General features: G+C 34.3%; 2 protein-coding genes and 1 pseudogene across 2 annotated transcripts; 2 read left to right on the top strand and 1 right to left on the bottom strand.

The window, feature by feature from the left end:
* Nucleotides 1-35,026: 35,026 nt before the first annotated feature.
* LOC122596924 lies at nucleotides 35,027-37,100 on the top strand (annotated as a pseudogene).
* A 17,128-nt stretch (nucleotides 37,101-54,228) lies between these two features.
* Nucleotides 54,229-56,953, top strand: LOC122595220 (putative 12-oxophytodienoate reductase 11). The gene is made up of 5 exons (XM_043767556.1): nucleotides 54,229-54,363; nucleotides 54,796-54,936; nucleotides 55,461-55,591; nucleotides 55,765-55,941; nucleotides 56,065-56,953. The coding sequence occupies exons 1-5, from the start codon at nucleotides 54,293-54,295 to the stop codon at nucleotides 56,655-56,657; spliced, it is 1,113 nt and encodes a 370-aa protein (XP_043623491.1). The 5' UTR covers nucleotides 54,229-54,292; the 3' UTR covers nucleotides 56,658-56,953.
* An 869-nt stretch (nucleotides 56,954-57,822) lies between these two features.
* On the bottom strand, nucleotides 57,823-58,581 carry LOC122595219 (dirigent protein 22-like). Its single transcript, XM_043767555.1, has one exon. It carries the CDS (start codon nucleotides 58,488-58,490, stop codon nucleotides 57,921-57,923), a length of 570 nt encoding a protein of 189 aa, XP_043623490.1. The 5' UTR covers nucleotides 58,491-58,581; the 3' UTR covers nucleotides 57,823-57,920.
* Nucleotides 58,582-72,089: the final 13,508 nt, after the last annotated feature.

The raw sequence follows: 72,089 nt of genomic DNA, 5'->3' as shown, positions 1-72,089 counted from the left end.
ACTCCTGATTCTCTTAACACGAACTCCATAAAAATTTGCGGAGTTTCGTCTTTCAACTTAAGAAAGAATACCCATGAGAATCTCGAGTAATCATCAGTAACCACCAAACAGTAATACATCCCACCGATACTTCTTACATTTACTGGACCAAATTCAGACAAGGTACACATTTGTCTTCCATTTCAAACTGTTTCATGGGAACGCCTTCAACCAAACCATGTTTCACAATGTCATTCATCTTTCGGAAATTGATATGTCCCATTCTTCTATGCCATAGTAACGATTCAGATTCGATTGCTTTTGATAACAAGCAAACAGACTCCTCTGGATTATCAACACCTAACACAAGGCCATAGATGTCTCTCTTCCTAGGAGCTTTCAGCAGGATCCAGTCTTCAGGAATAACATACCCTGGTTTCAATATAAGTGCTTCTTTCTCATTAAAATGGACAGTGTTACCCTTGTCACAAATCTGAGAAACACTTAATAAATTATGTGATAACTGTTCCACATAATTGACTTTCTCCAGCATAATCTTCCCATTGACAACATCACCTTGGCCCGAGATGTTGCCGCCCTTGGGACTAGCGAAACTAACGTACGAACAATTTACATCTTCATAGTTGGACAAAACATTCTTGTCCCCTATCATGTGCCGAGAGCATCCACTGTCAACATACCAAAGACTAATAGGCTTCCTTGGTTCTCCCTGCACATTAGACGATAAGATGGTTAGTTTCTGAAGGGAACCCAAACCTTTTGAGGTTTAGGTTTGCCGAATTCATCTTTGATGATTAATTCGGTCCAATATCTATTGCTCTTTAATGGAGCCTTGGATGAAGATGGTGTCATAGACTGTTTCTTAGGTGAGGTGAAACGAGTCTTAGGAGGAGAATTCCTTGGTGAGTGAGTACCAAATCTAGGTTGACTCCCTAATCGATCATAGAATTTAGACGAACTATTAATTCTAACAGGAGGAGATCGATTTTGATGAGTCATCTTCCTAGGTGAATTACTCCTTTGAGGTGTATGAGAACGACTCAGACTTACACTACTAAAAGTAGTATTCTGTGAAGGTCCCTGTCGTTTTGGAGTCTTAGACCTATTATTATGAGCAACAATATCTGAGTCACTAGATCCACCAGAAGACATAGCCTTATCAGGACATCTCCGTTTCCTATTTGAACAGCAACTATAAACATGTCCTACTTCATAACATTAGAAACACGATTTTTTAGCTCTTGCTTTCTTAGCTTTAACATCAAACTCAGCTGAAGTCATACCCAAACATTCCTTAAGTTTAATTGTGACTGACTCCTCTTTTGACAAACCAGTTGACTCATTTTTATCCGAAAAATGTACTTTCTTTTGAGAATTTTTATGAGTCTTGTATGGAGTTAAGGGAACTTCACTAGACGTAGATTCATCCTTATTCCATACTTTGTCAATCTTGTCATGATCGATCTTTTCAAAATCAATTTCATCTGATGTAAAAACAGTATCACATCCTTTCATTGTGAAACATTTAATGTTCTTATCAACAGGACAAGTTAACTTCACTTGATTAGATCCTTTAGAAGTACTAACATCATAAATTCCATTCACTGGTTTAACAAATGAACTTTCAAGCTTATGTTACTTGTTAAGCTCCTTAATTTTATCAATCGACTTTTTAGAGCTTTTAGGGGTCTTTTGATCAACATTTTTTTTTTCTGAAACGATTGGATCTATTACACCATTGTCAATCTTTCCAGTGAGCTGCGTTAGAGATTCTGTTTAATTATCATTGAATGGACCTCTAACTTCATTATAACTCATACCCAAACCACTTTTATCTTTTGAATCCCGTGGTACAGGTTTTTGCATCTGCATTGATCGTATTAACTCAGATCCCCTAATTTGATCTAGTCTTGTATTAAGCTTAACTATCTCCAATTTTGCGTCAACTAATTCTTTATCCTTTTTAGAAAAATTTTCAGTTAGTTGAGCATATTGTTCATTTCCCACTTTTTCCATCAGAACTGACTCCTTTAGTTTTTCTTTTAATGCAAGAATATCCTTATCAGATGCACGAATCTTATCTTGATAAAGACTTTCTTGTTTTACCAAACCAGAATTTTTGGCAAACAAAGAGTCGTTTTCCTTTTTAAACATGTTGTTCTGACTAGTTAAGTTAATAACTGACTTATTCAAAATAAACACCTCAAGTTTTAAGTCCGACATAGAGAAGATAAAGAACATGATACCTTCTGATCTGCAGCCTTGCAATCTGCTATGTATGCAACGAAGTCTTCGGTTGTCATACCTTCAGGTATCTCAAAGTTCTTCATCTGTTCTTCGATGATCTGCATAGAAATGTCATCAACAGGATTTGATGACTCTTTCTTTTCTTTAGATGCTTTTATTGCAGTCATTTGTTCACTCTCAGATCTTACTGTCTTAGCAACATTACACATATTCTTCTGTACTGTCTCAGATGCACTTTCTTCACTTGAATATACAGCATAATCAATCGTTACGGCTACCTCATCATATAATTCTACCATATAGGCATGATTCGAGGTATCATCGGATTGTGTATCCCATTGATAAGTACCATCTAGATTTTGTACAACAACAGCCTTTGAATCCGAAAATGGTGACGAAACAGGCTGTTGTGGAGTAACAGGATATGTAATCATTGCTTGCGTCTTATGATTATTTGGTGTAACACCCCCTTGATTATAATTTTGACGACCAGCAACAGTATTATCAATCCTTTTAGGCCTTTGACACTTTCTTGCAAAATGACCAAATCCATCGCAATTATAATATTTCACCTTGGATTTGTCAAAACCTTTAGTGCCATTACCTATATGTCTACCAGTTCTCTGAGTGAACCTTCTGACTTTAATGGTAAGCATAGCAAGCTGCCATTGTAGATCCATTTCTTCCAAATCATCAGGATCTATTTGATTGTAATCCTCATCAATTACTGCAGGATCAGTAACCTTTCCTCCAATAAATGCTTCATGAGCATTACAAAAGGCTGAGTAAATACTCATTCTTCCCTCTGCAGAACTCATACTCATTGGCATAAAATGAAAAGATTGTGCATTGCTCTTAACATTTGAATTTGTATTGTCATAAGCAACATATCCGGCAATACCATCAGCATCTACTATTGGTGTAGCTTCTGCACCACTTAGAAATGCATTATTTGCTGAGCTGGAACTTGCTAAATGAACAGACTTAGCATGATATAAGGATGGATCTTGTGTAAAATTTGAGTGAGTGTCCTTAATCCTTCTCTTCATTTCTCTGTTCTTTAGCTTGGAGACTACCTTCTCAAAATCCCATGTACTGTATTCCTGATCATCTTGAAGTTCATGAACATAATCAGTCCACGTTTTAGGCAGTGAATCCAGAAACTTATCAACTAGCTCAGTTTGAGGATAAACAACTTCAAAGTATGACAATTCAGTGGTTAGATGACTGAATCGAATAATAATCTCATCAAGAGATTCCCCTTTCAGTCCATTAAAGGCTTCATATTGACGCTTGAGAAGCTTGATACGGTTTTTCTTCAAAGTTACATTACCCTCACAATACCTTTCGAGAGCATCCCATAAATCCAAAAGTAGTGATACATTGTAATTTAAGTTATGGACATATTTGTTGTTAAGTCATGAGTTGATGATTTCTAAGGTTGAGGGGCTAATAGTGTTAATTAGCATAGTTGGATAGTTTAGACTATAAATAGCCCTCAATTCCTTAGAAATCATGACTTTTTGCATAACATAAGCATAACTCTTGACATACATTCCATACCATTACACCTGAATAACACACTCTTGATCCCAATTCTCTCTCAACACACACACAAACACCAAGAACACACACACTAACCAAACACCATTGTTGATGTGAATTCGAGTGATAAAATCGTGTTGTTACATTTGGTATCAGAGAAAAACATCGTTTTGATCTCGATCCATAACTGAATTCAATCACATTGTTCATCAAAAATCACCTTTAATTCTGTTTTGTTTCTGTTTCTGTTCGTTTTTTTCTTCACTGAAAATCAAAAAATTAACCTCTCAAATCACATAAAATCACAAATGTTTGTTTACCGTTCGATTCCTCATAGTTAATAACATAATCCTCTCAAGTTTCATGTTCTAATTCGATCTGAATCAAAAGTTCAGATTTTGAGTTTTTGGCGCTAAAATTTGGGATTTGATTCTGTTGTGTTATAAGCTAAATTTTGTTAATCGGATCATTGCTGAGGTGAAAACAAACTGTTTGCCAGTGGTTTCATGTTCCAATTCTCAGAAAATCAAAAGAAATTGAAGTTTTAAATATCGTCAATGGAGTTGTTCATGTTCAGAGGTTGAAGACGATTGTGTAAAGCTAAAACGATCTTAATTAGATCGTTTCAGTTTTTCTTTCCTTCATACTTTCATATCAGTGTTGTGGATTGTCAAACGATTCAAATTTTGATCGTTCTGAGAAGTGTGGTTGTGTTGTGAACAACTGATTGTGGCTAACTGATCCTTTGGATTGGTTTTGGTCAATTCAATTCTTAAAAAATACACAAGTTGTTGAGAAATTCAATTCTTGAAGAGAAACCAAAACGATCTCTTTTAGATCGTTTTAGTTTTCTTAGAAACCAGAACGATCCCTTTTAGATCATTTCAAGTTTCACTTGAATTTTCTCTGGTTTGAGTAATTCCTGAAGAGTTGTGTTTGGAAATCATACTACTTCTGGGTAACTGATCTTCGTGATTGGTTTTGCTCAATTCATTTCATTCCATTTCATACCAAAACTCTACCCAAATCATTTCAGAATACTTAGAATTTTTCCGTCTTCTGAAAATCGTTTTAAGATTAGATCGTTTCATTTTAATTCCAATTTAGATCGTTTCTTTCATACTTCAAAACAGATCGTTTCATTTTTTTATTTCAATTCAGATCGTTTCATTTCATTTCAACTTAGATCGTTTCATAAATTCTTCAAAATCAATTCAATTCTCAATTCAAATCAATTTCAAATGACTACTCGTGAAGCATTATCTCTGGGTACTGATACAAGACCACCAGTTCTTTATCGTGGTAATTATGGACTTTGGAAGAAAAGGTTTATGGATTACATTGAACGTCAGACAAATGGTCACATGCTTAAGGACTCAATCATCAATGGACTTGCTATGCATCGTCATCCTACTACCCGTACTATTTTGACTCCTGATCTTTTGAATGCCGAACAAATAGATCGTACTGCTGCTGACAACAGAGCTAGGTCATGCTTGTACCAAGCACTTCCTGATGAGATCTATGGCTCAGTTGATTCTTACGACACAGCATAGGAGATTTGGGATGAAGTTGCTAGACAAATGGAAGGTTCTGATGTAACCTCAACAATTCGACTGACAAATGTATTAACTGAGTTTGACAATTTTCAAAAATCTCCAAATGAATCTCTTGAGTCCGTCTACTACAGATTTTGCAATGTGATCAATGAACTGAGAAAGAACAAGGTCAAGAAAGATGAGTTGAACATCAAGTTTATCAAAGCACTTGGTTCCGAATGGGAAGAATATGGAACTCAAATCAAACAACATCAAGATCTGACCAAATTCAGCATTCATACTCATTATGAATCTTTCAAGTTGAATGAGAGCAAAGTTCTAAGCAAAAATTCATTCAACAAAGTGCCAGAAGTTGTATCTACTGATCCTTTGGCATTGGTTGTTGAACGAAAGGTTTCTGAGGCTCTTAAAAGACAAATGACTATTGTTTCTTCGTCTGATGAGGAGGGAGAAGATTACTTGGCTCCAAGAGATGGTGTTCCTGATGAATTCTACCAAGCTCTTGCCGCTGTTACCAAGCATTTCAAGAAAAAATATTTCAAAGCGAGGCCAACTAACAACAATCTTCGAACTTCATCAACAAGTGCATTTCCAAAGAAGGAACAATATCATCATAAGAGTTTTGAACAAGGTGAAACAACTGGATCCAAGAAAAGAGACAAGAAAGTAGAAAATGAGAAACAAATCATGGAGAAAGAAAAGACATCTGACAAAAAGTGTTACAACTGTGGAATTCCTGGTAATTTTGCTATGGATTGCAAACTGCCTCGCAAAAAGGATTATGCATACTACAAGCAGAAGATGCTTCTGGCAAAACAAGTTGAAGCCGGTCAAGCCTTGATTGCTGAAGATGACAAGTGGCTCTTGCTTACTGATGATGAAGATGAAGATCTGTCTGCCAATGGATGTTTCATGGCAAGGTTGAGCAAAGATAAAATGCTGGAGGCTGACAACAATGACGAGGAATATCCCGATGATGAGGTAAATCTTGACTCTATTTTTTCATCAATTAAGGATAAAGAGTCTTGTAGAATTGCCTTATCAAACCTGACGAATCATTACACTTCTTTAGCCAACAAAAACAAGAAATTGAAAAATAGCATTGTATTTTCAAAAGGGGAATACACAAAACTTCTTGAAGAAAATTCTAAACTTCTTTTTGAGTATAATGCTATGAAACAAGAATTTCAAAACTATAAAGAACAAATGTTGGTTAAAGAATGTGAAATGAATGCGTCTCCTGACTCTAAGTTATTGGAAAAGTGTCATAATTTAGAAAAGACCATTCTTGATCTTGAAAAGGCCAATCAAGATCTTGAAGTTCAAAAAACCAATGAATGGCTTCGTGCAAACGCAAGACAATTGGATGTTGATATTCTTAATAAGAAGCTTCAAGAAGCTACACCAAAAACGATTGAACTTGAAAGAAAAGTTTCTGATTTAAATCATAATTTTTTTTTAAAAGGCATTGAGATTGAAAATCTTGGAAGACAAATTGAGGAACATAAAAAGAATATACTTTTCTATCAAGAAAAGTTGTACAAAGTTGAACAAAACCCTCTTTTGGATTTCACTGCCTATTTCAATAAGTCAATAATTGATAGATCAGAACATCTTCTTGGGTTGGGATTTGAGAATATCACTCCATTGCAAAAAGCCAAAGACAAGATCGAACCCTTGTATGATGAAAAATTCTTGAGACTTGGTATGATTCAACAATTCATTCGTCCATCGGATGACGAATTTGAGACTAATGAAGTTAAGAAAATTCAAAATAATAAATTTTTGGTTAATTATGATGCAATTAATACTTTTTACGACACAAAAAAGTCATCAATTTTTGAATTAGAAGAGATTGAGTCTAATTTTCAAAACCAAGAATCTGTTGTTTCCCCACCTAAACCAACTAAATTGTATGTTCCATCCACATTTTTGGAAAAACAAATAGAAGGTTTACAACAAAAGGTGGAATCTCAACAAAAACTTATTCATAATCTACAGTCTCAAAGTCAGAATTCAAAGAATGAATCAGTTGTTGTCGATATCAAGAAAGTTTGTGTGAATGTTTCTACCCAAACTGATTTTAGTCTATTAGTAAACCATTCCACTCAGACTGCTTGTGTTTCATCTACTGGTTCCTCCACCCAAACCTTGACTGATTCTTTTGATATTCATATCAAAATACTACTACTAAAATAGTTGATGATTATGTGCAATCTGATTTATCAAATGACGAACTTGCACATAGTTTAGTTTTGATATGGTACTACTTTAGGTTTTTCACTTGTGAGTTTCCTGAAGAGTTAGTTGTTCACCCTAAGCCTTGTGCTAGTATAGGTGTTGATAATTCTACTCAATTTTCTTGTGAAACCAAAGAAGCGTCAGTTTAAGTTGATTATATTCCTGAGACAACCAATAGTGTGAAGTTGGAAAACAAAACTCCTGATTTTTCAAAATTCTCTTCGGTTTCACCATTCAACAAATCTGATTTTGATAAATTCATGGAGGGAGAATATGTTTTTGATTCTGAAACTGAGAAAAAGATTGAATCTACCAAAATCAAAGTTGAATCAAAAGAGGAATCTCCAAAATCGTTTTACAAAGCTCCAACTTCATATTATTCAAAGAAACGGATTATTTCCAAATTCATCAAGACTGAACCAAAGACTGTCACCAAACCAAGAATCAATAAGGTAAAAACAAAGTGTCCTACCCCAGAAAAGCATGTTAAAACCAAGCAAGATGAAACCAATCCCAAAATAAAATACAACAAAGTGAAACTTCTGGAAATCAATTCAAATGTTTCTTTGTCTAGCTCTCATTCTAATTCAAATTCGAAAGTGTCTAAGTCTAGCTCAGTTTTGCTAACTAGGGATGCTTCAAATGGTGCAACTAGGTATAGGGATAGATATGGCTGGTTTTCTCATGATAAACCTAAGAAACAAGAAGTTTTTGCACCTCCAAAAGAGTCTAAAAAGATAAAAGTCCTTCAAAACTCTCATTCTAATCTTCTTAATGCCAATCCAATAGGTGGAAAGAGCTTGATTAGTGAGTCTAAATTGGGTAGCTAAGTCATTAGTACCTAAGATCACTAATGTTGATAAAAAGAAGAAAAGGCGAAGAAGAAAAGATGGTAGAAAGAAGAAGCATGTTTCTGTTGAGTCAAACAATTTATCTTTTAAGTCCTCTGTGATAAACAATGTTAATGGTGCCAAGGCTAGGCCTTGTGATGTTGTAAACAATGTTAATTCTTGTTCTCATATGCATGGTTTCAATGCTGGTAAACATGTTACTTTTGATTCATGCGTTAATATTCGGTTGTTTAATCCAAATGTGCTTATTGATAATGTGTTTGTTAACAAGTATGTTGATTCAAAAGCATGTTTGTATGCATTTCCTAAGTTATACCCCCTGCCTGTGTTAACTAACCACAAAGGACCCGTCTTTAAGTGGGTACCTAAAGTCGGTTAAATTTTTGATTGCAGGAAATAACCATCTGTGTATGGATACTCGATTCCGGGTGTTCAAAATACATGACTGGCAATAAATCTTTGCTCAAGAATTTTGTTGAAAGATTCATGGGAACTGTTCGTTTCAGAAACAACAATTTCGCTCCAATTCTAGGTTATGGAGATATTGAAAGAAACGGAATTGTCATCAAGAAAGTTCATTATGTTGAAGGCCTGAGTCATAACTTGTTCAGTGTTGGACAGTTCTGTGACAACAATCTTCAAGTTCTTTTTCGACAATCTCTGTGCAAAGTCCAAACTCTAGATGGAATTGATATCCTATGCGGAGATCGTGAAGACAATCTTTTCACAGTTAATCTTGATGATAACCAACCAACTGATAATATTCGTCTTGTTTCAAAAGCTACTTCAAAAAATTCTTGGTTGTGGCATAGAAGGCTTTCTCACTTGAATTATCAATCCATCAATGCTTTAGTCAACAAGCAACTTGTTGTAGGCTTGCCTGACTACAAGTATGAAAGTGAGCATGTTTGTCCTTCTTGTGCAGTTGGGAAGATCAAGAGAACTTCTCATAAACCAAAGAAAATTCCACACACTTTGGCACCTCTTCATTTGCTTCACATGGATCTTTGTGGGCCTATGAAAGTACAAAGTAGAAACGGGAAGAGATATATTCTGGTTATCATTGATGATTATTCAAGATACACTTGGGTCAAGTTTCTTGCTTCAAAAGATGAAACAACTCAAATTTTGATCGATTTCATCACTTCAACTCAAGTGAATCTTCAACTTCCAGTCCGTTATATCCGTTCAGATATCGGTACTGAGTTCAAAAATACCATCTTCAAGGAATTTTGCAAATCAAAAGGCATTACTCACCAATTCTCTTCTGTCCGAACCCCGCAACAAAATGGTGTTGTTGAAAGGAGAAACCGTACGCTGGTGGAAGCAGCAAGAACAATGCTTGCTTATTCCAAGTTATCATCAAACATGTGGGCTGAAGCTGTTGACACCGCCTGTCATACTCAAAATCGGTCCATCATCAATCAGCGTCATGAGAAGACTCCTTATGAGGTTATTAACAAACGCAAACCCAACATCAATTACTTCCATATTTTTGGGTGTGTCTGTTATACCTTGAATGATCGGGAAAATGTTGGAAAGTTTGAAAGGAAAGGTGACGAAGGTTACTTTGTTGGTTACTCAAAGACATCGATTGCATATCGCATCTTTAATCATCGAACAAACACGATTCAAGAAACCATGAATGTTTGAATTGATGAGATATCTGGCATGATATTTGAACAAGAAAGTTTGCTACCAACAATTAGTGATCCAAGTACTTCAAGTGCTTCCTCAAGGACGTCTACCTTAGCCTCAAAATTCAAGAAATATCCAACTCCAACAAGTGAAGAGCTAGATATTCTTTTCGAAGAATTCTACAACTCAAAACCGATTCAAGAAAAGGAACCTCAAGTCATCAATGAACCAATTCCGAACAATGACCCCATTCAAACAAATGAATCAGTTCTTGACAACAATCATGAATCATCTTCAAATTCTACAGAACAAGAAGAATCATCTTCAAGTGATATTTATTCTCAAAAGAATGTTCAAGAACAACCTTCTCAAATCACCCAAACAACAAATCCATCAAATACTCCAAATGTGTATGTGCCACTGGATTTTGATCATCCAAATTTTGAGGAAAGAGTTCTTCCAAGCTATGATTCCATTTCTCAACAGAACTCTGGATTTAATGATGATAATGTTGACATTCATCAACAAGATCCTCTTCCTCATGACAACAAGTGGTCACGTATGCGCAAAGATCATCCTACAGAACAGATCATCGGAGATCCACAAGCTGGTGTTTCTACCCGTACTACAGTCAATGAGTGTTTTGTTGCACTTTCACTGAGTAACATTGAACCCAAAACCATCTCTGAAGCTCTTTGTGATCCAGAGTGGGTTAAAGCAATGCAAGATGAATCAGCTCAGTTTGAGAGACTGAAGGTATGGAGATTGGTTCCAAATCCAAGGAAAGAAGAATCAATTCGCACCAAGTGGATTTTCAAGAACAAGAAGGATGAAAATGGAGTTGTAGTAAGGAACAAAGCTAGATTGGTTGCAAAGGGTTACTGCCAACAACCTGGTGTGGATTTCGACGAAACATTCGCTCCTGTTGCTAGAATGGAGGCCATTCGTATTTTCTTAGCTTATGCCTCATTCAGAAACTTCACTGTATTTCAAATGGATGTGAAGACAGCATTCTTGAATGGAGAACTGAAAGAAGAAGTTTACGTGGAGCAACCTGAAGGTTTTGTTGATCCTAAAAAGCCAAACCATGTCTAAAGGTTAGACAAGGCCCTCTATGGTTTGAAGCAGGCACCCCGAGCATGGTATGATTCCTTATCTACTTTCTTACTCAAAGGAGGCTTTACCAAAGGTACTATTGACCCTACCCTGTTTATTCGTAAGCAAGGTAAACATGTTTTACTTGTCCAAATATATGTTGATGACATTATTTTTGGGTCAACCAGTCAATCTTTTTGTCGAAATTTTTCATCTCTAATGGTCAATCATTTTGAAATGAGCATGATTGGGGAAATGAATTACTTTTTGGGTCTACAAATCAAACAATTACCAACTGGTATTTTTATATCACAAGGTAAGTACATAAAAGATATGTTGAAAAAGTTTGAAATGACTACTTGTACTTCAATTTCAACCCCAATGGCTGCTCGTACAAACATTAATGCTGATAAAAATGGGAAACCATTTGACCAAAAGAGGTATAGAAGCATGATTGGTTCGTTGTTGTATCTTACAGCATCTCGCCCAGATATAATGTTTGCAACATGTATGTGTGCTAGGTATCAAACCGCTCCGACTAATTTACATTACCAAGCTGTGAATTGAATTTTTTGTTATCTGAAGGGTACACCCAATCTTGGTCTCTGGTATCCAAGGGATACTGGATTCAATTTAACTGCCTATTCAGATGCAGATCATGCAGGTTGTAAGCTTGATCGCAAGAGCACATTTGGTACTTTACAATTCTTAGGGGATAAGATTGTAAGTTGGTCATCCAAGAAGCAAAATTGCGTATCACTGTCAACAACAGAGGCTGAATATGTAGCTGCTGCTAGTTGTTGTGCTCAACTGTTATGGATGAAAACACAACTTACCGACTATGGTCTGAAATATGATCGTGTCCCTATCTATTGTGATTCACAAAGTGCCATTGCAATTGCTGTCAACTCAGTCAATCTATGGATGAAAACTCTATATGTAACCCGTGTTTAAATGATGTATTTATTACTTCGTGGCTTATGCATACTCAGTGTATAACCCATGCTTATTTGTGTTATTTATTTTATAAATAGCTTACATATACTATGTATGCAACCCAGTTTTAAAAAGAAAAATTAATTATGTTTCAAAATTGAAATTAATTCATGTTGTTATACATATAAATTGATATAAGATAACATGGAATTGAACGCCTTTGTGTACTTCCAAGTGGTCTTATATGAATATACATGTGTAATACAAGATATTGATTGCAATTTTGTTACACCTGTTTCAAAAACTCTCAATTGTTGATATGAGAAGCAAAGGATTAAACGCCTTTGTGTACTCCTGAGTTGTCTCGTCTTGAACAATTGATTGAGTTCACTTTTCATAAAACTTATTTTGATTTCACACAAATCATTTTTGCTCCACCTTTTCTATGGAAATCTTTTTGATCTATCTTTGCATAAATTAAGGGGGAGTTTGTGATTTCAAATCTCTTTCAAACTTCAAATGTGTTGTTTAAACATTTTTTTTCACATTTGATGATTTTTTTTCAAAACATTTGCTTCAAAGGAAGTTCGGTGTTTAGTTTGCACATGAGCGACTAGGTTTTTCTCAAAAATATACTCCATGAATTTCATCATCGCCGATGAGTTCTAACCCCGGAGTATTCACTTCTTTCATTAGATAGTGAGGATATTTTTGAGTGATGATGATTTCGTGCAACTAAGTTGGAGGGAGTACAGTCGAAAAGTGAGAGGTTATGGTGATAATGTTGTGAGAAAAGGGTTAAAAGAATTGATACCCTTCCCTAAAATTCTCAAATCGCCGGGTAAAACACATTCCTATCGGATGTCATTTGTTGATATCTCGGTATTGAAGAAGCCTTCATGGACCCAATCAAGCGATGCATATCCTTACCTAACCACTCAAGTGTTTATTAACAAATGCTTGTTTTATTTCTCACGGAGATTTTCTCATTTCTATTGACTCTTCATTCGGAAGACGTTGATATTGAAAAAGGGTGACACTCTGCTCCAGTCCCCGACTTCATTTGATCACTTTGTGTCTAGAGCTCTCGTGATTGATCATTAATTTGATCGTTATTCATTCTTTAGGACACATTTGCGTCATATCTTTGTGATATACATGCATATCTTTGTGATATAGCCGGAACATTTATAGTAATATCTTAAATAATATTTCACGATGATCAAATGGAAATCCTACCATTGCTAACATCATTTCCAGCTTTGAATGTAGGTCTCATAATTGCATTTGTGTAATTATTGAGTTAACAAGAAGTCTATTGTGACCTTGGATTTTTTTTCCTAAAAGTCTTTAAGGATAGTAGAACATGGTTATCGAATGCTTAGGTGACACTGACCATGGTTTACATTCTTTGAAGCATTCTTGAGGTTGGAAAGCCAAAAGACCAAACTATGTTAGAGGTTTGCTTTGTGCATCTCTCAATGATACATAGGAAATCCGATAAATGATATACATTTCTTTCGGTCATTTCATTAATCCTTTTGAAATTTTGAATGCAAACGGATTTTTCTTATCCGGTTTCTTTTCTCATCACCCGAACACAGAAAACACCAACACCATGATACAATGTTTATCCCAACAACTTCAATCTTACATTTCAGTCATCCATAGGAACAATTGGGTTGGTTTATATGGTTAGATTGATGTTTTGAGTGTTGATAATTCTCCATAAGCATAATGTCTAGATTTTAGTCATGATTCTTTCTTTTAAACAATTGGATGAATCAATGTTTGCATAATGACATTGGTTCCCAACTTTGTCATTATGAGGGGGATAAAATAGTATGATTGATTATTGATTAGGAGAAGAAATTAGAATGATTGATAAGGACAAGGAGAAAAGTTTGTGTTTGGTTGTTTCAATTGCTTTCGAGATACTATCATTTAGCTTCTTGTAACTCATCATTCTTCTTCAAAGGTTGTTTGTCAATTTCATTCCGAACTGCAAGAGTTTCTAATTCAACTTGAAGATTATTCATCTCGAAAGAAAAAGATATACATTCAAGATTTAACAAGAGATTTTTTCAAAAATCAAAGAGATTGTGATTACTCATGAATTGAGGGAGAGCATGATTAATTCATAAGAGACTTGTCAAATTCTCATTAAAATGTTTACTCTCAAAAGTTCTTTAGATTATGAGACAAAGAAGAAAAGCTTCAAAAAGAGTCTTCATCAATTTAAAGATCTTCAAGTCATACAACAACACTTTACCAAAAGCTACATTGCACACATCAAGGGGGAGAGTACATATCTCTGAAAATTTTCCAAGAGTTCAAAGAAAAGACTTCAAGATTCGAAGATTGAAGAATTCAAGACAAGTTCATATATTCCGCACCTCAAAAGACAACTCTGATTCATGATTCAACAATTTTCATAGATTCAAAACATACACACACTCATCATTCTCTGTTCTAAAAAGAACATTGAGAATCAACAAATCATTTAACTTCAAGAAGTCCAAGACCTAGACAGAATCAAGTTCTCCAAAGACAATGAGAAAGCTTTGAAGACTTGTTTCAACTCACCAATTGTCTTTATCACCGGGCTCATCAAATTCATTCCTACAAGACAAAACAACACGTACTTCAGAACTTACAATATATCACTAAGGGGGAGAATGTTAGAAATCCAAAAGTAATGATACATTGTAATTTAAGTTATAGACATACTTGTTGTTAAGTCATGAGTTGATGATTTCTAAGGTTGAGGGGCTAATAGTGTTAATTAGCATAGTTGGATAGTTTAGACTATAAATAGCCCTCAATTCCTTAGAAATCATGACTTTTTGCATAACATAAGCATAACTCTTGACATACATTTCATACCATTACACCTGAATAACACACTCTTGATCCCAATTCTCTCTCAACACACACACAAACACCAAGAACACACACACTAACCAAACACCATTGTTGATGTGAATTCGAGTGATAAAATCGTGTTGTTACAAAATGATTACAAACAAGTTCCTAAAAACGTAAACAATAATCAAATCTATGTTGCGATTGTCACACCGAATCTGCATCTACAGAAATTATTAATTTCATTAAAGAATGTTAAAGAACTCAGAAGTGATCATGGCACTGAGTTTAGAAACCAAACTCTTGAAAGTTTTTGTGCTGATCAAGGGATTGCACAAAACTTTTCTTCTGTTAGAACTCCTGAGCAAAATGGAGTAGCTGAAAGGAGAAATAGAACTCTCATAGAAGCTGCTAGGACCATGCTCAGCGAATCTTCTCTTTCTTCAAAATTTTGGGCTGAAGCAGTTAGTACTGCTTGCCATACTCAAAATAGGTGTCTTATTGTCAAGCGAGATGATAAGACTGCCTATGAAGTTCTCAAAGGCAAGAAACCCCAAATTGGGTATTTCCATGTATTTGGTTGCCCCGTCTTCATCCTTAATAATAAGGATCATTTAGGAAAATTCGATCCCAAGGCTGGTGACGGCTACTTTTTGGGATATCTTCAATTAGCAAAGCTTTCAAAGTGTTTAACACTCGCACTCAAAAGGTTGATGAATCAATTCATGTTATTTTTGAAGAAAGCTGTTCAGCTTTGGGTGATCTTCCCAAACAATAATCTGCTGATGATATTCTTTGTGATCTCGCTGATCCACCTGAAGTATCAGCTACTCAAAAAATTGCTGACACTCCTTATGCTGAACCATCTCAAATTGAATCTTCCAATATTGACTATATTGATGCTCATATCTACTCTGTAGATCCAGTTGAGCCACTTCTTGGGTCAATACAAGAGGCCTCCATTAACAATTCTTCTCTTGAAGAAGTTCAGGTACCTGATAGTGTCGCTGATGATGTCTTTCATGATGCCTTAGCGAATCCTGATTTAGGAGACGCTAAGGATGTCGACTCTCAGCAAGAGGAACCAGTCACTCTCAGTGACCCTCCTGTCAGCAACCCTAAACCAATTCTCTTTATTGATCTTTCTAGTTATCCAATAGCTACTAATGATCATATCTCATCCTCATCCACTGCACCCACCTCTTCTTCCATTCATTATCCTGCACTCAAATGGACTGCTGACCACCCACTTGACCATGTAATTGGTAATCCAACCAATGGTGTCCAAACTAGATCAGCGACAAGTAATACTTGTCTCTATGTAAATTTTCTATCTCAAATTGTTCCCTCTAACATTGGAGAAGCAATGGCTGATCCCTCTTGGGTTGAAGCTATGCAAGAGGAACTTACACAATTCGAAAGAAATCATGTTTGGTTTCTGGTTCCTCCACCACGTAAGGAACCCATTGGTACTCGATGGGTGTATAGGAAATAAATGGATGAAGTTGGTATTGTTGTTTGCAACAAAGCCAGACTGGTTGCACAAGGATATACTCAAGCTGAAGGCATTGACTATGATGAAACCTTTACCCCAGTCGCTCGTCTTGAGGCTATTCACCTCTTTCTCGCTCACGCTGCCTATAAAGGCTTCATTGTCTATCAAATGGACGTCAAGAGTGCCTTTCTAAATGGTGCTCTTGATGAAGAGGTCTATGTCAAGCAGCCTTCTGGTTTTGTGGATCCAAAGCATCCTCATTATGTCTACAAGCTCAATAAAGCTCTTTATGGTCTCAAACAGGCTCCCTGAGCTGTGTAAGAACTTTAGTACTCTTATGTCAAGTACGTTTGAGATGAGTATGATGGGCGAGTTAACCTTCTTCTTAGGTTTACAAATTAAGCAACTTCCCGTAGGAATTTTCATCAATCAAGAAGAGTATATTAGGGATATGTTGCATAAATTTGACTTTACCCATGTCACCCCAAACGTACTCCTATGTCTCCTCCCAATAATCTTCATGCTGATCCAGATGGGAAGCATGTGAATCCCACTTACTATAGAGGCATGATTGGGTCGCTCATGTATCTCACAGCTAGTCGCCCTGACATTATGTTCTCCACATGTCTCTGTCCTCGCTATCAAGCTTCTCCACATGAGTCGCATCTCCTCGCTGTAAAGCAAATCTTCAATATCTTAAAGGTACACCCACCTTGGGTCTTTGGTACCCTAGAGATTCCAACTTTGATCTTGTTGGCTTCTCTGACTCTGACTATGCTGGATGCATGCTTGATCGCAAAAGCACCAATGGTGGTTGCCAATTGCTGGGAGGAAGACTAACTAGTTGGACCAGTAAAAAGCAACACATAGTCTCCATCTCCACTGCTGAGGCAGAATATGTCTCTGCAGCGAGTTGCTGTGCCCAAATGCTTTGGATGAAGCATCAACTCGCCGATTATGATCTGGAATACTCTAAAATTCCAATCATGTGTGATAATACAAGTGCTATTGCTATTACACACAACCCTGTTCAGCACTCCAAAACCAAGCACATTGATATTCGATATCACTTCAGTCGTGATCATGTCATGAAGGGAGATGTTGAGATCTACTTCATTCCAACTGATGATCAACTAGCTGACATCTTTACTAAACCCTTGGATGAAACTAGATTCAAACTGCTTGTAAGCAAGTTGGGAATGCTGAATGGAGAATCAGCGACATGATTGTCATGTCTGCTACTCAGCGAGTAAGTCTGTCTTACTTGCTGATCCCTGTTGCTTTGGAAAAAAGCAAAATAAAGGCAATGGAAAGCCAAAAGTTTCCATCTAGTCCAATAGCAAACGGTTATTGATAAAGACTTCTAAATTCCGTTGATCCCTGTTGCTTTGGGAAAAAGCAAAACAAAGGCAATGGATAGCCAAAAGTTCCATCTAGTCCAATAGCAAATGGTTATTGGTAAAGACTTCTAAAATCCGTTGATCCTTGTTGCTTTAGGAAAAAGCAAAATAAAAGCAATGAAGAGCTAAAAGTCTTCATCTAGTCCATCAGTAAACGGCTGTTGGTACAGACTTTTAAAATCCGTTGATGGCTGACAATTTGCCAAAAATTGTTTTATCAGCGACCTTATGTTAGTCGTAAGATCGCTAACCTTCATACTCTAAAACTGTGTCTCAGCACCAAATTAAATTCTTCTCTTGAAAAGAGGTGTTGAAGCATTTTATAAATAATATATTATCAAACATATCTTTTTGATATTATATAAAACATAGGACTACATCTGAAACTAACTATTTCGGATGCAACTATGTTGGTGACATGGCACTCTTGTGAACCATATGTTTTGTAATTCAAAACTAAAATTCACCCACTTGTTTTTCTTGAGTACGTCACCCGTCCACTTGAGGCTGTTACTGTGCATCTGACTGACTGGCTCTGTCAGACACATACGGCGCACACTCGAGTACTTGTGAACAAACTTTTCTTTATACGTTACTCACAAAATAATTTTTTTATAAATATTTTACACGTATATATTTGACAGTTGTTAAAAAACAGCTGTCCCATAGTTTGAAAAACAGGAGAGAGAGAAAACCTTTTGTCTTTTCATTTGACCAATCGTGGTCCATCACCATACCCTATTTATACAAACTCATACTCATTTTTCAACTTTCACGCTTTCTTTCAACTATTCATCTTCTCTCAAATCTCTCAAATATCTCAAATCTTCATCTCCTTCTTTTGAACTTTTCATCTTTTCATCTTCTAATCTCCATACTAAATCTGAAATGGCTTCCTTTTCTGAAATTCCTCAACAACAACCACAAATTGATGAAACTCCTTCCACCACCACCGCCGTCGTACAAACTCCACCGGCGACTAAACAAGTTGTTCAGAAGCAAACTGTTTATACATATTTAACTCTCCCACTTTCACTCATGTAAACATCACCAAATCTCCAAAAATCTCTTTTGCTGCATTGGAGATGATTGTTAAACCTAACAATCATCTCGGCTCGTCTGACGTACCAAAAGGTACAAAAGGATATAAGCCAATGTTGGATTTTATCCATGCATCCCCTGCTAATCATTGCATGATGGCTGATCCTGAGAAGATATTTGTTCATCTTCTCAGAGAATTCTGGTGGACTTGCAATTATAATGATGAAAATAAGTCCATCAGTGGTACAGTTAGGGAAAGGACTAAAACAATCACTATTACACCAGCGTCCCTTCGCCAAACGTTTGAGTTTCCACAAGAAACCAATGATCGCAAGTTTGTGGAGCCTGCCACTGAAAGTGAGTGGAAAGCATGGCTGCCAACAATTAGGTTTAATTACAACCTAAAGAACCCTCCAGCAACAATTCCCAGCAACCCCTTAAAGCGGAATCTTCCAGGGATTTGGAGAGTTCTATTCACCCATGTGATTCAATGTATGGGTGGAAATTCAGGTTCTTACAATCAGGCATCAGCAACATCGATGCCAATTATTCATGCTCTGGCTGAAGGGAGATTTGTGGATTTTGGCTTGCTAATCTTCAATAACATGAAGCACAAGATCTCCCAAAACAATAAGTCACATACTGTGCCTTTTGTTAGATTATTTTCGGTGATCTTCAAGGAAGCACTTAGTGATGCTTACTTGCTGCCAGACACCTCAACAATCCCAATTGCAAGGGTTGGGAACAACATCTACAAGCAATCTGCTGAGATCACGGTTGCTGGCCTCACTTCTCACATCCAAGAGGTACTCTTCTCTCTTAACCTTCTGTATACTAAAAGACAGCGATTGGGAGGCAGCACTTCTTTCTGATGAAGTGGCTGGTACGGTCGCTGTGGATGCAGATGTGCCTTCAGAGGCTGGCTCGCTGGAAAACCCCCCAGCAACCTCCAAAGCCTCTAAAAAGACCAAACGAAAAGCTAAGGCAGCATCCCCAACACAAAATATTCAATCTTTACCCTCTGCTATCGTCCCAAAACGAAAGCGGAGTGAACCAAAAGGCAGACCAAAGGTTAGGATGTCCTCTATGCCCAAGGACACTAGTACCCAAGCCACCCCATCAGCAGCCTCCCAACAGGTTGTTGACGAGTTAAATGGTAACAGCAGGCAGCCACCTCAAATTTTTGTAGGAGAGGTTGGTGAAGAAATTGGGTCACCCCAACCCACTAGAGGTCAAAGTCCAACTCCACCCCAAATAAATATTCCCCCCTCTTCTTAAATATCTTCTGAGCCGTTGACAGCAGCCAGATCACATGTGATGCTAGAGTCAACAAATTCTGCGGCCGATGATATCTTGGTGGAACAACACACTGAGGTTGAGGCACCAGGTTCCCTTAACCCTCCATCTACTCCTGTCTTGGAAACTGCTTTTGCAGGGACCGAGACAAATATCTTTGATAATATTACAGATGAAGAGGCTGACAGTGAGTTTGACCCCTTGGATGATGAAGCTGAAATCACACTCGCTACAGCTAAAGCGAGTGAAGAAGATGTTGGTGGGTTTCTGGCTGAAGACTTGGGATATGTGCTTATTTCTTCTCCTTCACCAAATGATGATGAAGAGATGCTTGACATTTTGACTGAGATGCCTCCTCCTCCTAGCTTCTCTCCAAGGCCCACAGCTGAATTTGAACAAGTGGGCCACTATGGAAAATTCCAAAGTGATGTTTCTGAAGAGGAGTTGGCAAGAAGAAAGGTTTGTGTTGCAATCAGAGGATTAAGCCAGGTGCCTATGTTGAAACTGAAGAAGTTGATGATGAAATTATTATGGAAGTGCCTCCTCTTCATCATCCAGACTTCTTCAAAGTACCATGTGCTAGATACCCTATCTCGCTGAAGTCTCTTCAGGTTCCTCTAGTTGATGAGGAACTTCAGACAGCCTTCACTGCTGTTCAAGTACCTGGGCTTCATTATGTAGAAACCTATCAATTGCAAGAACTTTTAAGAAGAGTACAAATCTGTCAAAGTCAAGGCAATAGACAAGGTTACTTGTACGACTGGTTGGCTGATCAGGTGGCCAATGTGCACAGAAAGGCACATCTCAAATTGAAGGATGTGCTCACTGGTAATGACACCATCATTGATGAGCTGGCAGAACAAAAAGATGCAAGTTTCCAGCTCACAAAGAAGCAGCATGCTCACACTCTTTCCAATGAGCGCCTCTTTCAGCGCAATCAAAACCTTCTTGAGGCCAACATGAAAAGGGTAAGTGTCTCTAACACTTCTCTTTCTGCATCGCTTGACAAATTAAAAGAACAAATTGCACAATCAGCGACTGCAACTGAAACACCTGCCCTTTTATCCTCCCTTGAGCAACTCTCACAATCCATCATACTCTTCACTGCCCATCTCAATCAGCTACAAAATTCTGTCACCTCCTTTTCTCGTACTCAAAATAACTTTCTCACCACCCTTACTAATGAAATATCCTCACTCAAGACTTCTCATTTCTCCAAAACTCACTTCCAAGTTGCTATTGTGATGTGTCATATTTTATACCATTTCCCACGTGATTTTAGAACCAATTATTCGTCATTTTAATAGTTTTATATCCAACTTTCGATGCTTTGAAGGTGTGTTGACTGTTTTCAGGTTGGAAATTGATTAGACGAATGAATTGATCGATTTTGATGAGTTAAGGAAGAAACGGGAGAAAGATTCGGGTGAAATCACGCGAAAGATGAAGAAAACGAAATCTGGAAGTTGTAACTGCCGTTAGCCCAGTAACGGCCGTTACATAGGTGGTTTGTGGTTTCTCCTGTAACTGGCAGTTAGGGAACTAACGGCCGTTAGTTATCAACTGAAGAGTAACGGTCGTTACCCCAGTAACCCCCGTTAGACCTCAAGTATAATACTAACGGCCGTTATCCCACTAACGGCCGTTACACGCGTGTTTTGTACAAAGGATTAGTTAGGGTTCTGCACTTTTGGACGAATTCATAACACAATTTTCATAGTTTTTCATATACTTAGGAATACTTTGGAGCAACCAAGTGATTAGGGTTTCGATTATTTTCAGCTTTTGATTGTAATCATCATTGCTACCGGATTGTCATCATTCATTTGGTATAATATGATTTCCTCTCTATTTGTTTGTTCTTGCATTTCTAATATGAATAGCTAAATCTTTAGCACCCGCTTGGGTAGTAAGCATGTCATAGGGTCGAATTGATGTTGCTTGCAAATGTTGAACAAGGTTTATATGTTTAATCGAAGATCCACATTTATTTGGATTTAAATATCGTTTTCAACTTTTATATTTATTGATTGATAATTGTAATTAGAAGTTCGGGAGAAATCTATGTCATTGTCAATTGATTTATGAAATGGTTAATCGGTCTATAATTAACCTAAAATCGTTGGAGTTCGGGAGAAATCAACGATAAAGATTAAAAACAATTAAATTCATTTTGAATGTGTAGACGTCTATGATAGAGGGATCTGATTAGGCGAATAAGCAGTTCGGGAGAAAGCTTTCAAAAGATTAAATCATAAAATCAACTTAGGAATTTAATGCTTAACTGTTTAGAGGAGAAATTAAGTGCGGGAGCAATAATTATCTTTTGAGCAGTCAAAGTTTCAAGTATAACGGGAGTTCATCTTGTCTACTTTTTGAGTCGTTCAACAAAAGCAAGTAATATCTAGACCCGATGATTGGCATGTGAGCTGATCCAAGTAGGTGTTCATTTTTTAAATCTGTGTTAAGATTCAATCAATCAAATACTCTTTGCGATTAATCCTACGGGATTACTGACTTTCTTCACTAACTTTGCAACGTGACAATGCGGTCACAAAACCCCCTTTTTAATCTGAATCACTTTACTGTGACAATTGCTTATTAAGTCCTTGTGTTCGACCTCGGTTTACCAAGTCAACTATATTGCATACGAACGGGTTCACTGCCCGCAAGTGTGTAGTAGTCAGTAGCTAGGTATTTCGTGTTCATAAATTTAAGACTAGAAAATACACATCATGTTGACAAGCAATTACTCGATGAGTCTGTCAACAGAACCAATAATCTGGAAGAAGAAGTTGTCCGTCAACATGAAATACTAAGTAAAAAGAAAGAAGAAGAAATTTCAGCTAAGTTCATCAGTGAGCAGATTGTCAGTGAGGATTCAAAAGGCGCTGATGAAGAGATGAGAAGGTTGGGTTTGGCAGCTCTCAAAAAGGATGAGGAGCAATTCTTTACCAAGAAAGCTAAAACCTTGGAGGAGAGTCAGGCAGCTTATCTCAAGTCAAGAGAGATCAGACAAAGAAAAGAAGAGATTCTCAAGGTAACTCCTACTGTCAATCAGCAAGCATGAACTTAAGTATTCAAAGGAGAGGTGTGCCCAAGTTGTACAATCTTAAGAATGTCAAACCTGCTACACTTGGGCTAACTGAGTGGATTAAGATCTTCAAGCTGATCAAAGACAAGAAAACACCACAATATGATCCTCTGCTCAAGATGGCTGGAGAGCAGATCAAAGACATCAGAAGCAAAGAACGAAAATACAAAGTAAAAGATTCTTTGCCAGCTCTGCCAGACATCCCTATCCTCCTCCTCCTCCCCAGAAACCAAGAAGTGGCACCAAAAGGACAATTGTTGGTCAAGCAGTCTCTCAACTCCCTTCTATTCTCAGAGTTGTCCCAAAAGCAAACATTGAAGAAGAGCCACTTCTAAATTTGAAAATGCCATCAAGAACTCTTTTTATTGATGGAGAATATGATGAAAAGATGGGAGGTTTGTGATTCTGTAATGTTCATGGTCAAGAACTATTTTTTAAAACGAATGAAATTGGCATTGCTTCTTCGGCATTTCTGGTAAAGATAAGGAAGTATTGCAGCAAGTCCTCTAACAATCAAGAGTTTGTGAAGCTGATTGATAGAGAACTGCTGAAGCCAGAGAGACAAAATGACACTGAATTGATCAAGGCCAAAGAAGAATGCATGTGGGAATAGATTGTTTGTAAAATTGTAATGTTGATATTTTGTAACATGTTTGTCATATATATAAAATCAGCATTCCCATCTACCTATCTTGTAAAACTTCTTCAAATTCAAATGACTCATTCTCAGCTAAGTCTCCTCGGCGAATAGGGGGAGATTGTTGAGTCATGCAATTAGCTCATAAACTTGCTGAGGCAAGTGCTCGCTGAGAACTTCAGCGACAAGGCTTTTCAGCGAGCCCTTAGCAACTCTGTTATCTTCAAGTTAAAGATTGGTTCGATGACTCACTTCCAAATATTTGTAAGTCGAATATAGGCGGGAGTTTGAAGATAAGAGGACTGGTCCCAAGGACACGTGTTGATCAAGCAGAGAGAAGACATGTGACCTTGTACCAATATAGTACATGTGCATTTTCTCTTACATGCCGTTTTGGGAAACAAACAAGAGAAGCAAGAAGAACTCTGCAGATCTGGATGATCCTCCAATAGATGGTTGACAACCTTCATGTGTCAACATCTATTGGGTTGTCATGTGATTCTTATTTCTGCCTATATAAGGAATCACTTGACCTGGCCGCAACTCTTGTTAGTTTGTGCTACAACAACACTTAGTGTGTTTTTCTTGTTCTTGTAAATTGTTAAGTTTTTGTATGTTAAAAACTTAACAATATTTTTCTTTCTTATTCATTGTAAACCAATCACGTATTCACCGTTTAATTAATATACATATGATTAAACGTGTTTACTTTATTTGTTTGTGTTTACTTACTTGAACTTACATTAAGTGTAACTTAACTTAAACTGTGCAAACGTGGGACTTTCACCTTTATAGGTGCTGACCAGTCTATCCCATACTTCCTTTGAAGAGGGATACTTGATGACCAGCTTCATGATTTCAGTAGGAAAAGTAACAACAATCATGTTTTTAAGCCTAGCATCAAGATTTACCAGCTTCATTTTATCATCCGTCCATTGGACCTCTAGTTTTACCAGGTCAGTGACTATCTCAGGAGCTTCAGGTGTAGCTCCTGGAGTCCTTTGAACGTACATCGGCACGTATGGACCCTCAGTTAATATTGTCATTAAATAGGGTTCCACACCATAGATGTGAAGAAGCATTCTCTCCTTCCAAGACCCAAAATCCTTGGGCTCGAATTTAGGAGGTGTCGACACATAACCAAAGTCACGTGTGTTCACAAGGCTGGAAACAAAAGACATGTTCTTGTTTAAAAGAAAAGAAAATTTTTCAAGAAAAGTAAAAAGAACAGAATTTTAATGTAAACACAAGGAGGCAAACAGATCTTGTTCCAATGATTTAGGAACGGTGGCTCTGATACCACCAGTCCACGAATGCACAACTTGTGTTATAGTTAAGCTAGACAAGAAAGTGAATAAGAAGATAAACAACAAGAACAATGACAAGTTCAATTGTAAGAAATCAATGCAAAGTATAATCATATGTATCATTGATTAAACGATGAATACAAGGTCGATCTTACAAACTTGACTTACAAGAATACAAATGAACAAGGTAATTGCTAAGTCTAGACACACTATAAACTTGAACAATTACAAGTGACACATACTTTCAAGGTGACTAACACTCTTGTAATGGTGCGGCTATGTTGCCTTTTATAGAGAAAAGATTAGGGCAACATAGCCTTCCTTGATGGTGATAGATGGTGGTTGTCAACATCCCATTGGCTCCTTGTACTTTCATGCAGGAGCACTTGTTTTCTTTACCAAATCGGGTTTTTAGTCGTCTTATAAACCAAGTTTTGTTGTATTGACATAAACTCTATATTAATAGTAATAAAATGATTGTTTCTGATCCTTGGAAATTAAATTTGTACCTCAAAATAAAATATCTCGGCCAAAAGTTTATTATATAAAAGAAACAACAAAAACCAATTTGTAAGTCTCATGTAATCTCAAACAAGATTAGTCGGCGAAGTTCAAATCATTAAATACTTTAGTAACTTACCAATATCTTGGCTCAAAAACAAAAAATAAGTATATAGTTTCATGATATGGTGTTAACCAAAAACTAAAAAAATATGTATCAATTAATGCGAAGGTGAGCCATCGAATTTCATAAAATCTTGTAATATTAAAAGACATGTGAGGACTTTCGATAAGATCGAATTGTGCGCATAAAACATATTGTAAATACAAAACCAAGCATGAAGCTGACGAATTATTTTCTTGTCAGATTAGTTATTTTATACTTCAAATGATAATTTTTTAAAATCAAACCACTTATTGAACTAAAGATGATCGTAATCAAAGTTAGCTACCTTTAGCAGCAAATTCAGAGAATTCATTCAAAAATACATATGTATAAACCATGAACAAAACATATATTTTCTTTTTAGTAATGATAGTCACTCAAATTCAACTACTTGTTGAGATAAACAAGGCCACAACCAAGTTTAAGCACCTTTAGTAATTAATTCAGACCATTATAATTTAAAAGAAAAAAAACTTGTTTCATTGGATGACTATAACAAATATTAATAGAGATTATACCACAAAAACATTGACGAATAATTAATATGTGATGATTAATAAAAAAAAATGCACCTCAATAATTTATGTAAGGGTTTTGAGACTTAAACTAATTAGTTTAATGAGTTTAGTCATCCACCAACAGCACGAGTTAAATTTTCATAAAATTGAAAGAATTTAAACTTTGTAGTCATGAATTAAGTTATCAGTTTTTAATGGCTTTTCGATTAATAATAAAAAAGAAAAACTATATGAATGAGATATAGAATTAGAAGATTGAATTAATAATCTTGGCAAGAATTACCTCACAATAATTACCTAAAAGCAATCATGCATATATGGAGTGTCTTGTTTGAATCGAATTGTCGCTGTGTTCAAGAGAAGGTTGTCGGCCAAAAGTTTTAATTTTTAAGGTATAGAGGCTATATAACATATTAATAAGATCTATATCCTATATATAATTAAAAGTTCTATCATGAAAACATTAGCGCATTCCTGATGTTTTATCGATATATACTTAATAGGGTTTATTAGAAGTATTAATATGGGCTAAGTATATATAGCTTAAGTCGTAAAAAAAATGACACTAATGTATTAAGAGAATGATATAATACTAATTGAATGGTTTGTTATAACGCGTATGCTAATTAAAACGATATCACTAACATCCTTATTTTTGATAATTAAATTATTAGTGTCATAGAACATGAAATTTAAATACTAACGTGAATATGTATAGCGTTGGTTAAGAAAAATATTAGACAGCATATAAGGAATTTAGAATCATGGACTTTAAAAACAAATGAAGTAATGTTAAATAAATATGGAATGAATTGAATCAAAAGTTACTAAGGGATATGTATGTATGAATCAATATCTGTTAAGATAATAATAATTATTATTAGTGAAAAGAAAGAATTCAAATCGATTGGGTGTAGGTTACGACTACATGTATTCCAAATTTATGAAGCCAAATAAATATACTTTGTAACTACAATCATAAGTTCTATACAAATATTAAATCTTCTTTTAGTTTTTCTCATCTTGCACGGCTTGCAACAGTAGATAAATTGAGCACAAAAGCAATTTGTGTTAATTAAGTGAAACTAAATATTTGATCAAAATTGGAGAAACTTGGTCATATAAATCAAAGAGACGATCAAATTAGATAAAATCAAATCCTCTATTACTCAGCTACAATTTATTTTATAGGGTCAAATTTTGTTCCCTTTTATTCATCCATCAAACCCAACCTTAAGATATATATAAATACACATCGATCATAAGTTTTCAGCACATCTTCACCATTCAAAACAAAAACTACACCATCATACATCCCACTCTTCCGTTGACCGCAAATCCTTGATATATTGATCAGAAAGTTAGAAACAAGAGTCTATGTTTAGATCATGGGTCAGAAAGTTCGTAGCTAGATCTGCCTCGGGTTAAGCTATCACCCTTGAGTTGTTTCTTGTTCGTTTTGAGATCTATTTGAGTTCGTTTACGAGGCCCATCTTTCATCCGTAGAGGTATATCGAGATCAACTCATTTAAATATCTACCTTGTGTTTATATAATAGATATGAAAAGTATACTAATAATGTACGTACGTTTTGTGGTAATCGATCGCGAAACAGAAAACAAAAACTTTTCGATGATGGCATAAAACAAAAGTTCTTCTTTCAATTTAAGTATAATAAGACAAAAGACGTTATATAGAAATAGATCGAGAAAAACTTGATCAATAGCTAAACGATTAATCATATTACTGTTAGTTTTTGATGTTGCAAAATAATGACAACCTTTGTAGCGGGTTTTTCGCATACGTACATACAAGTAAGAAAGCCAGTCAGCCATATGACAAACTTTATCATTTTAATATATGTTTTAAACAAGTTATGGTTATTAACCATATTAAAGAAAATAAAACCTATAAATCTAAATAACTAATTCTTATAGAAATTCTTAAAGTATATTGATTTTAGTTAAAATTATTTTAATGTAGATTTTGTTTGCTAATCTTGGTGGAGTATACCGACTTTTGAAAGTTTAGACCTTTATTAAGGTACGGATATTCTAAAGGTAATTAGGAGCTTTTCGGTCCAATATTTTCTTTCAAGACTTTTATTTGTTATATATGTATATATTATTGTACGGATATTATAGTTGGTCTTAGGATCCTTCCGGTAAAATCTTTTCTCTCAAAACTTTATTTGATTAAATGTGTATTTATTTTTATAAAAGTTGCTTGTTATTTGAAAAATTAGTTGTTTGTTATCCTTTGTATAAATATTGTGATATCCCTGACTTTTAACGTACTAACGAGGTTGCCTTCAGAAATATTTATTTGGGAATCATAATATTTTAGTCTTTATAGTTGTGTCAAAACCATCTCTTCAAACCCGATTTGAGTATGGTCCCGAAAAGATGCGTTTGGTATATTACATTTGGTGCGATAATTTGTACACTAATATGTCCCTTCAATATTCGTTGGCCGAAATAATGATACAGTCGCTTATTATAAATCATATTGATTGGCCCCAAAAGATTAATATAGTCGCATTTTGTGATTTATGATATGTCCCTCGAATATTCATTGGCCACGGAAATTAATACAGACGCATACTGTGAATCATATTGATTGGCCCGAAAATTTATAAGTGACTCTATTGAAATTTTGTAAGAATTGGGTGGATGGAGATGTGGTTTTAAGTTAATATTTTAGAATGTCTCGAAATATATGTAATTATTATTTATTTGTCCGAAAACTAAGTTTGTCATTTGATATATTTAAGTGTATATATATATATATAAGTCGATCAAAAAGGTTTCTTAAGATATGCATATAAGAGTAACCTATCCATGGAGGTCCCATGGGCGCGTTATTGTGACACCGATGACGTGGCACCGGCCGTAGCGGTGTATTTGATTTGATCTACGACGTCTCCTTTTGATTACCCGGTAGTGGTATGCGCACTTTGATATTTTGATAGGAGGCGTATGGATCGGTCCTAGGCATTTTGTAAGTTTGACGGTTTGCGTTTTCGTAGTGTCATACGAAGCGTTTGACCCTTTGACAAGTAGTTTTGTTTGACTCTTATGTGCATTATTTTATGGAACTTGGTTTTATAGTCTAATTTGATTTGTTAATGTATAAGGTATTTGTGAACTATGCGTATGTGTACTTTGATTTGAAATAAGTTTGTTAAGGTAATAAGTTCGTTCTTTTAATATACGTCTCCGCATTTGATATTATATTTCAGCTTTTTTCATATCCGTTTACTGGGCTTTTTGCTCAGCCGTATTCCTTTTTCTTTCTTATATGGCAGGTTATCAGAAGGGCTTTGAGATCGAGAGAGTGTGTAGATAGAAGTGGATTTAGCACCCCTGGCTTTAGAGTTGTATTTCAAGCTTTCAGGTTGACTTTAGTTTGATTTTGAATAAGATTAACGCCTTTTTGCCTTTTAGTTCTTTTGATATCGTTTTGTATTGTTTAGAAAATTTCAAACTATCATAAGAAAAAACCGCTAAATAAAAGAAACGTACAAAATAACCCTTGAAGCCCGGCCGTGCAACGCACGGGCCTTCACTCTAGTAGAGAGAATAATGAGAAGAAGAATCGAGAGAGAGAGAGAGATATAATTCCATTAATTAGCGATCATTATGTAACACCCCAACTAAGGCGGAACAATGAGATGTACAGAAAGTCGAGTATCCAAAACAAAGTATTATAAATAACATTCACCATAGTTTCATTTGATAAAAGAATTTACAATTGTACAAGCATGTGAACCAATTTCCAAGTACAAATGCGTCCACCGTACTTGAATATTAAGTTCACGAAACAAATAACAAACACATGAAGTAGTAAACTACAATGATCAAGGCGGATTCCATTGCCTATCACAAAGTTTGATCTTTGACTCCAAAGTGCTATGCAAATAATCATGAAGCATATAAATCCTCAATGCTTAAGCTTATTTCCTGAAAAGGATGAAGAAAAAGTGTCAACTATGAAAATGTAGTTGGTGAGTGCATAGGTTTTTATATAAATCTTGGTACATCACCGTTTTAATACTTAGAAAAACTGATTTCTATTACATTTCGAAATATCCCTACCATATGATCGACAAAATTTTCATATCATGTTATCAAGTTTCCAAATACCATAATGTCATATCAAGACTTGGAGAATCTATAGTAAAATTTCAGGTTCTCATTTGTCAAATCATCATGAGAGAAAAAGTATATAAATCGATTACTCGTATATCATACCAAAATCATTCGGTTACCAAAATCATTTCAATATCACCAATTTCAACGTCTTTCAAGATATCATATGAGGGACGATACCCAATCCGTATGTTCAAACAATTTCCAATTATCAACAATATTAATATCAATTTCACTTAGCCACAAGGGCATAATTCAATATCAATTTCATTTAGCCACAAAGGCATAATTTACATAATTTTGATGAGTAAATGCTTGAGCCACTACTACTACCATTTTCAAGTCCAAGCTTTATAATACTTCTTATCTTTGCACAAGCTGTCAATCAAGTGCCTTACTTACTTGGGGTCGTGTCATGAGGACGACCGATTAAACTTACGTAGCTAGAACACCCTAATGGTCGGACTAGAAGTGATGGTCATCACGAAGGCAACCAACCTTCCACCGTTACGCTCTGGATGGGTGGACGACTCCTAGTTGCGCAACTATCTAACTACAGGCCTCCCTTAGGAGTAAATAGTAGTGTACCGAAAAGAAAACGGGTTGACAGAACTCAAGTTCATCATATAACAATTATCACTTGGAACATACGTTATAACTTCATATCATAATCATACTTATCAAGAGTCATTTCATATATCAAACTTTCTTTCAAGAAACACTTCATATATATATATATAATAACTTTACTTATCATGCTTTTCACCCCGAAGGTTAAACACATAAAATAGTTTGAAAGGGGGCTATGACTCACCTTGATATGCCGCATATTATACTCATCTATCCAAAATGGGTACTTCCCATCTATAGCTTCCTTGACCATATATCCATTATGTTCCTCCATCATTTTTCAAGCCAAGACTATCCCTACGATAGGACTAATATACGTAAGTTCCTATCTTAAGCCATCACTTAGAAATGTCGCTTTCATTATGTTGCTATCAATTGTGGAATCCAAGGATATTGCTAACATTCGCATTGTTTTGGTTGTAGCGATTGATGGTAAAAAAGGTTACTTTAATTACATGCGTAGTTATAAGTTGTTAGATTTTTGGTAACTTGGCTTCATTTGTGGTTTCACTTGGCATCTTAGGTTATCATGTAGAAATATCATATTAAGCTATGTTATCCTTATTCATCATTTGTTGTGTAACTGATTTTAGCGCGAATTAGCATTTGTGATATCAGTATATAACTTGATTAACATAATTACTTATTCCTATCTCACTTAATTATCTTTGTTTTATTTTTATTACACTTATCTCATGAAATTCATTTAAGTGTTATGGGCCATTATCAATTGGGCCTTAAGTGTCATGGGCTTTTAAATGTTTTGGGCTTACATTAGTTATTGGGCTTTACCTTATTTGGGTTAGGTGCATAATGGGTCATAGTGGTTATTGGGCTATAAGGCTTATTGGGCCAAGTGGGCCTACTGATTTGTGTTCCTTATGGGTTCATTATTTGGGCCGGGTTAGCCCATTATGGTTCTTAGTTCATTACATAGTCCATTATGCCATTTATAAGATTACTTACAAATTTTCTGTTTTATACTTTATTTTTAAGAAATGTTAGCTACTATTTTGGGGTCAAGACGAATTATTTGGACCTTCATGATTTTTACACAGTGACTTATATGTATCTAGTATTTTTTTGAATTTTTGGTGAATTTTTAGATGATGTTTGGTGTCCTTAAAAATTATCCAAACACAAACTGTCCCGAATGGGCACTGCTTGCGACATCAGAAGTTTTATAAAAGTTCTTGATGTTCTGCTTGTTAGAAAAATCCCATGATTTTATTTTAAGTTCACAACACATTGAAATTACTTTCCACCAAGTATGACCTCCTGGAACTTTATGGATTAGGAGATAAAAATTGTTAAACTTTATAAAATATTCATACAAAATTACAGTTTTGACCAGTTTCAGTAGAAAAATCATATCTTTCGTTTGGTTTAGTATTTTTGAGTAATTCCAGTTGGAGGTTAATCTTAACTCATTTTTCTACAACTTTTATTTTGATAGTTTTTCTTGAAAATGTCCTCACATGTTCAGTTTACCCGTTCTAAGACAGGAGATCAATTCTGTCAGAAAGTTTATTGGTTATATCAACTCACCAATGGTTTTGTTTGCTTGCTTTAACCTCTAGATTCCCACTAACAAAATTATTACTTTATTTTGTATCTCTTAACATCAAATATTCAGATTTCAAACAATTTCAAGTTCATCAATCATCCTTAAAAGATCCATCTCAAGTCCCATATCAAAACCAAATTAAACTAGTGCAAATCTAAGCATGCATGTAATCATCTCATCATATTAACAACAAATCTTTATCCATCTTCAATTCAACAACTTAAAAACATATTTTTATGAAAAACTCCAGAAATATATTCATCAAAATATATAAAAATATGACCATATTTCATAGGAAAATCACTTTAAAAGTTATTTAATCTATAACAACACTTTTGGGTCTTAAACTTGTTAAATCCTTGAATCTTTCTTCTAGATTTCGACATGCATGAGCATGAGGAAGAAGATTCTATCAACTTGCCTTCATCAAGTGTGTTTTTCAAAGAAAACATGAAGAAAATATAACCTTTTGATAAAGATATTTTAGTATATACAAAAACAAGATAGATTAAACAAAGAGATGAAGATTTATACCTTTGATGAACTCGGATTTGAAAGTGATTTTGGGCAGAAATTTCGTGGCCCTATAAGCTCTAAACAACCCTTATTCCAAGCTTGAAATAACCCTTAAAACTATCTTGAATCAACCCTTGTTTAATCCTTAAAAAAACCCTTATTATTACTATAACTTTAGTTGATTTCTCTTGCCTTTTTCTTTGTTATTGGAGCTGAAAATTTGAAGAAGAGAATGGAGGAAGAGTGCAGAAAATTTGAGAGAGAGAAAGAGATATTGTGTGTGTTGGTGAGAGTGAAAAGGATGGTGGAGTGTGAAGGATGGTGTGAAGTGTTGTAGTAACCAAAGGTGTCTTGGGAGTGTAAGGATGAAACATCTAGTTATATTTTGATTGGGTGAAGTGTATGGGGAGGAGGGGGCTGGTTTTAGGGTGGTGTTTTTAGGAGGGATTTTGAATTTTTGGAGTGTATTTTAAGTGTGTATGTATTTGTATAACATGTATGTAAGTATGGATGCATGTATGGACATTTAAATTAACTAGGTAGAAGACTTTTAAGATATATTTTGTGTTCATATGTGTATATATATATATCCGTGTATGTGTATATACATTTTATATCTTGGATTTGTTACTTAACTCTTTAGTTATGATCTTGCATTTTTATTAGACAAACATATATTTACTTATTATTATTCCACTCTTTTGCATGAATAAGATTTATAAATAAAATTTTTTTGAGATGGTCATTATATTTTTTGTGCTCATATGTACTTTAATTAACTTGGTGTTTGAACTGTTGGATATCCATAAGAAACTTTTGGGTTGTTATCTCGTCTTGTGAGTCTTGCATAGTTATTCTTATGATTTAACTCCTTGAAATTAAAATTTTTGGTTCACTGACATTTTCATGAAGTTCAATTAGAACTAAATATAGTATAAGATTGTCTTGAATGATTATAGTTTCTGTTTATAGCATTTCTAAGGCATTTCACTGTAATAGAGGGCATTTAGCACTAAGCCCCAAATGTCTAGACGGCTATTCTCTTAATAAACCTCTACGGATCGATACCTAGATAAGTATAAGTAAATAGTCTTAATTGGAATTGAGGGTTGTTACACATTAGGGTTACAACAAAAGCCTTATATCCCGAATACGACAGATGCGGAAGTGGTGAAGCCGGAAGTGGCTAAAGAAGTCGGAGGAAGAAAGTAGTTGGACTTATATTTATTGGCTAGAAATTAGAGATAAACTAGAAGTCTAATAATGAAGGTGAATATCCACTATAATATAAAATTATAATATGTATGACTTATAATGAATTAGGTGATGTTTTAAATTTGTATTTATTACATAAATTGGTAATTTTGCTATCATCTATTTTAAAAAATTATTTATTATATTAGGTGTTTTAGAAACAATATTTTTCTATAATCTCAAATATTTGTAATAGGGTTGTGATCATGTAAACATCAGAAAGTTGGTCAAACATATTTTGATTTGAAACTTAACACCATGTGTTTATAGCTTGCCCATCACCATCACCATTGCCGGAAATTATGACAGGATACGGGCGAAACTCTTATTCGATGGTAGCCTACCTAGAGCCATTTATAAAGGGGTTGGAAACCGGACGCATATGGTAAATGGTGTGATTTCAAGGATGACGATCCAAGAGATATTGTGGTAATTTGATACGGTACGAGCACTCCCCTTACTGCCATGGCTCCGCCATGTCGTCATCGTCGGAGGAGGAGAAGAGAGATAATGGTGGTGGTGATGGTAGGCAACTATAGATATATAGTATTAAGTTTCAAATAACAGTGTATTTGATCAGTTTTTTGGTTTCTACACATATTTTAGTTTTCAAATTCGTGATATAACATTGTATGTGTCAAGCGAATGTTGCATGTGTTTCTGGTTAATATATTGTTTTTTTCTCCGATGGAGTTGATGTATATATTAATGTTCTTTTGGCTGAATCTATTAAGTTTGAAGTTTATGTTGATTAATCCTTTATAGGATTGTATTTGCACCGCTAACAAGGCAAAGATCATTTGGCAACCTCCCTCAACCTCATGCTGTGTTATACTATGCTCAAAGAACAACTAAAGGAGGACTTCTTATTGCAGAAGCCACTGGAGTATCCGACACTGCCCAAGCGTATATATATATAAATCCAATGCTTATTATGCTATATATGGATATTGATCCATAAAGATTTTTGCCTTTTGTTAAAACATTTCTTAGAATTATATATACGGTTAGACATTGCAATGTAATGTGCTTTTTTTTTCAAGGTATCGAGATATGCCTGGTATATTGACGAAGGAACAAGTAGAGGCGTGGAAACCTATTGTGGATGCTGTTCATGCCAAAGGCGGAATCTTTTTCTGTCAAATTTAGCATGCCGGAAGAGTTTCAAATAGTGGTATATATACATTAAACACTTTGCTTATTGTCGATCGTTCTTTCTAGTTCATTTAATACGAACAAACCAGAAATCAAAATCTGGGCTGCAGGGGTGGGCCAGAAATCAAGATCACAGCAAACATTGCGAATTTATGCACATGATTACATGAATACCCTGCTATTTTTTCCTGTTAAAACAAAACTACGCCTGGTTTTGATTTTAATTACATAAACATGATGCATGAGTTCACTACAAATCATATAGCATTTGTTCACACTTTTAGGTGAGTGTAAACAAATTAAAAATTTTGTTTATGGAACAAACCTTCAGCCAAACGGGCAAGCCCCGATATCTTTAATTATATACACTTTTAGCTTAATATAATATCTTTAATTAAATAAAGATATTATATTTAGCTTAATATAATATCTTTATTTATGGAACAGACCTTCAGCCAAACGGGCAAGCCCCGATATCTTCAACAGACAAAGAAATAACTCCTCAAGTACGAGCTAATGAAATCGACATTGCACAATTTTCACCATCAAGGAAGTTAACTACAGAGGAGGTTCCTCTTATTGTTAATGATTTTAGAGTTGCTGCAAGGAATGCAATTGAAGAAGCTGGCCAGTAATTAATAAGTATTTATTCATGTAGCCTCCTTTTTATTATTTTTTTTCCCTTAACAAACAGTTTTATGTTAAAAAAATATAATAAATTATGCATGTTAACTACTTAGCATTTTCCGAAAAAGAATTAAGCTTTTCCATGGTAAATGTGTTATCGAATTCTATAACTATATTCTATGAAAATATAGGTTTTGATGGAGTTGAGATCCATGGTGCTCATGGTTATCTGATCGATCAATTTATGAAAGACGAAATAAATGATAGGACAGACATATATGGTGACTCTCTAGAATATCGTTGCCGGTTTGCTCTAAAAATTGAGGCTATTGTAAACGAGATAAGAGCAGAGAGAGTCGGCTTTAGGATATCCCCATTTTCAAGCTACTCACAATCAGTTGACTCAAATCCAGAAGCATTGGCCCTTTACATGGCTGAATCTTTGAATAAATATAAGATACTTTATTGTAGTGCAGTTGAACAATTGATGAAAAAGTTGAGGTCCCTTGTAGTCTCCTGCCTATGAGAAAAGCTTTCAAAGGCCCTTTTATGTCCATAGGAGGGTACGATATGGAAGAAGGCAACAATGTTGTGGCTGATAACAAAGATGACCTTGTTGCTTATGGTCATTTGTTTTTGGCAAATCCGGATTTGCCAAAAAGATTTGAGCTTAATGCTCCTCTTAACAAGTACAATCGAGAGACATTTTATACACCTCATCCTGTTATTGGATACACTAATTATCCATTTTGGGAAACCACAGTTTAAGTTCACTAGAGTTGGGGAAGTAAGCATGCTGAATGGTTTAAAACTTTAAAATAATAATGTATTTGTGTAATGCAAAGAAGTGATGTTGGCTATTGGCAGATTTTACAGTATAATAGATGTTTCCGTACTAATAAATCAAATCTCTATATATTATAAGCTATTTCAGAGAGCCCTTATTAGGCGACTTTCTAGTTTTGCCACATTAGATGCACTCCTATATGGCATTTTTTGTTTTGTTTTGTTTTCTTTTTGTTATCGCGTCATGCGACGGTGTGATGGTGATGACGACAAGTATTGTAGGTTAAGGTTATTTTTTTGAACGACTAAAATAGATATATATATATATATATATGAGAAAATCAACCAGCAAATCACTAGTTGACAAAGGGTACAAAACTTTTACAATTACAATCTAGAACTTAGACAAATACAACATAATTCTAGATTTGTCTCAAGAAATTATATGTGAGGATTTCAAAAACGAGTGAAAAACTCGTACCAATTACCTTATGAAGACACGAGAAAAACTCTCAACCAACCGGGCTAAGCCACCAGATTTCACGTCGTGGTGTTTTTTGATGAACCCATGAAGATATAGGAGCCACGCTGCATGCAAAGGACTTCTAAGCAACAAATCAAATTAACCACTATAACTTAGCCATCCTCCATAGGATTAGCAAGCGAGCAATTCCAATCGTATTTACGCTTCCTTTCATGGTTACATAGCCAAAGGAAACCAAGAGAGATAATCGAGTTGAAAGTATCATTCGGGAAATAATGATTACCATTATGTAAGGCATTATTTCTTCCCTTCCATACATGCCACCACCATATAAAAAATTAAAAATAATAGCTTCAATCACACCGTGCTTGGTGGTACTAACCTGTAACCCATTGTACCAATTCACCAAATCGGATGGACTAACTTCGGGAGATATCATGTTGTAACCAACCACTAATACTTCTTCTAATGCTGGTCGTAAAAGAGCAATGTGATTTATATCGTCAAACGGGTTACATCTAACTGTACTTTCATCCGGTAATAGAGGATATCTATTTTTGAGCAAACATAAATATATGAAAGTAGAAGATAACCAAGAGAAATGTAGCTTGACTTCTATGAATTATAGTAATTTTATATACAAACTAAATCTATGTTAATTAATTGATAAACAAAATGTAATATAAAAAAAAAAATTTAATTAAATACTTAAACTTAAAGTGATTCTAAGTAATTTATTTATCAGGTACGGATATGAAAATTGAGGATTTAAAGGTTCATTTTTAATGAATTATGCTTGTTAGTTGTTAGATACATATATTGATTGTATAAAAGTATATTAAATACACCGGTTCATGAATTGAGATTTTTGAAAAGAGAGGAAGAGAGTTTGACTTCCTTTTTTAATTTTAGTTATTGTAAAGCTTAGGATGGAGAGAGAAAATGAGGTAGAAAACGCTTTAATTATGTCTTATTTCGACACAACATGGACATATTGAATTTTTTCTTCACTATCACCAAATATTTTACTAGTATGGATATCTTTCAGTACTACGGATATCTGCTTTTTCATAAGTTTTGAGATCAAAACTTACTCTAGACATATTTGGTGATGACAGGGCTAGCTCACGTTTTTTGTGACTTTAAACGGGATCAAATTTGGAGGCCTAGTCTATAACAAAGAAGGTAAAGAAAAAAAAACGAACATGCGGGAAGGCCTTTCGATTTCTCCAAAATTATAAAACATGAACGTTACCATCATACTTTGAGAGAGAATTTTTTCAATTTTCAAGAAGTTGGGGTTGCAAGAATCGAAGGATGTGAGGTTGCGTGACTTCTTACCCTTTTCTTTTCTTATGTAAGTTTTTTTCTTTTTTCTTTTAATTAGCCGCTAGAATTAAGTATATACAAGACCTCGATGCTGGCTAAATTGGGAGCCTATTATTTTTGGGGACTTAAAGCACTCGCTTGATCCACTAATACATTTCGGCCGGCCTTGGGTAATGACTATATATAGATATTTAATTTGAGCTACATAGCTTCGTTATTTAACGTATGACCAAGTGAAACGACCGTTAGAACAAGGGACACATGTCTACAAACTACCCTTGGCGGTTCGGGTCAACTTTTGGGCCAAAAAATGCCATTTTGTATGAGCTATCATCCTTTTTATATTTTTTTGGGTTTTTTAAACATTATTTTTATCATAACATTCGGCCTACATGTATTATGCCTATACGAGTTGTTTTATATGTCATCGTAAACTAAGGAGATGACAGCTTTTATCAGTATACGAAATTTGTTTTTCTCGTTGTCACAGTTTATGATTAGTTTAAATCTTACCCTAATATCCAGCTTTATTTTGAATCAACAAATGTTAGAAATTATTTTAATATTCCTGAGAATCAAGAAATTCAATTAATTATCTTGTGTTTCCATCTATATGTAACACCCGTCGTTCAAAAATATGGATTTCCAAAAATTTCACCTAAAGGCGTCAAAGAAAAGCGGAAATAAACTTTAAAAGACCTAACCAAAAGATTCTCTTTGGTTCATTTATTATTTGGTGTTACTAGTCATATCATCAAAATAAGTTCAATTGGAAACCCATCGGTTACCCAACATTAAACAACCGATCACAATATCAATTCAAGACATAAACATCTTAACATAAAACAATGCCTAGAATAAGCAGCCACTTTGGGTAAACTATATCCATCCTCAAATGCAATATACCCATGCCTCGCACATTAATCATCTAGCTCAAGCTTGCTAGGCCTGAGAGAGCAACACATTTCAAGAAGCAAGTGTTAGCTAACGAATTAGCTAAGTAAGATAACATATGGTTTATAAAGCATTTGTCCATTTAAAACTTTATTAAAAAGTCATTTAAATAGTTAAGGAACAAATCACATCATACATTACATCTCACATAACATATCATCACACCAAACATCTTCATATAGGATAGGTCATCCAAAATATGCCTAGTCATCTTTCATATCTTTTTCACATATCATCTTTGCAAGTGTGACATAAGTCACGCATATCATATAACATCTTTGGAATTGTGACATAAGTCACACACATCATATAACATATTCATATCATTAAGTGTGACATAAGTCACACCCGACTAGATGGACAAACCTTACGACTGTACATCAATGTCGTTAAGGAATGGCAAGCTAATCCCGGAGTAATCCATATGTTCAAGACAAATGGGGCTGGTCAGACCTCTCGTATTACTCTTCACATCTTTGAACATGTTGCAAGGAGCCACCTAAGCAACCACATCTACGCACCCGCCGGGCAAGGTCAAGTATGGGTTAAGCTTAACACTTTCATCTAAAATTACAAGCTCGATTTCACATCTCATATAGTTTAGGTGTTCATATTACCTAAACATCATCTTTAACGTTTGGGCCCTTAAACCTGCACGTGTCATGGCAACTTAATAAGTCTAGAGAACTAGATGAACAAGCCATACATTCATGCACATTTCACATATCATCAACATATAATCACATATCAATTCATCTCTAGTCATTACATGGCATTTCATTACATCTCATATCATTGCATAACATTTCATAGCATATCATTACTTTTCATATCATTGCATAACATTTCATAGCATATCATTACATTTCATATCATAGGGACTCCATTTAAGGCTTCAATAGTAGTATACATAGACCATATCACCTCCCGTATAACCCCGAATACTCATAAGCAAACAAGTTATCATTAGGGAAGTTAATATATGAAAACCATGTTTTTGTTGAACCCTCAACGTATCAAAGTAGTGTATCTTACCTCGTAGAAGCGTACAACAAATGATAGCGCAAGTTACCAAGCTTTGCAAGTATTCCGACTACCTAAATTACAAGTATTTCGTTACGGTCCTTGTCACTAACCTCATGGGTTGGACACCATTCACGGGACACCATTTCACCTAATCCACCAATTTCCTTTCATTTCAACCACTTTATACATAAATTACAACGCACATTCATCAAATCCAAGTAGGGAAATAACACATTAACTCAAGGACCGTCTATCACAGCAATTGAACAATCTAACGACGGAGAAGCGAGAAACATGAGAATAAAGGCTAAAAGACATATTCACATATCAACAAAACAATTATCGTATAGCCTTAATCCCACACTTACTCATCCCAAACCCGTCCTAAGACATTTCATCTCAAAGGCTAAGCATACCTACTTAAGCCTAACTTGATCTCTATCGGTTTAAGTCCAATTCCTATGGCAAACCTATAGTTATTGGTTCACTCAAACCATTTCTCTGATACCAACTTGTAGCACCCGTCGTTTAAAAATAAGGATTTCCAAAAACTTTTACCTAACGGCGTCAAAGAAAAGCGAAAGTAAACTTTAAAAGACCAAACCAAACGAATCTGTTTGGTTCATTTATTATTTGGTGTTACTAGCCATATCATCTAAATAAGTTCAATTGGAAACCCATCGGTTTCCCAACATTAAACAACCGATCACAATATCAATTCAAGACATAAACATCTTAACATAAAACAATGCCTAGAATAAGCAGCCACTATAGGTAAACTATAGCCATCCTCAAATAAAATCTACCCATGCCTCGCACTTCAATCATCATCTAGCTCAAGCTTGCTAGGCCTGAGGGAGCATGATATGTCGTATTTTATACCCATTTCCCACGGTTTATATAGTTAAGTTAGCATGTTTATTGAGTCGTTTCGTATACATTTGTTGCGTTTATGGTATTTGTTAGTGTTTCAGGTTAGTAGCAGAAGAAATCGACATTCTTGGAGTGAAATAAGTGCTTACGGATGATTTCCGGGTCGTTTGGATGAAGTTTGGCGAAAGTCAACAAAAGTCAAACTTGAATGAAGTCAAGCTGAGCAGCAGCTTAAGAGCTGCGCTGCAGCTTTGAAACAGAAGATCCAAGCTGCGCAGCAGCTCTTCTAGTTGTGTTCCAGCAAAGTCAAAAAGTCAACAGCAGCTTAGGTGACCTGCGCCGCAGCTTATAAGCTGCCACGCAGCTTAAGGTCGATTCTGCACAAATTTTTTAGAAACATACAAATAGCTTGTTTTTCATTCCAAAACCCTATCTTACACTTTCCAGCCGTTTTGAAGACCCTTTGAGGAGACTTTTGATCAGATTTCTCATCTTTGAAGATCGATATTACGATTGGATTATTCTCGTTATTTCCGTTCAATTCTTTGTATTCGGTAACGATGAATTCTTTCTATTTGATTTGTTATTTCATATTTAATATGAGTGGCTAATCGCCTTTTCATCCATCTTGATGGAGTGAGACATTATGTAGGGATTGCACAATATTTATTAATTCAAGTGATTTGATTTAACATTTTGTCGAGAACTTAATCTATTAATTCTTTGTTATTCAATTATTGATTGCGGATAATTTGTGTTCATTGCTTAGTGACGACTAGGATGTGGGTATAAGTTATTTTGATTGCTTAGTTAGGAGCAATTGGTTCTATGACGGGTACGGTAGAGGGTCATCAGTATTTGATAAGAATTAACGGGTTGACGGTTGGATACAATCGATAGGCAAAATTGTTATCTGAAATGACCAAAACAATTGTTTAACTAGGGAAGTTATAAAAAGACGTCTCGGGGTATCGGTTTTAATAATGAAACTAGTTTGTGCAAGAGAGTCAAATAAGTTGCTAACTTGACGGGTACGGGGTTGGCGATAAATTTGAGTCTCAGTCATTTAATCACTAAATTGAATTTGAACATCATCAAAAGTGCAATCCTAACATTTTGTCTAGCGAAATCAAGATGGGTGACCTTTTAAATTATTGTTTTCAACAACAAACTTCTCTTTCGATTAATCCTCCGAGATTACTAACAAATTTTACTAACTACTTGCAACGTGGCAACTCGGCCACAAAACCCCCATATTTTACTTGAATCATTTAATGTTTACAATTGCTTATTTAAGTCCTTGCGAACGATCTCAGCTTACCATTTTTCACTATACTGCATGCGATCAGGTACACTGCCTATGAGTGTGTAGTAATCAGTATTTTCGGTAAATCGTGTTTATAAATTTAAAGCTAGATTTCGCACATCAGAGCAACACATTTTAAATAGCAAGTGTTACCTAATGAACTAGCTAAGTAAGATAACACGTGGTTATCAAGCATTTGTCCATTTAAAACTTTATAGAAAAGTCATTTGAATCGTTAAGGCACAAATCACATCATACATTACATCCCACATAACATATCATCACATCAAACATATTCATATAAGATGGGTCATCCTAAATGTGCCTAGTCATCTTTCATATCTTTTTCACACATCATCTTTGCAAGTGTGACATAAGTCACGCATATCATATAACATCTTTGGAATTGTGACATAAGTCACACCGACTAGATGGACAAACCTTATGACTGTACATCAATGTCGTTAAGGAATGGCAAGCCAATCCCAGAGTAATCCATATGTTCAAGCCAAATAGGGTTGGTCAGACCTCCCCTATTACTCTTCACATCTTTGACCATGTTGCAAGGAGCCACCCAAGCAACCAAATCTACGTACCCGTCGGGCAAGGGCAAGTACAAATTAAGCTTAACACTTTCATCTAAACTTACGAGCTCGATTTAACATCTCATATAGTTTAGGTGTTCGTATTACCTAAACATCATCACATATTCATCTTTAACGTTTGGGCCCTTAAACGTGCATGTGTCATGGCAACTTAATAAATCTAGAGAACTAGATAAACAAGCCATACGTCATGCACATTTCACATATCATCAACATATAATCACATATCGATTCCTCTCAAGTCATTACAAGGCATTTCATAGCATATCATTACATCTCATATCATTGCATAACATTTCATAACATATCATTACTTTTCATATCATTGCATACATTTTATAGCATATCATTATATTTCATATCATAGGGACTGCATTTAAGGCTTCAATAGTCGTATACATAGCCTATATCACCTCCCGTATAACCCCGAATACCACTAAGAAAACAAGTTATCATTGTTGAACCCTCAGCGTGTCAAAGTAGTGTATCTTACCTCGTGGAAGCGTACAACAAATGATAACGCAAGTTACCAAGCTTTGCATGTATTCTGACTCTTAGTCAAATACCCACTTTCTTATGGTCATCACTCCGGTCTAGATACCTATAAACATGACCCATGACAAGACTTGATGCGTCTGAGGTTCGTTTAGTACTTAAGGGCTTACATAACTCGATGGAACTCGACATTCACTCACTAAATTAACCTTTCTGGAAACTTGACATCATCATCATCTTTTATTAGAATTACCATTAGAAATTAGACTCTCTCTCGATTCCGTGGATAACTTATTTGTCAAAAACGGAGTTACGGTTCAAAAGTTATGGCCATTTGAAAATTCTGTCGCTATTGCGTCGCAACTTAAGTCATTGTATTTTAGTTGCGCCTCAACTAAGTAGTTGCGCCGCAACTAGCCCCGGTTCTGCACAAAACTCATTGTTTAACCTCCAAAACTTAACATAACACACCCCAAACAACCCCAAACCTTATGAACGACTTTTTTACCTCAAAATTCATCCTTTTAAGACCATAATGATGCAATGAAATCATTGATTAATCCTTACTTGATTTGTATCACAATAACAAATGTTTTAGGTTACTGAATCGATTAAAACACACGATTATTATAAAGACCTAGATCAGTTATGAAACGAATCAAGGGATTGAAAGGACATGAAATCAATGTAATAATACCTCAAATACTTGTAGATTACAAAAAGGGTGCAAACTATAGGTCAAAACCTCTTCAAATCACCAAGAAACGATCGTAACATGCAAGAATTGATCAAGTGAAGGGAGGGGACGGTTCTAGGGATGGAGAAGTGTGTGTGTGATCTGAATAATGAAAGAATTAGGGCTAATCACCCCCTAATCTGTTGGACACACTTTCCTAAGCTCACACTTAGGCCCTTCAACTTTACAACTTTACATTTAGGGCTTAAACAATTTAACGGGAATACTTACCGACAAATTAAACAAATCTTAAACATCTTTGGCATCTTAAACACATTAACATATACATTATTTAAGGCATTGAAACCTCACACATATAGCACATTAATCATACATAAATATTAAATCTCCTAGAGACTTAATGAACACGTAGTGTTGACTTAACGACTGAAGTCAACTGTTAAATAAAAAGTTATAAAAGTATATTTATCTTTAACTTAACATATAAATATAATACTGTATTTTAAAATAAATATATGTATATAGTTATAAAAGTATATATTATTAAATATTCCGACTCTTAGCTTGTGTATGGCTGAGTTTTTCGTTAAGGGATTAAGATCATTCATCGATCAATCCTCATTACCGTCTCATTATTTGGCTACTAGTTGGAACAAAATCGTACCAAGGAAAGTTAATATACATGTTTGGAGAGTTGTTAAAAACGACTTCCTACTAGATTTAATCTTTGGTTTAGAGGTGTTCATCACAATTCTTTGATTTGTCCTTGTTGTGAAAATGGTATTGAGACGGTGTTTCATAATCATATCCTATCAGATTGCCATATTGCCAAGACGGTTTGGAAAGCCATTTGTAAATGGCTTAATATGGATATTCCTTTTCACTTTGAACCCTCCAATCTCATTGACTTTGTGAACAACATGAATAAAGCTAAGGTTACTAAGGATATTATGATTACAATCATATTTATCATTTGGTGGGAGCTTTGAAAATTTAGGAATGATGTTGCATTTAATCCATCTAAGAGATTGAACAATGTACTAGTTGAAACCATAGTTAGTCAATCATACTTTTAGTTCCGTTATAGACGTAAGAAGACTACAATTGGATGGGACGTTTGAATCAACAAACCTTTACTTCCCTTTTAATCTTGTAGTTAGTTTGATTGTAATTCATAAGTCTATAGGTAGTTTCTTTTTCTTGGTGTTACCTACTTGTGTAATTGTTGTTTACTAAATTTGTTCTTTTGTATCTTTGACCTCTAGTATTTTGCTAGCAGGTTTTTTATATAATATATCTCTGCCGTTCTAAAAAATATATATATTCTGACTCAGACCGTTTGAGTTATGTTTCGAGTCAAGAGTAAAAAGCTAAAATTTCGTGTCGAGTCAAAAACAACGAATCAACAACTATGCCTATAAAATATGAAAAAGAAAACGTGTCTCAAAAATGTCATTTTCCTTCATGAAGTCATCACTTGCGCAATAGAATCGACCTTTTTTATTTTCTCTTTTCAACCATTGGTCTATACTTTCACATCTGTTTAATTTGTCCAGGTTCATCCGAAACTGGATTTTTTCTTCAAATGTGTGGATCATTTGCCCACGACAAAAGATCTAGTTTACGTTGTCTTAACTGGATCCGTGCTAAAGAGTCCCCTCATCCTCAATACCTAGTAAGAGGAGAAACTCTCAACTAAACCATCTAAAGGCACGATTAAGATCAAAATCTATACTACTTTATGATTTACAATTGAGATGACTGGTATCTTAATTTTTCATAAAGTTAAAGTTTTTTTGAATCTGAGTTTATCAACATTTCCGTATTTATATTTTATTTAATTTATTTATTTAGTTATTAACTACACACACAAAGCGACAACGACGTATGGCGGTGATTGGGTAGCAGTGGCGGTAAATGTCCAAAGTGATATTAATAACCCAAGTCAAAAAACTAGTACTTATTTTAAACAGCAAATTGTTAATTACTAATAACTATTTAAATACACGAAAAAACACCATTGTTAAGGTTTGAACCTTGATCTTTTCTCCGTTTTGAAAAACTAGTTAATTAATACATAACATTTGTGAAATGCCTTATGTGCATGACCTTTAAGTAATATACTGGTTTAGTTACTTCCATGTTGCATCGAGTTTAAACTTTAAATAAACCATTTATAGGTTTGTTGTATCGTATTCGGGTCATGCTATTGACACCATGGAATGTGTCTATTCACATCTTACCCTAGAAAAAGCGAAATTTGCCCCTTTTTTCCTTGAAAACTTGCCCCTTCTGCTATGGTCAAATCACTACACATGTTAAACGATGGGTCTCACACAGACATGGAGAACAAAGAGGCTTGAAACTTTTTAAAAAAAAATTTTTTTGATATCTTTCACAAATAACCTCTAACTTTTTAAACTTTTATATTATTATTATATATGTCTCATAGTAATTTATAATATATCTTCTTCAACTATATAAATAAGTTATGCTTGTTATTGAATAAAAAACATCTTAATTTAAAGTTTCTTAACAATACTAATATTTAGATTTAATATATATCTCATTCTATATATATATTTTCTTATGAATTTATATCCGCGTAATGAGCAACTGTTGATTTTTGTATAGTGTTAATGTTTTTGTGTATTCTTATGGATACATGAATTAACAAAATTGGTTTAAAAAAAAAAATAATCAACCGAATAGAAAATATATATTACTGAAAAACAAAATTTTACAAATAACTTACCTTTTGATTCCACTAAATCCACATATTAATTAGCTACTATTGAACTAAACATCTCCATAGTCAAGGCAACATAAATCTGACCATATGATAAGAATAATACGTTTAATAATAATATGAACAACATTAATTCATAAAACACTTATAACTATCATATCATACGAATGAAGTAAAGGAAACGATCTGTATACCATTAGTTTTTAACGATACACATATAATTTAATAGTGTATTTAACATTATAAAACTGTGATAAGGTCCGCATTATTATTACCTATTCATATATTTAGTCTACTATATTAATCTACGGGTTATGTAATTAAAATTTTATCAAATATTTTTAAACAAGACAATGAGATAAGAACTATTATAATTTTGTAGCTAAAATAAATCATATAACTTTATTGGATAATAAAAAATCAATAGCATATGGCATCATCCATCTAATAACAAAAGTATTAAAAAACCTTTAAAATATATTTTTCCATTTGTAGCTTAATTGTAATCCATAATAATTGTTGTATCTGACATATTAATAAAAGAATAAGCTAAGTGGTCAAAAATATAAAGTTTTGAATAAATTGAATTAAAAGTAACAATTTGTGTACCTAAAATAACTCCTTAAATTGTATGTTAACATAATTAAGTCAATATTGTTTATATACTTATTTAATTGAACTTAGTGTTTTTAAATTTACATGACATCAAAAAACGTTAAATATGAAAAAATAATATTTATTGTATTATTTAATTAGGTTTTGTGATAGTTCTCTCTAGACTATATTTATTGTATATTTCTATTTAATTTGGTTTTGTATGTATCTTTGCATGTATTTTGATTTAAGTGAAAACCTCGTCATAATAAAGAGAGCCCTAGCCATTTATTGACCAATCACATATTCGTATTTTTCAAATACTTTTTATCTATATTATATTATAAAACAATAGCTCAATTGTTGAAAGTAACATTAGAGAAATTAAATATAAAATGCCCTTAATATTAAATTACACCATCAGACATTTATTTTATAAAATATCTCCACTAACTATGTACATTAATTTGTTTTACATTAAATATCTGCAATACTCGACACCGTCTTTACCACCATTAGTCGCCCTTACCACTACACCATCGTCACCATGACCACCGCCGCATTTCACGGGTACAGTGCTAATATATAGAGTTTTTATCTTCTTTACGATGTAACTAAATATAAACCATTCTTTTAAGTAATTATTTTTTCTTTTGAAAAACTTTTACAAATTATCAATATTTGAAAAACCTAAACTTCATAATCATAGTCCTCCCTCATAGGGTGCATACGATATATCCTGTATTAACCTTTTAGATAACATATACACAATTAAATATCATAATATCAATTTCACATAATTAAATTTTCATATTGTCCTTAGTATATCACCTAAACATATTTAGCATCAAACAAATTCACCATGAAAATATACAAGGCATATAGCCTTTGTACGTACTAGCTAGAAAAATAGATTATCATAATATAATATCATACACTCATCTTTTTCAATATATATAATGATCATTAGTAATTTTATCTTCTCATATAATGAACAAAAATCTAAATAGTTGTTTTGATATGAAGAGACAAAGTTGAAGTTTTACTAATTTTAACTATTTATGTTATTGTAAAAAAAAATATATGATTTAAAGGTATTTTGAAAAAGACACAAGTCGTTTAATTAAAAAGTCTATTTACATAATAGTTTTCATAAAATAATATTTCTAACCATTTATGATTGTATATATTTGTTTTGGAAATGACAAAATTATATTCATTTGAAAAATATCACTAATAATAGGGAAGTGATATTTGTACAACATCTAATATATTTACTAAATGCGTGCTTTACTGACTTATACAGTATGTTATAAAAGTTGTACACTAAATAAATAAATGGCTTTTAATGGTACCAATATCACTACATTTAATAATAAGGGGTAAAAGTATAAAAGAAAGAAAAAGATGGGCCAAAAACTAATAAAAAATATTTGATGTAATTATTTTATTTAATAGAAAGTAGGAAAATGTGAGACCAACCCAAAAGGAAAGAAATTTGCTTCTTCTGCCCAAAATTTGCCTCTTTTAAAGGGTGTCACCAGCTAAAAAATGATGTTAATAATAGCCTATAAAAGATTTTCAAAATGCTAGGATAAAGTCTTAACTAGCTATTATTCCCCTAGAGGAAAGGTATTGTAAGAACTAATTATTTGTTGAGAACTATGAGAACTCATTATAATCATTAGATCAAATAAATCAAGGGTCAAAATGATATTATGTCATTTATTTAATTATAATTAATAATAATTAATTTATAAACACGTAAAACTTGAAAGAAGAGTATAACAGGAATAAAAGAAAAAAGGAAACAAAGAAATGGACTTCGCAGACAATCGTGGATCACTTTTGAATTTGTCAACTTTCTTTTTACCATCAATTAAAAAAAATTTATAATCAATTTATAAACACAAATAATTTATCTGAATATTGGAAATACTTTTAATGAACCATTAAGAAAATTTTAAAAGAATTTTAAACATATCATTTATTCCTATACTTTTTAGTAACTATAAACTTTTTAACTTACATATGTTTTAACTAGTACACGTATTAATAATCTTAAAAACTATAAATTTTAAACTGGTACACATGTGATATTCACAAGTGTATAATAATTTTAAGTAAAAAGTTTTTAATTGGTACACATGTAACTTTCGTATGATCGTCGGTTTACTTGTGTTTTTGTGGTACAAATATGTTATGATTGTTTACGTATGAAGTTCAAATTTTGTATGCGTGTTTTGTTTTATGATTAGTTACTTAATAGAAAAACTCGGTGGGGGCCTAAATGATAAGAATATGATAATTGATGGGGGAACAAAAGGTTGTACTTCACTTTTGGCTAACTATAGAAGATCATGTTGTTTTTTACAAACCTATTTAGTTTATTGCATTATCTAAAACACCCATTTTTGTTTTATATTTTTTGTTAGGGAAAAATCCATAAAAAGGTAATCTATTTACACGAAATTCCTATTAAAGGTAATTTATTTTGTATTCGTTTATTTAAAGGATCTTATTTTCAAAAAATTCCTAATAACGGGTATCTCGTTAGTTTTTGATAAACGGAGCCCATTAAGTGTCACGTCATCAATTTTAATGACGTGACACTTGACTTTGACTCTTCTTTTTTCAGCAAATCATTGAAAACCATTTGATCTACATGGAGCATTATTTGAATAGCAATCATTGACTAATACATTTTCCAAAAGAACCGCTAACATCCAAAATGCATCTTCTTCCGTTTTCATCACGAGTAACAATAAAAGATTCAAAAATCCTGAAAAATATCAACTTTTTATGTCTTCTATTGTTTGATTTCCTAGTCCCACTACTTCAACCTCAGGGTGGCAAAATTAACCCATTTGTATATAAAAGGGGTCAATGACTCAATATATGAATGTTTTTTAACTGAAAAGGGGAATACGTCAAATGGTTAAGAAGGTCAAATAGACTGAAAGGCATTCAAATGCACAGAACATCTTTAAATCACTTGATTGAAAAGAATTTCAAATATTATTATAATTGGTTTTTTAATCATACATGACATATTGATTATCTATATAATTCATAAACTGAATAAAAGAATTGGTGATGGGTTAGCCTAACCCGACTGTTTCAGCCTGTATTAGAAATCACCGATTTGGACCCACACAGATTTTGGCAATCAACCAAACCCACCTGAGCTGCCCATTTTGCCACCTATACTTCTAGCTTTTTTGTGGATTTTATAGTCTTCTCTGCCATTTTACTCCAACGTATTTGGATTGTATACAACAAACAACCAAGAAGAGCAGATATCACATTTAAGCAACAAACCACAAACTGTGTCAGTAATTTTGACATTCTATCTACGTTGTTTGATGTCCAAGACGTCCATCTTCTTGCTACATCACCACAAAAACAACGAGAAAGAAGTCCTCCAGATATGTTAGACATTTAATAGTGTTTAATTGATAAGAAATCGAACGAATTTGGGGATGGGGAAATTAGGGTTCTAGAGAGAGAAAAGGGAAAAAGAGAATAAGAAGCAGAGATATTATATCGATATATATATGGGTCGGTCAAAGTCAACTACCACGACAACAAAACTGATGACGTGGCATCAGTGACGTGGCATTTAACGGGCCCCGGCTGTCAAAATCAGGAACTTTTTGAAAATATGATCCTTTAAATAGACGAAAACAAAATAGGTTACATTTAATAGGAATTTCGTGTAAATAAGTTATCTTTTTTATGGATTTTTCCCTTTTTGTTATTACATATTTTTTTAAGTTTTAAGGTGTATTGTTGCTGTCAAGTGTTTTGGCCTATTTTGTAGTTGCTATAATAACTAATGAGCTATTTATGGGGAGTTTAATCTTAATTGATAATAATTATTTAAGTTGTATTAAGTAAATGACAATAATACCTCTAAACATATTAATTAAAAACTAGTTCTCACACTTCTCGACATATATTTGGTTCTCAATTTAACTTTTGACTATTCACCTATACCGTATTGTAATACTCACAATTCATATTGATATAAGCGATAACTAACTTTCCAAAAATTGATCTCGTGGGAAGTGTTACAAATGTGAAGAGACAATAACCCATGTTCAAAATAGTGCCTTAGAAGGGATTTGGGAATGCGTTTTGAAGTGATTATCTAATTATTACGTTCGTAAAATGCAAATAATTTAAAAAGTGTTTGTATGAAAAAGTGATTATCTGGTATGAAAACGCAATTTTGAAGAAGCATATATCTACCTGTTTTTTCAAAACGTAGTTTTGAAAATACATAATCACTTATCATATACTCCGTATTAATGATATGCACCTAATCAAAGAAGATGTTAACTAATCACTGCACATTGTCATGTTATTTAGCAAACCTAAACTCTAGTTAGAAGATGTTAACTAATCATTGCACATTGTCATGTTATTTAGCAAACCTAAACTCTAGTTTTTTGGTGCCAATATTGATATTTTAAAAATCGATATATATGGTCGGTTCTTCCGGTAAATGACTCCAGTTGGCCGTCCATTACAGCTAACCCTATTTTAGGTCCAGTATCTCACTATTCCTATTGTAGGGTTTTTCCGTTTTTCCAGTAATACCGGTTTTCTTTTTTTGAAATTTTTTTAAAATTATTTTTATGATACTTGAAATGTTTATTTTTGTTATTTGTAAACTTTAAAACTTATACAGTATTATGTTATGAAATATCTTTTTTGGTATTATTTTTGATTAGATTGTAATTGTATTTTCACTATTTTCGGTGGATGTAACAAGTATAGTAGCAAGTCTACCGGTGATACCAGCCATTAGAACCGGTAAAACCGGTGTGAGGTACTACTCTGATATGACTAAATACTAGTTTTCAAAGTAAAGGCATAATGCATATTTTGTAACAACGAAGAAAATAATAAACCTCCCTAGTTTATTGGAAATGATTTTTGTACCACATATATTGATAAATCTATCATACAGTACAATTGTTAAAACATACTGTATAAACCATTAAAGCATACATGTGGTAAATTAATTAATATATGTGGTACAAGAATCACTTCCCCTAGTTTATACTTCTAGTAGTCCCTTTAATACCATAACTAGACGAATTCTCACGCAATGTAACGTGGATGGTGATAACAACGACAAAATTATGGCGGTGACGGGTAGAGGTGACCGTTAATGTAGGTTTTTGATGTAAATTTGATAAATGGGTAGTGTAATTTTTTAAATAATAAGCGGTATATGTTGTAATTAAATTTTATTAAAAGTATCTTGGGTATGCAATAACATTATGAAAAGTGTGATCTATATTAGTAATGATCTTTTTGGTACTTTAAATATAAAAAAGTTAGAAAAAAAGAGTGAGAGTTTGTTTTATATAATATCAAATATTATATTTGGTATTTACGTTATTATATGTAATTTACAAAATTTTCTTTGATACATCTTCTAGTTATATCAAGTATTAATGTGAGCTTGAAAAGGATTTTTAAGAAAAATTAATTTTTTTAACATTACTCATTAGATGATTGTAATTCTTCAAATCAAGTTGTGGCACCATATCAATTTATCAATAAAAGCTACTTAAATAATCTTGAAAGACATAACAATTAAATTGTGGCAAATTGGCAATACATCACCACCAATTTTTGCAACCATCACAACTTGTCGTCTTTAACTCTTTATCATTGTTATATTGGCTAGTTAATAATAAAAAAAATTTTGTTAAAAAAAGTAGAGTAATATTTGTACCAATAATTATGCTCATGCATTTTTGAACTGTATAAACAGTTGTGAAACTAGTGAATTATGATACATGTATGATGTATCATTAATCCTAGTTATTCGTCTCTCTTTTATGACCGAATATCTGTTTGTAACGATTTCTCATTTCTCTTTAAAATATTGGGTGAAAGCAGCGGTCTACAATCGTCCACGTCACGTGGTACGTTATAACAGAATTTGACATCTATAAAACGAGTACCCCAACATGTTTGGGATCTTAATACACACACCCCCACAGCAAAACCTCTGAAGTCTGAACCAATATCGAAAAAAAATGGCAGATAAAGTTTTCCAAATACCTCTTATGACTCCCTATAAAATGGGAAATTTTGAGCTTTCTCACAGGTATTCCACCTTCTCTCATTTCTTTGTTTTTCTTTTTCTTTTTTCCATTTTGCAACTGTAGATTGTGAATACCAAATTGCCCATTGACCATTTTAATAGATTGTCAAACAAACTAGCCATCTGAACGAGCCGGGCCGGGCTCACAAATTGCTCAATAAAAGCTTGACTCGTTTACAGCCATCATTAACAAATTGTTGTGAGTTAAAGTTGCAATAATGAGTTATGGGGTTGTTCTAAAAAGTAAAAAATAAAAAAAATAATAACTTATGGGTATTTAGTAAAAACTGGTAAATTAATGTAATTACTTTTTGTCAAGAGTAATTATGTTTTTCTGATTGTGCTCGCAAGTAATGTATTTTTTTTATTTTTTTTCATCATATAAAGTTTATTGCCTAGCTCCATATTTTCATTTTAACTGATTTTTTTGTACAGAGTAGTTTTGGCACCATTAACAAGGCAAAGGTCGTATGGGAATGTCCCACAACCACATGCGATCTTATATTATTCACAAAGAACATCCAAAGGAGGCCTTCTCATTTCTGAAGCCACCGGAGTTTCAGACACTGCCCAAGGGTAAAAAAAATTTATTATGACTTTTCCCGTTAATTGATAAGTTCAAATTCTAATCAAATAATTCGTCTATCTTCACATAGTTTAAGTTGTTATTAATTAACATAGTGGTAAGGGATGCACTTGGCGACCTTAAGGTCCCAAGATCGATCCCTTCTTGGCACAAAAAACAATTTTATTAGGAACCGTTACTAATGAAGTTTCCACATGTAAAGTTCTAAAGACGCGCCACATGTAAAGTTCTAAAGACGTGGGTCCGATCCTTCGGGGTGCCAACATCATATGGGAATTAGGATAAAGGTATTGTACTGACATGATATGGCTTATACGGGTGAGGGTATCCAATTGTCATACCGGGGCTAGGGTTCCCCCATTAGCCTTTTTTAGGTTACCATTAATTATAGAGACACAAGGTTTCTTTATATTTGACTAATAGTCGGAAGGATATATGAACCTGTGTGCTTGATTAAACTTGTAATTGTTCATGATGGGGAAGTAGTTTCTTGATAACAAGCTCTTTTTTTCAGCTATCCAGAGACACCGGGTATATGGACGAAGGAACATGTTGAGGCCTGGAAGCCCATTGTAGATGCTGTTCATGCCAAAGGCGGAATTTTTTTCTGTCAAATTTGGCATGTTGGGAGGGTTTCTAATACAGGTATACTTGTTTTTTTCATTTAATTTTCCACTTAATGTTAACTAAGCAGCAGTCTAGACTTAAGAGTTTCTTATATAAACATTTATAACTATTTGAATCATGTTACTATCTTGTCATTTTGAAGTATAATTACTTTTAGTTATAATTTTGATTTCGCTTTATTTATGGAACAGGATTTCAGCCCAATGGGCAAGCCCCAATCTCTTCCTCAGATAAAGAACTAACTCCTCAAGTGCGAAGCAATGGCATTGATGTTGCACAATTCTCACCTCCAAGAAAGCTACGTACGGAGGAGATTCCTGTTATTGTTAATGATTTCAGACTTGCTGCAAAAAATGCAATGGAAGCTGGTAAGAACACCTTTGGCTTATTTCTTATAATTGATGCTTTTTTTATAAAATGAAAATGTGACACTTTTTTTTCGGGTCAAAAAACAAAAGTATGGTGGCTTATGGTTATGTAACAAAATATAGGTTTTGACGGAGTTGAGATCCATGGTGCTCATGGTTATCTAATTGACCAATTTATGAAAGATGAAATAAATGACAGAACCGACAAGTACGGTGGCTCTCTAGAAAATCGCTGCAGATTCGCTCTAGAAATTGTTGAAGCTATTGCAGATGAAATAGGAGCAGAAAAAGTCGGGATAAGATTATCCCCTTTCGCAAACTATATGCAGTCAGGTGACTCGGATCCAAAGGCTTTAGGGCTTTACATGGCTAAATCTTTGAATGCATATAAGATTGCATATTGTCATATGGTCGAACCAAGGATGAAAACTGTTGGTGAAAAAGTTGAATGCCCAGATAGTCTTGTGCCAATGAGAAAAGCATTCAATGGTACTTTCATTTCTGCTGGAGGGTATGACATGGAAGAGGGTAACAAGGCTGTGGCTGAAAACCGAACGGATCTTGTTGCTTATGGTCGTTTGTTTTTGGCAAATCCAGATTTACCAAAAAGATTTGAGCTTAATGCCCCTCTTAACAAGTACAATAGAGAGACATTTTATATACCTGATCCAGTTATTGGGTACACTGATTATCCTTTTTTGGAAACCACAGTTTGAATCTGTTAAAACTGATCCACTTGATAAGAAGGCAATAGTCATCGTAAGTTGGAAGCTTGATAATTCTTGTAAAGTTGATTTGAAGTGATGCATATTATTGGTGATGATAAATGGCGATATTAATAATGTATTTGCCTTGGCGATAATAATGTATTCAGAATAATATGTTTAACCGTGGAAACTTTATATTGGTGATGATAAATGGCGATATTAATGTTTTTATAGTAAAATAAAAAATAATGTATTTGCCTTTTGTTTAAATTGATTATGAAATCCAAAAACCCCTTATATAGTCATTGAACTTATTTTTGTTCTAGTATTAGTAACATAACATTTTCTTGGTGTTGGTACTCAAAAGGATCCAATTTTAAATTGTCTGGATACACTGAAAGTGATTAGGCAAGTTCATTAGATGATCAGATAGTACATCAGGTCATGTTTTTCTCTTGGTTCGGGTGCTCCGTGCTCATGGCTATTTAATGCTGTATCTGAAAATCAAACAGATCCTTAATGCTTATGGTCGTTTGTTTTTGGCAAATCCAGATTTACCAAGAAGATTTGAGCTCAATGCTCTGAATATGTACCACAGGGAGGCATATTATAGGTGTAATCCTGTTCTTGGGCATCAGGATCATCCATTTTTGGAAACGACAACAGAGTTGAAGAAAGCACTTCAGTTTGAAAAAGCCAATGGGGATGAACTTATATACGTTTGTTTATGGAGAAGTTGAAGTTACACATGCATGCAAGTAATTGTTAATTTGTTTGTCTATGAATAACTAAATAGGAGCAGCAATATAGTGACTTTGGTATTTATAGAGAGAAAAAGTAAAAGTAAAGTAACTCTCAATACCGTCTTCCACGGATTTGGGGTCCCAATACCGTCTTCGACGGTGTATGGGGGAAATTGAAATATAGGCAGTCTTACCACAACCAAAAGTAGAGAGACTGTTTCTAAGTTCTACCAAAGGTAGAAAAGGACCTACAGCCTTGCTGAGCATGAGGATTGAACTCATTACCTCTGTATTGAGAGTCCAACCACTGATTCCACCCAGTTGATTTTGCATTTATAGAGAGAAACTAACATCATATACCGATATACAAGTTAGTTGACTTAAGTATTTTTTCTCAAATATGTTAAATTGTTAACTAGTTTTGTGTTCTAACTTCTGGAAACTTTAACAGGACATATTGAAAGTCTTCTGCTTTCATTTGAACTCAAAGATACTTTTCGCTATATTGATACATACAAGAAACTTAAGTTTAATAGTGAGACACCAAAACATTATACTCAACAATTGCATCACCCAAAAGATTAAAACTATATGTTTTTGCAGTAGCTATTCCACGAGCCATCCTGAAAACACCCGAGCCACCAACAATTGGCATCTCCCGATACTCATGTAACACTGGGTTCCTCCCCAAGAGACTAAGAGTGCTACCATTAAATTCCCCACTATTAAAAGCAAAATTCATGGTCATAAGAAATCCAAGATCCTCCATTGAGGCTGATGCATACATCCCCTGTGCTCGACCTACAATGGTCGAATTAGCTTCAGGTTCAGACGTTAAAACGTCGTCAGCCATGACCACATTGCCAAACCCGGTGAGTGAGATGTAGCTGTTGGGCTTAGCCACTCGCATGGCAGTTGGGTTATTTCCACTAACTATGTCATGAAAATAGAAGTGAAGTTTGGTGATTTTTTCTTTCATGGTTTCAATGCCTTTGAACCAGTCTTCTACAGCTATAGGGTCTTGATCAATGCAATGTACATAAGATTGAGCAAAGAGTACAATTAAGAACAAGGTTACGTGGATGTGTAAATTACCCATGTGTGTGTTTGTGTTAAGAATTTGTAGTGTTTGTGTTTTAAGTTTTAATGAAGGCGTACTTTTTAGTTCTTAAAAAGGGAAATCTGTTTGATAAAATATGTGGGTTGGTCAGTACTCAGTCCTGGGGTTGGTTTACTGGGCTAGACTTACGGAAAGGGTAGATATGACAATGCCCTAGTGGGTCAACTAAAACGCTATCTAGTCATGTTATGTGTAACTTAAATATGACAGTTAATGGTATCGTTTGAATGTGATTAAAAACAGAATCTTTTTTATTACTCGTATATAAATTAGTACATACGTGCAGATCTACACATCTACAAAAGAGTTCTTTATTGTTATGTAATATCTACAAATTAAAAAGCTTGTTTGATTGGACTTAATTTATTATTGATTTTATTAAGGATGCTTGATTTTTACTTGATAAATAAAATTTACTTATTTATAACAGAGACGCTACATTTTATCCACTCAATAGTATATGGTTTGAAAAGCTCAGATCCGAGTTCAAAATGAAAACAAATAATAGTGGTAAGGGAATCGTATTGAAAAAGCTAGTGCAGCTACTTTACTCATTCTCTACCGATCTAGATCAGGAATATGACTTGCCTTGTTGGATGCCCTCGACGTAGAATCCAAAGGGTGCACTTTATATGGAACCCAACCCTAAAAGGCTTACGAATCTTGGAGCATTTTACTAAAGAGTTAGGCGGTACAATTTGATCTAAGGATAGCATCAACACCAAATGGATCGCAATGAATAGTGCAATAACAACTTTAAACGGATGCTACATCTAAGCAGTATACTTTAAATACACTACTAAGAATGTTATTTATGTCACACCCCCAAGATGTGGTACGACATGGGCTACGACTTTTCAAGTAATCACAACATAAGATATAATGAACGCCCACCTAACGTGTCGTTTTTGAAATATATTTAGAAATTTCATCGTTTTGATAAACATAATAATACAATACTTGAAATTGAAATTTGTTCTTAAAACATTAGATTATTAAACAATATAATAAGATAAAGACTTTAGCAAATTGATAAGTCAATTTCCTAAGGTCTGAGAGACGAGTTAAGTTGTCCTTAGCGCATGCAACAGTATGCATTCCAAGTTATAACAAATCGTCTAATTTCCTGAAATACATGCTAAAGGTTGTCAACATAAAGTTGGTGAGTTCCATAGGTTTTTATAGAAGTAGGTTCCATGAACCACAAGATTTTCGAGTAGCCATTGTCTAAAAAAAAAATGCTAAAGTAAAGAGAGTATACATTGAACTAAGCTCACGAAACGAAACTTGACAGTGGTGTGCCTCAAGTAAGTACTTGTTCAGAGTACTCAAGTTTTCCAAATATATATGCATCCGTTCGACCGTACAGGTCAAGTTGGAGCTACCAACCCGGACGGGGAGTGTCAATCCCAAATAGCGCTACCCAATATATCCACGTTTATGTCCATAACTAATCGTTCCATGATTGTGAGGCCTTAAGTGAACAGAGTAACTTAGCACAATCTATGTATATACTTTTTAAAGTACTCGTATCTATCATACAAGTAAAGAGCATGCATTTCACCCAATAATAATGAAATAAAGCGGGGCTATGAAAACTCACCTTAGCGAGTTCTGAACGTGGTAAGTGTAAGTACGAATAAGTTTCCAAACGTTTGATGTTAACCTAAATGCACAAAGAATAAATATTTGTTTTTAATAATATATATTAATAAGAGTTATTGTAAAAGCTTTTCATCACTCAAGTAAATTGTTATGTTTATTATGTTTTAAAACATATTTCTAAACGTTTATTTAAAGTTGTTTGGATATAAGTTATTATAGTTGATAAGAATAGTTTTTGATCGAAGCATTTTGTTGTTGGTCTAACTCCATATTCTTAACACCATTTGTGATTAATTAACATACTTAATTAAAATGCTTTTGACCTTGTCGAGAATTCCAGAAGCACCATCTTAAATTTTGAAGAGGTATTCTTGTTTTAAAAATGTTTTTATAGAACAAGTTTGTACAAAATATAAATAACTTTACCGTCATTTTCTATGATCCCCTTTTTGAGTTCCTAAAAGAAAGTAACAAGTTTTAAACATGATATCATTTTCATTGAAAAGCCATTTATATCCATATAATAGTTCATGACAATTTTTACTTTTTAAAGACACATGGCTATGAAGTATTTTGATTAAAATATGACATCTACTTTCCAAAAAGGTGTTACAAGACCATCTGACTAAACTACTTAACAATTACCATCTTCTTCTTTTCAACTAGTTAAATATTTTGATGATTCCATTGGTCCTACTCTTCCCCTATGGTACAAATTAACTTGAAGTTTTGGCTTCATATATCTATGCATAAATATATGTACATGAGCTACTTCTCAAGTTATGGCTATTTGAGATTTTACTTTGTTTCTTTCTAAAAGAAATGGGTATTAAGTGTTTTGTTTAAAACATGTCATAATTCTGCACTTATGAATATGTGTTGTTTCATTAGTTCATATTTTCCTATATTTCCCTATATGATCAATTAAACATATTCTGCTAAAAGTAATTTATCCCCATATTGTACCCATCCCATATCAAGATCAATCATTTAATATAATACCAACTTTACTAGTTTTATCCCACTCTTTTTCTTATAAGTCAGTAAGGTATATGGACTATTTGTTTTGTCCCCACACTCCCATCATCATCACCAACAAATTATATAGATGTATGCTCCTAACACCCCCTACTTTCAACTTATAGGATGGTCCCCTCTTCATCTTGTCTTTATATTATCATCTTTAATTATTGCTTTAATATTTGCTCTTGCCTTCTTTTATTTCTTCTCTCAAGATATATATAAAACCCATCAAATCTCTTTCTGTTTTTGTTATCATACTCATATCTATCTCTTTATTATAAGTAGTGATGTACATATATTTCAAGTAGTGATGGGTTTTATACTTCTCCAAAAATGATGAGAGGAAAGTGATAGGTTTCAGGTGTGATTGCGGTGGTGGCGTTGGTGAAAGCTGGTGCCTCGGTAGTGTCCTGGTGGTGGTGCGGCAACTCCAGGTGGGACTGCGGTCGTAGGTTATAGTTGTTGTCGGTCATAGAAAAACTAAATAACCTGCTATCACCGATCATATGTTGTTGGTCATAAATTTCTTCATCATCATAGTCTTCGGATTCGTTGTCTTGATCAAAAAGCATCACTGATGAGTAGATCTTTCACCTATTTGTTTACTTTATTATTATTTTTATTATAATATCTTAAAGTTTCTTTTTATCTTGATCATCTCTTTTCCATTCAGGTAAGCCATTCAAATCCCACATTCTTTTTCTTGAAAAAAAAAATTAACAAGAAGAAAAAAAATTACTTAAACAATTTGGTTAAGAGATGGAAATAATATTCAGGAAGGATTATAAAATGAATAAATATATGTACATCAGTCCCACTTGAAACCTACCACTTGGGTAGATGTAAGGAAGGAAAGTGATAGATTTTTTTGAAGATGTGCATATAGATACATGTGTTAGGTAGATGTAAGTGCAGGTGTGTTAGTGGTCCATATTTCAACTTGTGGTCCAACACCTATTATTATCTGATGGAGGGGTGCTCCAATCATTCCCCTTTATATATGATCACAAGCTTTTGATTCCATAGTCCATACATACATATATATATTTACGTGAGTTGCTAACAAAACCCATTTATCTTTCTTTTTAAATCTTCCTTCATCAAAAATATGGCCAAAAAGCTCATGTAAATATGTTTCTTTCTTCCTACCAAGCCTAGTAATAAACAGAAAGTTCGAAAAGATTTTAAGATGATGAAAAGTAAGTCAAGTTTAGTAAATATTTGGTTAAGTGATTTTTTGTGGACACTTTGTTTTCTTAACATTACCACCTTTCTAAGTATTTAAAAGCTCAAGATTAAACACTCATTGATAAGAAATATTATGAGAAGGAGAAAACATATATTTTTAGTGGGTTTTGTATGAAACTCAACTTAATTAAGTAAAAGAGATAACCTAGTGTTGAATGATGAAGTAGAGGGTTGATGGGATGTGATGGATGATCGACGGCGACCTGGTATAGCTGCGGCGGTGCTCCGGTGGCTGCTGCCGGCGGTGTTATATGGCTGATCGGAAGTCAATAAAGAGAAGGAAGAACCATAGATATTTTATTATTTGTATTATTGGTTTGTATGTATATGTGAATGGAAAGTGGGGGGACCAAACACTATATATAAAGACTTGAAATGATGGTGTCGGGCTAGAAATGTTTGCACATTTGGTTTCCCTTTCTTTGTACTTACATCCCAACTAAGTTGCAATTATTGTTTAGTTCATTAAATTTTTGGTACTTTGTTAACGGAAATTATAAGGTATCTAGTGACAAGTCATATGAACCTTTGGAATGTATAGCGTAAGACAAAATAAGATAAGTTAACTCATTGTTGATTTTGTAAATACCCATCTTTTATATTCATTGAAATAGTTAACTAATTTTAACCATACTAGTTTTGTATCTTAGATGTTTGAGTTTTGTAGTAAAAATAGTTCGATTGGATATTCTTTATAAATAATGTTTATCAATATTTTTCATATATGTGTGTTGACATGGTTAATATAGCTATATATCCATAATAATAATAGTTTTAACCCATGATATGCATTGACTAGTATATGAGTTCTATATATATCATATGTATGCACATAGTTATTTCATTCTATAAGTATGAGTGAATGTCAAAATTTGTCGACCTGAAATTTGGCGGGTGTCACAATTTATATACTATACTAGTTCTAATACTAGTTCTAATACCAGTATGATGTACGGTAGTTACATATTGTATCATAAAAAATTCGAATATGTCTCATATATGATTCGTGGGTATAAAATAAATTGTGGTTAAATTAAACTGATGATCGAAGCTAAGTTATAATAAACAGTAATGATAAATATAATATATCTTTAGTTAGACTTTTAAATTTACCTAAAATTTTAAAAATCACATCAAAATTGGAACTTGTAAGCATAGTGGATGATGACAAATAGCCTTGTGATTTTGGATCGTAAACTCAAAATTTTGAAGTCTTCATGTTAATACTTATTATAAGTAATAAGAGTTAGAAAAATAAATAGAGAAAAAGAGACAATTTATTAATAAGAAACGATCAATCAAATAAGGTTATAATGTCTTTTGTATTAATAAGACAAGAGTTAAAGATTAATTCTAAGTCTAATAAGGAATTTAAATCTATATACAATTAAAAAAACTAATTTAATAAAATAAAAAAATTAAAAAGACACGTGTCGATCAAGGATTATGCAATGTGTACAATTAAAAAACCTAATTTAATAAAATAAATAAATTAAAAAGACACGTATCGATCAAGGATTACGCCATGTGTCGTTTCAAAAACATCTCAATCCCGTTTTAGTTTATTTGTAGATATATACACTTTATATTTATGTTATTTACATACTAAATAAAAAACGCTAAATTGATATGAACTGTCTGATCCCATGTACCGAATTGGTACCCACAACCCCCAACAGGGATAGAGTCAAGGTTAATCAACCACTTAAATTCAATTCTATCTCTGACAAGATTTGAACCTAGGTTGCTCTTAGAAAGTGGCAGTGGTGGCCAACTCTTCGTAACATACTATATATATACTTCATATTTATGTTATTTATATACTATATATATACTTTGTACTTACGTTTATGTTATTAATGGTAGGGCGGTGTAAGGAATAGTGGATGTGATGACTGAAGCATTGAAGGACTATAAAACAAGAACATGTAAAGATTTCAAATATATTGGAGCTTGGAAGATTGTGAGAGACGAAGCGAAATGAAAGGAAACACAGCAGGCTGGGCAAACATCTTCGTCCTATTCGGATAAGCGATTAAAGTCGTCAGAGAGAGGTAATTATGAGTCATCTAGTAACAACGACGATGCTACTTTGTTGCCGGATTTGAACGAGGACAACACTCCTAGTAGTCGGTCAAGAAAGGGTCAAAAAAGTGTTTTACGTGGGGCGTCATCAAAGGGAGATATTTTTTCGACTTTTTCGGGGGACTATGCGGCAAAAAAAGAAAAACAAAACATAGAGGAAGTTAATGCAAAGACGCAAGCACTGTTGGACTCACAACTCGAACATCAAAGTAATAAGAGCATGAGGAGTGAATTCAAGTTCTTCAACAACCCACTCGCACACACCACCGATAAGTAAATGTTCATGTGGATGCTTGAACAAAAACGCTTGATTGGAGAGAGGTATGCATGGGAGTTTGATGAGTGATTTTTATGTCATTTAATTTGTTTAAGCATGTCTCAAAGCTTTTCTTATTTTATTTGTTTAAGTACATAACGAACCTTGTTTTATTTTATTAGCTTATGTAATGAATGGTTTAATGTTTTATTTTTATTGTTTTGTTAAAAATTTGTTTGATTAAATTAAATGAAAAAGAAAAAAAAATAGGAGCGTTCAAAAAGTGATGAATGTTAAAAAAAATAGTTGGAAGGGTTGAAAGGGTAAAATGAGTCGAAGAGATGTGATTGGTGGGATTTGGGAGTGTTGGGAATTTGGGCTAGACCCGTCCCTATGCCCTAATAATTCTGAAATGCTTTGAAAACCTTATGGGTAGGGATTGACTTGTTCTTGCTATGGTTATGTCAAATTCCAGCAACATTTTTTTAGTGGCCAATAAAAAAGGAAGAAAAGCACAAATTATATTGTTTGAAAGTGCAATTATGTCATCCAGGAAGGGACTTGTTTACATTGTTATCCGTTTACCAGAAATGGTAATGTGTTCTCCGTGAATAGAAATCAATGGTGTTGGCATGATAGCATAAATGCAAAGTCAGACATTTTCATAAAAGCATCCGATCAAATCAAATATTCAAGCAGGATATTTTATTTATTTTGCAATATTCGAGATGGGCAGAATCTCTTATTACATAATACTTTGTTAATGAAAAAACTAGAACGGACAGAATTTCCTATTACATAATACTTTGTTAATGAAAAACTGAAATGCCAAAATAAAAGAGAACACTTTGCTTATATAGGCCTTAATATTTAATACTTCTCATTTTTTAAGGCAAAGGGACAGATCCTTAACCCCTCATCTTAATTCTCCAACTTTTTGTTAATAATTAGCTTAGTTATTGCTCCCCACTCTTTCAAATTCATACTGGTTTTGTGATCCAATGGATCCAACTCAGACCCAAATACATAATTCAACTACCCATGTTCGCATCTTTGACATGCTTCCATTTCTTTCTTGAGTACACTTTAAGTGGGACCTTATCAACATCATACCTATATTGTTATTATTCTTTACATAGCAAATCTAAGGTAACACCTACACAACACTAAAAGTATTTCTCTTTTAAGGCACTTACAGCGTAGTTGCAAAGTTTTCTTTCGTGAGCTAGCAACACTAATATACAGTACTACTATGGCTTATCTAGACATCCTTTGAGTTTAGAATAGAAAAGAAACTAGTTATCCACTTAGTCACTTATACAAATAATTAATAATAATAGTGTCAATAACTTTCAATACTTAAAGCTCAACAAGTACGATACAATCCAAAATAAAGGAAGATGAAATAGTGAAATGAAAACAATCATAGAAACTAAAAGATAAATAGGCTCCCCTTAGCCACCTAAGTGTCAGCATGAACAGGTGGCCACAAGTTGGGTAAGGCTTCGAGCTTCCACCTCAGTTCTTGTGAGTTCGGGAGTAAAGTCCGATGAATGATGGGGTCCAACTCTACTCTCTTATTTTTTTTTCGAACGACAGGAAAATATATTAATAAAATAGCAAACTAGCGAGGCGTTACATGCATAAGTTACAATTACAATTACACTCTAGTAAAGAAATGAATAACAAGTGACTGCAAGGACTTAAAAAAGAGTGAAAAAACTCGTGCCAATTACCAAGAGAAGATACGAGAAAAACTCTCAACTTACAAGGGTCGAGCCACCAGTTTTCACCTCATGGTGTTTTTGATGAAGTCCCAACCATGACACGGGGAAGGATCCAATCTTACACGAAACAATATAAGAAACAAAGTAGTAAAAACAAAGAGCATGTGCATGATGCACTAAAGAATTAAACCAAACGCTCCCTACTAAGCATCCGAACCTAGGAGCCAAAGCCAAAAAAATATAAGTAGCCATTGAAACGCACCATTCATTCTACATGTAAATATGTTTCCTGTCCCGATTTCTAATTCAAAAAAACACATTGAAACTATCGAGTTAAAATGTCGTTTGAGCAAGTAGGAGTACCTTTATGGAGCACATTATTTCTTTTCTTCCAGGTATGTCACCACCAAATGAAAATTCTAACTTCCGAAACGCGGAGTTTATGATTAGTAAGTTGAAGGTCTTTAACCAAGTCACCATATCTATCGGATTTGCAGTAGGTAGATTGTAGTGCAACCACTTGCAAAGCTTTCCCCTAATGTTATGTATGAGCAGACATTGATGAAAAATATGGCTAACATCATCGATCCCATTGTCGCACAAGTTACAGCGTACCGTAGTGATGTCCACCCCATGCCCGAACAGGTTCACATGAGTGGGTAGGACATTACGCCAAAGGCGACACACAAAGAGATTTATCTTTTTGGGAACATATTGGTTCTATCTAGTTTGAGTGCTGCTACTAGGAATAGCTTTATGATCAATGAAAGTTCTGAAGTTAGCAACAGAATAGGTAGTCTTACCCTCTAGATTCCATACCCAAGAGTCATCACTATCATCAAGGTTATTTGGAAGTATATTAATCATAGTATCAAACTCCTCTTTTTCGTGACCGTTCCTAATCTCCCTGCGCCATCTCCACGTCCAGTTGAGATTAAGTCGCCTATCCAAAACCGTACGGTCTCTAGCCATTTCAATAGCAAATAAATGCGGAAATCTTCAAGCCAAAGTCTGATCTCCACGCCACACGTCTTTCCAGAAAAGTATATGCATACCATTCCCAACTTTTCGGGTAACAATATTAGTGGGAAAGGATTATAGTTCATGTGTGAGTTGCATAGCTGAGCTGATATTTTTCAATGTACCTTTAGATTTAGCAACACCAAGTTCATAGCGTTCAAGCTTCCAATACCAATCCCACCATCATCCAAGCCCGCTAAAACCGCACCCCAATTAACCCAATGAATTTTTCTGTTCTCCATTGACTCTCCCTCCCCGGAAGAATGATGATCTCAACGACTCAAGAATCATACTAACTCCTCTAGGTAAGCGGAATATAGATAGAAAATAATTGCCAAGAGAACCAAGAACCGTCTTGATTAATGTGGTTCAACCACAGATGGAAAGAAGATTGGATTTCCATCCTGACAATCTTTTTCTAAAGTTGTTAATTATCGGCACCCAAAAAGAGATCCGTTTTGAGCTACCACCCATGGGAATTCCAAGGTATTTAAAAGGAAGACTTTCCGCTCTACACCTGCGCATACTTGCAAGTCGACCCACCTCCCTTTGTATAACACCAATGCCAATGATTGAAGATTTAAGAAAACTAATATTAAGTCCAGAAATAGCATAGAAAACTGTAAAGCATTAGATAAATTAACTAAATTACTTTCCACCCAATCTCCAATCAAGATAACATCATCAGCATAAAAAAAGATGGGACAGCGAAACCCCTGATTACTTGGCACCAAAAATTAGTCCAGCGCTGACCAAGTTATCAATAGCAAGGTGCACACCTTCCATAGCAATAATAAAAAGAAAAGGAGCCATAGGATCCCCTTGACGCAATCCACGTTGAATAATGAGTTCTTCTGTGGGGCTACCATTAATAAGAACGGAAGGTCTAGCTCATCAGAGGCAAGCCTTAATCCACGAAATCCATTCAGAGCCAAAACCCATGATGTCAAGCATATAGAAGAGATAATCCCAAGACAACGAATCACAGGCTTTAGCAAAATCAATCTTAACCAACATCAATTTTTTCTTTTTACTTTTATACCAATCAATCACCTCATTAAGTAAAAAGGGACCGTCCAAAATTTGTCTACCTTTGATAAAGACAGTTTGTTTCGGACTAACAATAAAGTCAATCAACGTAGCAAGACGATTCACCAGAATTTTGGCAATGATTTTATATTGGATACCAATTAGGCTAATAGGTCTAAAATCAGACATGAGGGTCGGATTACTCACCTTGGGAATAAGCGTGATGAAGGAAGAATTACAACCAACTGGAATATGCACTCTCTTGTGAAAATCCGAGACCATGTTGACAAGATCATCCTTAAGAATATTTCTAGTACTTTTTCACAAAAGCAAAATAGAAACCATCCGTGCCAGGGGCTTTATCCCCACCACAACCCCAAACTACCTCTACAATTTCATCATTTGTAAAAGGTGACTCGAGATTCACAACTTCCCGATGAGATAAAGTTTTGGTTTCATTCAAGCTGAAAGAAAAATGGGCCCCGTTGAATCTTTGAAACTTACTAGAGATATAATTTCGAAAACAATTCTTTATGGCAGAAGGTTCATCAAGCCAAATTCCATAATATTAAATCCCTTTGAGAAATCCCAACCGTCTATTGGCGTTGATGACCGCGTTGAAGTATTTTGAGTTTTCATTACCTTTAACCGTCCACTTAACTTTGGCATTTTGTCTCATTAACCTCGTGAAGTTCATGAACGAGTTGACTTCGTTGGTTGGAGAGATTTTGATCACCACCAGTGTTACAAATTTGTAAATCCACCAAAGCAATTTCTTGAGTAATTTTCTCTTTATTACGAGCCACCTTTTTCTCCTTCTGACAACTTTTCAACTCCACTTTGAGACTTTTAAGCTTTTCCTTGAGGTTCACAAATGCATTGCTAGAACCATTGCCATCCACTTTCTCCCATCTATACGAAAGCCAACCTATCACAATCTTGATCCATAAGCCAAGAATTATAGAATTTAAATGGTGTTAGACCAAAATCATAGCCTTTTGTTTAAGAAGCAAGGGCCTATGATCGGAAAGAAGATCATCAAGAGCCTCTAAAACGATGTCGGGTGTTGTGTTGATAAAAGAATTGTTCACCAAGAATCAATCAAGACGACTCACTTTTAATCCGTCAGTAGACACACTAGTAGATCTGTAACGCCCGATCATCAAGTCGATCAAACACTCTCTCTTATATAAGCATTGATGTTTGTAGCATTAGTCGTCGAGAAACGAGTGCCCAATCTCTCATCATGGTTTCTACTGGAGTTAAAATCGTCACAAATTACATAATTATCAACATTAGAATATACGTATGAAGTTTAGAATTTCAGTCCAGAGCTCCATTTTGTCTCTTTCCAATTGAGGTGCATAAACATTTAACATGTTTAGAATTTCAGTCCAGAGCTCCATTTTGTCTCTTTCCAATTGAGGTGCATAAACATTTAACATGGGGAAGCGATAATTGTACCATATAAATTGATTAATGTATCACAACTGTGCATTATTTGTTTGTACAATATAGTATAATACTTGTATTGTGGTAGATTAATCAACTTATGAGATACGATTATCACTTCTCTTTTAACATGTAACATTGAACTTGAGATGCAACCCACGTCCCTTTGATGGCTACAAAATGCTCGAATGAGAAATGACTTTCCTTAGGGAACGAAAAATAAGGGTCCCAAATTAATAGGATGCCTCCTGATCTACCATTAGATCACGACTCTACCTGGTCATAACAGATATTGCCCCATCAAGATTTGACACACCCATCTTGGTTTCTTGAATACATAAGACATTTACATGATGCTTCACAAGGATGCGATTTAACGACTTTCTTTTTAGACCGCACCCCGTGCCACAAAAATTTAAGGATAAGACATTCATTGAAAACCTTTGTCGTCACTCATGCTCCTAACAATTCCACCAAAAGTCCGCACGATGTCTTTCGTATCATATCCCGTAGCTTTTCCCGCCTTGATAATCTCTTTGCTTATTTCTATATCATTGCTCGAGCTTATTGAAGAACAAACTGAACCACCCCAACAAAAGATTAAGAGTTACCTGCATTGTCATCTAAAGGTTGATTTCCCAAATTCGAGTACACTCCTTTAATAAAACCTGGGGTCTCTGAGGATTCGAACAAAGAAACCTTGTTGAGTTTAATGTCTGGTGGACAAGATTTATTCCCTTTTCGAGCAATCTCATCTTGTTGAATGATAAGATCCAACGAAAAAATATCGTCTCATTTGCCACATCGACTTCTTTATTGTTTTTAGGGATGATATTAGGATTCTCTTCAAAGGACTTAAAACTCGAAGAAACCACCGGTTTTAACACCGATGGGATTTTATACCCCGCAGTATTTAAATCTTCGCTACTCACCCCTGAGGTCACCTCCTTGTCACCGCCTTCCCCATTGGTCAAACCCTCTTCTTGTAGTATTTGCTCAGTGTCAAGACAACCTTTTTCCGAATTGGCTTTATCTAATTCACCTGCCTTTGATTCATTATTCTTGTCATCTTCCAAATGAGGTTCATTAGATACTGCTTCATCCACCTTTTTCGCAACTTTTTCATTTGAAGACTTAGAACAAGATTGTTATGAAGTTTCTTTACATAAGCCAAAATCGATATCATCATCTTCACCTAAGTTTTGTGAAGATGAAGTGTTTGAATCATTATTGTCACAACAGAATTCGGAGTAACCAGAATTGTCATCACCTGATTCGTCACTATTTTCCTTCTCATTATCCGACTTCACATAATTTGGCAGCAATATATTTGGCTCCCAAGACTCGAATTCCTTTAACCACACTGTGTAAGGTTTATCTTTATATGAAATAGTGAGTTCCTCGATAATGAAGCGTTTTTCTTGAGAGAGCAAACAAACTTTTGCCACCGAGCTGGCCGACTCCCATTCACAGTAAAAAAAAAGTGCCTTTACCCCACTTCTCGCTAATGTCCATAATGGACTTGTTGTGTCAAGCACTTTTGGGTATACCATGAATTTCCACCCATACCATTCTTTCGTCTGGGACAAAAGAATTACATGCTGTTTTAATAGCACTAAATCTACACTTAAATGTTTCATTAGCAAAAAATAAATTTTTCGCTTCAGTAGAAGTGAAGGCGAGCGCCTTGACACCTTAATATTAACTCACCCCCCTCTTCCACAAGTAGGTGGAGACTAGGAGAGCCGGGAACATAAAGCCATCTACCACCAATGTAGTTGACCTTAATGTTGCAAAAGCATTCTTCATGGAACCACTTTCTCACGTAAGGTATAGAGGCAGGTTCAACAACTTTGATAAGAATAGAGAAAGAGTCGACAAGATCATCTTCTGAAATGAAACTTACCTTAACGACCCTACGTTTTATAGGAACATAAGAGTTATCTTTCAAACCTGAAACAACCGCCGAGTAAGTCTTTAGCATAATGGGAGGCAATGGCTCATAATTAGGAATATGATCTTTTAGAGGTACGGAAGACTTGGTATTCGCATGACCCTTTACATCATTATAAGAAGAAGACCTTCTGTTGATAAAGGTGCGATTAAATCTGACCACGTCGGCAAAAACTTTGA

Source organism: Erigeron canadensis, chromosome 4 (assembly GCF_010389155.1).
Source record: "Erigeron canadensis isolate Cc75 chromosome 4, C_canadensis_v1, whole genome shotgun sequence".
In the NCBI taxonomy this organism is placed as follows: domain Eukaryota; kingdom Viridiplantae; phylum Streptophyta; class Magnoliopsida; order Asterales; family Asteraceae; genus Erigeron; species Erigeron canadensis.
This window is presented reverse-complemented; position numbering and strand designations above follow the sequence as displayed.

Coding starts and splice junctions, on each gene's coding strand:
- LOC122595220 (XM_043767556.1), top strand. CDS start 54,293: ATGGCAGATAAAGTTTTCCAAATACCTCTTATGACTCCCTATAAAATG. Junction 54,364..54,795: donor AATTTTGAGCTTTCTCACAG/GTATTCCACCTT, acceptor TTTTTTGTACAG/AGTAGTTTTGGCACCATTAA. Junction 55,942..56,064: donor AAAAAATGCAATGGAAGCTG/GTAAGAACACCT, acceptor AACAAAATATAG/GTTTTGACGGAGTTGAGATC.
- LOC122595219 (XM_043767555.1), bottom strand. CDS start 58,490: ATGGGTAATTTACACATCCACGTAACCTTGTTCTTAATTGTACTCTTT.